At 45.2% G+C, this 71,896-nt stretch overlaps 1 protein-coding gene across 2 annotated transcripts; it reads left to right on the forward strand.

Moving 5' to 3' along the window:
* Positions 1-12,364: 12,364 nt before the first annotated feature.
* On the forward strand, positions 12,365-40,910 carry PDPN (podoplanin). 2 transcript variants are annotated; one of them, XM_011232779.3, is made up of 6 exons: positions 12,365-12,713; positions 31,609-31,712; positions 33,387-33,513; positions 37,482-37,520; positions 38,097-38,208; positions 39,191-40,910. In XM_011232779.3, exons 1-6 carry the CDS (start codon positions 12,647-12,649, stop codon positions 39,195-39,197), a joined length of 456 nt encoding a protein of 151 aa, XP_011231081.1. In that variant the 5' UTR covers positions 12,365-12,646; the 3' UTR covers positions 39,198-40,910. The 2 variants fall into 2 exon arrangements, with proteins under 2 accessions (XP_011231081.1, XP_011231082.1); XM_011232780.3 differs by having other exon boundaries at positions 38,097-38,202.
* Positions 40,911-71,896: the final 30,986 nt, after the last annotated feature.

Here is a 71,896-nt window from a genome sequence, read left to right on the forward strand (position 1 = left end):
AAAACTTGAATCAGTAAGCTACATCAACATTATTTCTTTCTGTTCACCAAAAGACATCATAAAGAAAAAGCAAGCCATGAATTGGGGGATATATTTGTACACATACAAGCACAAAGGACTAGTAACATAGATAGAATACATTTCTCTATTAAATTCCAGCAAATCAATAAGAGAAAGGTGAGCAACCTAATAATAAAATGAGCAAAAGAGGGATGCTTGGGTGACTCAGTCGTTGGGCATCTGCCTTTGGCTCAGGTCATGATCCCAAGGTCCTGGGATCAAGTCCCACATCGGGACTGCTTCCCCTTTGCTCCCCCTGCTTGTGCTCTCTCTCTCTGTCAAATAAATAAATAAAATCTTTTTAAAAATGGGCAAAAGATACAAACAGGACTTTTACAGAAGAGAAAATGTATATGGTGGATAAACATAATCAGCCTAATTAGTAATCAGATGCTAATTTGCATATAGAACCCCAGTGGACTGTGCTATTTTACGCCATCTAGATCTGCATTGTGCAGGAGTTAAAAGAGAACAGACTCTGGGGGCCCCCGGGGGGCACAGCGGTTAAGCATCTGCCTTCGGCTCAGGGCGCGATCCCAGCGTTATGGGATTGAGCCCCACATCAGGCTCCTCTGCTGTGAGCCTGCTTCTTCCTCCCCCTCCCCCTGCTTGTGTTCCCTCTCTTGCTGCCTGTCTCTGTCAAATAAATAAATAAAATCTTTGAAAAAAAAAAAAAAGAGAACAGACTCTGGGCCAGACTGGCTGGGCATCAGCCTGGCTCCTCCAAGCCTTGAGAAGGCAACACTTCTCCATGTCTCAGTTTCCTCTACTTAAAATGGAACGTTAACCCAGTAAAACGTTATTGAAAATTGGCTCCCATCATCTGCCCAGCCCTTGCTTCTATCCCACCAATCTCACAATAATGCCATCTAATATCTTAAACAATTGGGGTCTTTGGACCTCATTTATAGGATTATGGCAGGATTTACTGTTTTACCCAATTCATAAGGTTGTGAAGATTGCATGAAAGTTAGTATATGTGAAATACAGAATAGTGCCTGACATATAGCATTATATAAGAATTAGCTATAGTATTGAAACATCTGATATTAACAAGTGATGGGGGGGTTGGAAACTGGCAGGGCTGCTGGGGGTAAGGGGTCCAGGGTCAGTTAGAACATACCTTAGAAAACAGTGTAGCATTATCTTACAAAATTAATGTCTTAGTCCTTTCTGGCTGCTATAACAAAACACCACACACTACGTGGCTTATAAACAATGAAAGTTTATTCCTCACAGTTGTAGAGGCCATGAGGTCCAAGGTCAAGGCAGAGGAAGGTTTGGTGTCTGGTGAGAGCCCACATCTTTGTTCATCGATGGCTCCCTTTTCACTGTGTCCTCACAGGGCAGAAGAAGCCAAGGCAACTCTCTGGGGTCTCTTTTATAAGGATGCTAACTCTATTCATGACCTAATCACCTCCCAAAGACCCCACGACAAACACTCACATTGGGGGAATAGGTTTCAACACATGAATTTGGGGGAACACAGAAACATCAAGTCTACGGCAGTTAGACATGCATTTGTACATGCACATTCCTTATAATCAAGCAATTTCACTCTTAGATTTATGCTAGTGGTTCTCAAATTTTAGTGGGCATCAGAACTGCCTGGGGGGTGCTTATTAAAATGCAGATTGTTAGGTCCTACTCTCAGATTTCCTGATTCAATAGGTGTGGAGTGGGACCCCAAAATTTGCATTTCTAACAGGTTCCCAGGTGATGGTGATACTGGTCCAGAGCCAACGCTTGGAGGATAATTAGTTTAGAGAGATTCTCTAAAGTGGACTCCAAGAGACTTGTACAGGAACGTTCATAGTAGCTCTGTTCACGACAGCAAAAACCCCAAAACCCAACCCAAATGTCCATCAACAGGAAATGAAAAATAAACAGAGATATTGCCATTCGGTGGAATATTACTTAGCACCAAAAAACAGATGACCTGTGTCATACACAACAACAGAGATGGATATTAGCAACCTAACTTTGAATGAAAAAAGCAAGCTGCAGGAAAATACATACTTTTGGAAAACTTCTGTTTTTGGTTCAAAAACAAGCCAATTAATCAGTGATTATATATACATACATATGTGGTAAATCCATTTTAAGAAAATCAAGGGAAGGGTAAGCACCGAATTTGTGTGGTGTTAGCTCTGGAGGTTGGCAGAGAGGCTTGGGGGAAAATCCTATAGCGCTGGTGATGTTTTTGTTCTTAAGTTACGCAGTTCATTTTATTATGGTGCTTTATAATTTATGTTTATGTTATCTATTTTTTGCACATGTCAGTTATTCAATAATTTTTGTAAAGGAGGATTAAAAAGAGAATAACTTTCTCGCTGTGATTCATTATTATTTAATGGACTGGAAAACACTTTGTGTGAGAATCAAAAATTTACACACTTCTTTGCTGGGCTGTGGAGAATGAGGTATTCTTCATGTTTTTGTAGATGTCCTTGCTTCGATCCAGATATTGGGTACTAGAGAACTTAAACCTTCTCTGTATCACTCATTTGATCTCTTCTGGTTTAGAACAGTCCCCTAACATCAATTCCCAAAAAGATAAATGTTTACGGCGCCTGGGTGGCTCTGTCCATTAAGTGCCTGGCTTCTGCTTGGGTCATGGCCTTGGGGTCTTGGGATTGGCCCACGCTGGGCTCCCCACTCACGGGAGAGTCTGCTTGTCCCTCTCCCTCTACCCTTCCCCCCACTCATGTGCTCTCTCCCTCTTCCTATCTCAAATAAATCAATAAAATCTTTAAAAGAGAGAGAGAGAAATGCTTAGTTTTTCAGGACTTCTTTTCCTAAATGATATCTGGGTGCAGGGAAGATTTTCTCATGGGGGCAGTGGTGAAGGCTGTAGTTACTGAACATAGTGTAACAGCTCTGACTTTGTCCTTGGGCACCTAGCTTGCTTTTGGGTTTGACCTGTGTCATTGCTGAATTGGCTGGTGATGTCATTGGTCCCGACTGCTCTTAAGCCGTGAGTGGGCATCTGCTATCGTCGCTGATTCTCGGCTCTGCTATTTGCTCTGCTCTAAGGTCATTGCTGTCTGAGGTTTCCCTGTCAGGCTTCCATCAGGACCTCTGGTCCTCTTAGCATCTCTCTTCCCTCTGGGGAGACACAAAGGACTTCCCACCATGGGGAGTCAACTGTGCCATTTCAGGGTTACCTCTCTGGAACCTGTCTGGACACCTCCCTCCTCTATGCCTTGCTTCTTCCTTCTCACTACGTTGGATGGTTCCGGAAGCAGAACGTTGGTCCATGTGTTCTTGGGATGAACTCTCCTCTTGTCTGGGGTTTCTGTCTTCTTGCCATCACCCCCAACCTTGGGCAGAGCCCCAAGGGACCCCGGCAGCATCTTCTCTCCCTTTCTCCTCCTTCTGCATGTCTTGACTCTTCCCTCTCATGTCAGAAACATCCATTATGTCCTCCTACCCTGCAGTGTTTCTTTTTGTCCTCTCTGCCTGGGTCTCAGAGCCATGCAATTGGATCAAGAGCCAAGGTATGGAAGAGGCCAGGTCATACAATCAAATTGTCATCACTCTCAATAACTGAATTCAGAATAATCCAACCTGAGTCCGAATACCCCTATTCTAAAGCTGGAGTTCACATTTCACGGAAATATCCAAATGACAAAAATGACACAAAGCTCTCCCGTGAGTTTATGGTCCTTTGCTTAAAGGAGGCCGTGCATACACCACCGTTTCGAGTTGTCACCTCTTCGCCCTTAGAGGGGTTCTACAGCCCACACATAGTGCACCATTGTACAATTTAGGGTGACTAGGAGATTTGTCTTTCTACAGCAAAGCGGAAGAAAAACGACGAACAGCGCAGCAGAACCATGTTAGCAAAGAGAACACAAGTGAGCTGAGAATTTGAAGATTGATGTTCTTGAAGCTTTGCTGCCCATGTGTGTCACCTGAGAGTCAGCACCCCTCCAGTGGTGTGCAACCCCACTTGCAAGATTGCTCCTCTGCTCCACCGACTTACTGTTTTTTATAACCCTTCCCACCACCTCTACCTACCTTATTTACTTCTGTACCTATCGTATGTCTCCCCCACAGAATGTAGGAGGCTCAGAAATGACCACCTGGATGCCTTGGACCCTGCCATGTCCCTGGAGCCCAGGACACTGCCTGGCACACAGTGGGATGTGCCATAGGTAGCAGTTAAATGAAAGAATACATCGTCTGTATTGTAGCTGCCTGCTGTTAGTACCAGTAATGAAAAGGTAATCAGGTTCCCTAGCTCTGCTAAGGAAAACAGCTAAATCCCTCTAATAACATCTCCCAGTAACCATTTTGTGCCTCTCACCCCCCTCGGGATGCCCGTAAATATGCTGAACCAATGCAAAAGGAGAGTCCTTGCCCAGTCAGAAGGCAGTTGAGGACAGGGTGAGGGGCAGGGGCTCTGGATATTGGACTGCTAACATTAAAGCTGTTTTCTTCCAGCTTTATTAAGTTTTAAGCCTTTTCCTGTTTTCCTATCATGGCCAAACCCACCTCTTGGCAGACACTGATGTCTGAATTTTTTTGAATTAGATTCCTGGACGGTGATTAAAACCGATTTGGGACCTCAACAAAAGATCTCAAAATACCAACAAAATCCAGGCTGTTCCATAGGGATTGTACCCATTGGAAGGAGGCGTTGAGAGTGGGGGAGGCTTGTCCTCCGGGCCTCTTGGCCTCATCTTTGGGGAAGGCACTAGTGGTTCTGGGCAGGGAATTCCAGGCTGGGATGGCACAAGGTCTGTGGTTGGAGGTTTGCTGTCACTGGCCTCAGCGTGCAAGCAGGAGCTGGTGGGATGCAGGATGAGGTTGCTCAAGTCTCAGCACACAGTCATGCCTCACAGGTCAATAATCTCACTGACACACAGGGGCCTCATTGCCAACATTTCCACAAGCCCAGCTTCAGTTTCCACCCAAGGAAACTGAGGGAGAGAAAGCGGGAGATGGATGTCTTCAAGGCCACCAGCCTTCGACAGGGCAATGAGATAAACACCAGCCTCTCGGCCCTGTCCCTACTCGACTTCACAGCCTCTCACACTGAGACGCATTCATTCAGATTGTTTTCCAAGCAGTGCTGAGTCTCATAATGAAGGGCTCTCTGAACACACCCGTGAAAGGAGCTTTCTGTGTGTATCGGTCAGATTTGTGAAAAACGTCGCCCTCCCTCCTCCTCGATGGTTGTATGTCCTTTAAAAACTCAGTGTTGATTTAAAAAAAAAACCCAAATAAAACAAAACAAAACACAAAACAAACAAAAAACCATCTACGCTCCCAACCCACAAAAGTAATCTGTGACCCTCTCCTCCCAACCATTCCAAATACCGGAATTCAAATTGACTGGTGGATTCAGCTAATTTTTTCTTTGTTTGGGGTCTGCGGGGTGGGTAGCATGTAAATTAGCCTGTTGCTGTTGTAGAAAAAAAAATTACCAGTGGCCCGAGTGAGTTCTTTCTGCATTTCTTTGGTGCGGTGGGGAAGAGGCATCAGATTTACTGGACATTTCACCTCCCCGGGGAAGGGGACTTTCACACCCTTAGCCAGGGCAGAGCTCTGCGTTCTCCCAGCATCTGTGGACCTCACCCTGCACCCAGCAGAGAGGCCCAAGGCTTCCCCAGGGCGACAAAGCACACAGAAGCCTGTTGATCCACAGAGTTGAATGTTTTCCTTATTGCTTCAAGCAAACGCCTGATGCTTTTAATAACTGGTGAAAAACAGAGTAGCACACCTGGCTCCTTGTCCCCAGAAGGCACCGGGCCCTGCCTCGGCAGTGAAGAGTCAATGCTCCTGTACCAAAATGAGGGGTGAATGTGGACCTTTGGCCCCAGGGGGCTGATGGCATGTGGTGTCTGTCGGCCGGAGGACAGCCAGCTCCAGCCCAACCCAGGAGATGTCGCAGGCGTGCCGCACCATGTGTGCCATCAACAGAGTGAGTCAATGAGTTATATGAGCGACAGCATGAATCCTGAGTGCTGCTTGACCCAGTAAAATGATGAAATGGGTAAAACGTGTCTTTAGCACCCCAAGGCTTTCTCCTTCCTGGCAACGTCCAAGGAGCCAGTCCCCCGGATGCCCAATCAAGACCTGCTCTTGGTTTTGTCTTTGCACAGACTGGGGGCCTGTGGCACAATCATGTGCCATTGACTCAGTCTCTGGGCTGGGTTGGGCTGGACTGGGCCAGGGCCCAGGGTGTGTGTGTGTGTGTGTGTGTGTGTGTGTGTGTGTGTGTGTCCTGGATGGCAAGGATCTTCCAGCAGGCCAGACAAAATCTCTTTCCTTTTGCAACAATTTATGAAGCACAAACCAGAGGCGAGGGCTACAAAGATGAATGGATCAGTAAGCACCCGGCTTCAGGGAGCTCAAGACAGCATCAAAGGGAGTTGGGGGGAAACCATCGCTTAGAAGACATTGAGTTCAATCCTTTATAGCAGAATGGGGTGTGGTGGCCACAATGCTGGGAGGATGTCCAGCCAGGCAGAGGGACAGGGTAGGGTCTTCAAGCTGGGGACACACACAGATTTCCCCAGGGGCATGCCGGCAAGGGAGCGATTTCTCAAATCCTCAACATACAGAAATGTTCCTCTAAAACTGCAGGATGAATCAGCGTCTTCACAAACAACCCCTCTCCTGTTTACAAAAGAAAGGCAGCTCCTTATGCAATCCCCAGTTTTATTAGGGGGCATTTTCTGGGGTGAAAAAAATCTTCTTGAGCCCCTGGGGGGCCAGGGTATACACTGGTTTCCCTGTTTTTGCGTATGTCCTGTTAAGGGTGGAGCTTGGCCCAGGTTGGCTTGTCTGAAACTCAGGATCAGAACGCCTTATACGGGGGATCAAAGTTAACACGCGCCTGCGTTGGCAACTGCCATTCTTGGCCTCCTCCATAATGCACTGAGAAAACACAGGTCATTTCTGCCGTCCTCCATCCAAAAACGCATACCTGAATCTAATCACGAGGAAAGATCAGACAAACCCAGACGGAACTAGCCTGTCGTCTTCAGAAAGCATCAAACTCAAGAAAGACAAGGTGCACTGGGTGTTATACGCAACTAATGAAGCATCAAACTTTACATCGGAATCTGGGGATGTACTGTATGGTGATTAACATAATATAATAAAATAAAATTAAAAAAAAAAAGACAAGGAAAGGCAGACTTCCCACATCTGGGGACAGAACAGTCAAGTGCAATGCGTGGCTTTGGATTTGATTCTGGAAAAAAAAAAAAGAGTCTGTTAAGGATAAGGTTGGGACCGCTGTCAAAATTTGAATATGGGTTATGGATTAGATAGTAGTCTTGTATTCATATTAAATTTTGTGGCTTGCCTAATCCTCCCGCCTCTACAAAAGACAAGGTCTTTGTCTTCAGGGATTTCACACCCAAGTATTTAGGGCTAGAAGGCATAGTCTCCATTACCCTCAAGGGCTTCCGATCAAAGCCAATATGCACACATTTTAGATGCAGAGATAACAAGGAAGCAAAGAAGGCAAAACAGAAACGAAGTGGTGAATCTAGATAAATCCGAAATTATGTCAAAAGGAAAAGTTGCAAGCAAACACAAAAGGAAATCTGGACCTACGATTTAATTTTCTATGTTCCTGGTTTCCACATTTTCTTTAATGCATATATATTTTTATAATGAAAAATTGATAAATGCACACCATTTTTTAAAAAAGAATATCTAGGGGCGCCTGGTCGGCTCAATTGGTAGAGCATGAGACTTGATCTCGGGGTCGTAAGTTCAAGCCCCGTGTTGGGTGTAGAGTTTACATAAAAATTTTTTTAAATAAATAAAAATAATTAAAAAATAAAAATAAAGGAAGAAAAGAATATCTGTTAGTGATGCTGACTCTTTTAACTGTAATTGGAAAGTTTTACAGATTTCTATCAAAAAATGTCAAAATGTATGGATTAAAATCCATAGATGAAGTTTCCATATGATTTTTTCCTGGTCAGCACTTACTCAATGTTATTAAATCGTATCATGGAGTATTTTTTCCAATTACAGTCAGTCTTCACCTTATTTCTCTTTATGAAGTATTTAACGTGTTCTACATCCCGCTTAGCATACATTTATTTAATTCTGTGATTAAAAATGACTGGTAGCTAGTTTCTCAAAATTCTCTTTGGGGGTCTGCAAGCAAAATTGTGTGGACCCCACTGAAATAGGACATGGGTTTGATTCTGACCATTGGAAGGGGCAGTCAGCATTGGGGAGGACCTTAGGAGAGCTCTGGCAAATAGAAATCCAAGCCCGCTCCCCATCATTTTTGGAATGGCAGGGTCCAGCCTCCAGGTAGGGTCCTGGTGTTGAACACAAGTTCCCGGATAGAACTGGGAGATAATCCGGCTTCCCAGAGGGGTCCTCAGGGGACCCTGGACAGGGATCCTGGAGGGCTCTCAGGAATAAGGCCCAAGGTGAAGGCTGGACCAAACAGAGGACAAGCTGATGCCAAGTCCTCACATACTGGTCCAGCTGGGTGTCCTAAGGCAGAAAGGAACCAGTTCCACTGAGCCCGTGTCAAGAAGCTTTGAGGGGCTAGGCGAGTGTTCTGGTGGCTACAGGGGGGTACAGGGGGCCCTGGAGGATTCAAGAGGCAGAGAACCAGGCAGGACCTGGTAGAAACAACCGTCATAGCAATCACAGCAGTTACACTGCTGGTTGTACCTAGAGCCCTCCAAAGCAGGAATAGCATGCCGATTTTAAAAAAGCAGAAACTGAGACTCGTACTGCCCAAGGCCATCATGGGGCTGAATTGATGGAGCTGTTTTAGAAAACACGGAGGCTCCTTCCAGCAAACCAAGCTGCTGTAAGTTTGTGAGTTGCTGCCGTCCCACGCCACTCCTCACCTGCCTTCCCCACCCCCAGCCACATCCCATTCCAGCTAAACACATTTTGGACCCAGCTTGTACACCTAAGAGCATGATTTACTCCCAAGTCACAGAGGTGCCTTTGACATCAGATGCCAGCCGAGGTGGTATATCAGCTCTGGAGCAGTGTGTGATGAGACGCAAGAGGAGATGCGTGAGAAGCCTTCCCGGGCAGTGTGGGGAAGCTCTCAGACGTGCAGGGGCCACGGAACAGGCAGGGAGAATGAGAGATCCCGACATCCACTCTCCGGCATCCGTCAGGATGGAGGGTCTCAGGTTGGACGCTGGGACTCAGCATCTTCTCCTTCTGCAGTCTGGTCCCCCACCCTCAGGGGGCTTCCTGCTCCCGAAAAGCCACTTACAGACCTCTCCCTCTAGATCCTTAAGGAAGACACAGACTTACCAACAGGCTCAAGTTGTGCAATAGAAGGACAGTGGTCCCGCCACTTGCTTCAGATGACCCTGGACTGTTGGCGCTGTCTTTAAACAGGTGGTTCTCCAAAGGGGGCTCCGGGCAAGGGGGGCCCCGGGGCCAGCCTGTTGCCTGGGAACTTGTTAGAAATGCAAATTACCGGACCCTACTTTTGACCTACAATCAGAAACTCTAGAACGGGGCCTACATCTGTATCGTAATTTAAAAAAAAAAAATTTTTTTTAAGAGGCTCTATGCCCACTGCGGGGCTCGAACTCAGGACCCTGAGATCAAGCTCTACCACTCCACCAAATGAACCAGCCGGGAGCCCCTCGGTGTCTTAACTTTACCCAGCCCGTCCTCCACACAAATTCGATACACACTTGTTTTGAAAAGCACTTTGGGAGCCTGTTTTCTTATATACAAAATGGGTTTTATCAGTGTTCTTACCCCAAGGATTAATTTGAAGACTGAACGAGACCGTGCTAGCGTTCCCGGTGAACAGGGTAGAGGTCACTGTTACCTTACCAGCCACTGTTCTGGGGGCCCAAACTGCTTCAAAGAATGCAGGAATCTTCCGGCACGTACTTGACTTGTTTCCTTCTTCCCCTCATCTGGGCTGGCCTCAGGCTTCCAAATCCATTAGGCTTCACCCAATCGTCTTTAGCCTAACCTTGAGTCACTCAGATGCACCCCGGCTCCTGCCCCTATGCCCGAGACCAGCGTCAACTCTCTCTCCTCTGCTGTCTGCATTGCTGAGGAAGGTCCCTCCACCAGGTTCCCTCAGCCACTCTCCTGTTACTCAAACCAACAGCATCTAGACCATGTCCATAGACTCCCTTGGTCCTGCCCCCCTCCTCCTCCCCAGGATGGCCTCCAACAGGATACAACTCCCTATTGCCTCCCCCTCCTCCGTCCTCTACTAGAAGGTCAAATAACCGACCTTGTAGAATCTAGACTCATCCCTGGACAGGTGTGTGGCGGTGGGGGTGGGAAGAGGGCCATCTCCTTGAGTAATAACCTAGTCCCAAGCACCCCTCAGATTAGCTGATATTAACCCATTCTCTCCCACCCAGGCTTCATTTCATCCCTGTTTCCAAGTGAAGTTGGTCTTTTTCTATCTTTTACTCCATCTTTCTTTTTTTTTACTTTGGAGTGGATTTGCCTCTTTTCTCCATCTAACAGGATGGACAGATGATGCACGTATCATTCAGCCTGTGAACAAACATTCCTGATAACGCAGTAATGATATGCTGCTAAAAGATGGGGGAGGCAGTCTGATTATCTTCTCTGTCTTATCTTTACACTTCCAACCCCTTGACCCTTGGGTCCTTTTCCTCCCTTTAGGTCAGATATCAACTCCTATCTTGTAGCCCCAGGGTAAGACAGTGTCTAGATCTTCAGAAATGCAGACTCTTCCCACCCCAGACCCACAGAAGCCCACCTGCCTTTAACCTCACTGCAGTGTTGTTGGTTTTTTTTTTTTTTTTAAGATTTTATTTATTTATTTGACAGAGAGAGAGAGACAGCCAGCTAGAGAGGGAACACAAGCAGGAGGAGTGGGAGAGGAAGAAGCAGGCTCCCAGCGGAGAAACTTGACGTGGGGTCGATCCCATAACACCAGGATCCCGCCCTGAGCCGAAGGCAGACGCTTAAGGACTGAGCCACCCAGGCGCCCCATACACTGCAGTGTTTTACACACTGTTTGAGAAGCGAGGCTAGAAGACGTGGCTTATTAAATACCCCTGTGGACAAGTTCTCCTGGGACAGTGCCTTAACAAGTAAATTCCCAAAGGGCCTGATTTAAGGAGTTGGGGGTGGAGCCCAGGAATCTGAGCTTTTAAAGCAACCAACCCCTTGTGATTCTAATGACAAAATAAATTTGAAATCAGGGTCTGGGATGAGGATCTGAAAATAATGCCGGTCGGGAGCTTTGGGGCTTTGGGGCTTTCATCTGCAGGTTTTTTCTGTTGAATGGAATTTGTGGCATGTGGGAAGGGGCGGAGGCCACACCCCCATCTCCTCTTCTTAAAAAATTTTCTTTTTGGGGCACCTGGGTTAAATGTCTGCCTTGGGCTCAGGTTATGATCCTGGGGTCCTGGGATCAAGCCACCCCCCTCAGTCAGGCTCCCTGCTCAGCGGAGAGCCTGCTTCTCCCTCTCCCTCTGCCACTCCACCTGCTTGTGCTCTCGTTCTCTGTCAAATAAATACAATCTTTAAAGATTCTTTCTTTTTAAAATTCCAACAGTTCAGAAGGAAAATTAAAAAAACACAAGTTTGCCTGTTGCTAACATCCCGTACCTGAGATCAGGGAAGATCGCTTAAACCAGTAAAGTGGGGATTATGGGGCCACATTCCAGGATTAAAGGGGATGAGAGCCGGTGGAAGTGAACACAGATTTGGTGACCAGGAGGGTCCTTGGACGTCCCTGGGCTGCAGACCTCCCTCACCGCGTGCGGCCATCCGTCTGTTCGTCCGTCCAGCACCACGGCACTGCATCCAAAGCGAGAAGCAGATCTCAAACAGCTTTTTTAAATAAAACTGCCAGAGCCAGGGAGTCCGCCAGACTCTCTCAGGCAGTCCCCGAGAGCCCCCCTGCTCGGGTCCCCCAGACAAGGGAACAGTCCGATCCGCCCCCGGCCCACCCAGAGGAGGACGGCCACTTTTTTTTTTAAGCCATCAAATTCAATATTTACAAGAACAATCCCAGGTTCGTTCTAAAATTACTGGCCACACAGGGAAGAGTTTATTTCTCCTAACAACAACAACAACAACAACAACAACAAAAAATAGGCTTGTGACTTACTCTTTAAAAAACCCGGAATAATAAACTAAAATACTAAAAAAAAAATAAATAAATTGCTTATTGCATGCTCCCCTTTCCCCGCCTGCTGGGGCGCAGGGCTCTCTGGACATCCCCGGGGCAGCCCGGCAGCTGTGGCCCTGTAACTTTAAACCTGGCCTGAGGTCATCGTTTTAGCGCTAGCCAAACAGAGGCCGAGGGCGGTCCTAGTGAGCCCTGGACTGAGACCACCTTAGGGCCAGCAGCTCCCGCCCTCATTTGGGAGAAATAAATGCTGACTCCTTGCAAAGTTTCCAGCTGCAAAGTTTGCTCCTCAGCCGCCGCGGGAAAAGGAAGCTTGGGGATCCCTCCCCAAAGCTGGGACTTTTTTGCTCCCTGCATTCCAGCCCCTGTTCTCTGGCTCCACTGGGCGGGGGCCTCTGGCTGCAGAGCTTTCTCGTCTTGTCTTGCCCCGGCACAGAAATCAACGGCTTGGCCCCCACAGAGAACAAGTCAACCGAGATGTGGAAGGTGCCAGTTCTGCTCTTGGTTTTGGGAAGCGTGTGGCTCTGGGACCTGGCAGAAGGAGGTAAGACCCAGCAGAATGGCTCCCTGCCATCACTGCTGGTGGGGACGAGCGAGGGGAGACTTGCTGGAATGCCTGGGCCTGGTATTTGAAGTCGCCCTGGAGAGCCTAGGGGAGCTGGGAGTGTGTGCATGCCCGCGAGTCCAGAGGACCCGGAGAAGGAGAGACAGTGGCTTAGCTGGTGCCAGGTCCCAAAGCCATGGCTGAGTGGGGTGGGAGGAGGAGCCCCTGCCTCGCATCCACAGGCAGAAAGGGTGGGGAGCAGAGGGGACCTCCTCCGGGGCTGCCCACCTCCTGCAACCCCCTGCTCAGCTCATGAGGGATAGGGTAGAAAGATAGAAGCAAGAAGCCTTCCGCTGGCTAGACTGGGCTTTCCTATGGGGCTGTGTGTTGGAGGAATGCAGATGGCCTCAGAAGTTGGCCCCATGTATTGGGGAGGTGCCACATTCAGCAGTGCTGGTGTGGGGAGGACTCCCCTGTGCCGCGATGGTCTCCGCCTGGAGGCTGCCAGGTCTTACACCCTGTGCGCCAACGCGTCGGACACCCTCTGGGCCCTATCAATGGGACGGTCTGGAAGAGGCCTCCGTTATCCTCCTTGGAGAGGCCAGTAGCCTGAGACAGTGGACAGTGGTTGTGAACCTTGCGGTTTAAGTTGGTTTGGGGACATGCCTTGAACTTGGCCAACGTCAGTGACTGAATGAGTGTTGGTGTCTCCTTGGACCTTACCTGTATTAGATGTGATGGTGGGTGTTCCCCTGCCCCTTTCCCCCTCCTGACTCCTACCTCCCCTTCCCATCTGGCTTCCTTCTGCTCTCTGCTGTGCTGGTGGCATCCATGCGTGTCTGTCAACATTTGATTTTTCTTGGGCTTTTATTTTTAATCTGTTTCCGCAATAGAATATAAGCTCTCAAGAACAGAGCTCTGTCTTGGCCTTGAACCCCAGGGCCCAAACAGTATCCGGCACATAGTATTTGCTCACTAAATATGGGTCAAAGGAACTGTACGCTCCCTAGTGATCTCTGGAGTTGGAGGTTGCTGAAAGGTAAACTCCTACATTTTCCAAATTGAGGAGAGAGGTGGGTCGAGTACCAGAAAAATCCTTCCTGGAGGGAGTGATTTGCGGGAGCGGTAGACCTGATGCAGGCATCTATAATTCCTGCGCAGACAATAATACCCAGCCCTGGGGAAATTATACAGGGTGTAGGACTCTCTGCCCGGCTGTGTGCTTCGCGGACAGCCTCGAGCAACTATCTTTACAGGGCCCTGAGCTATTCGGGGCCATCCTATCTTTGGAACTTCTCTTTCACCGGAATACACACAGCTCTCCGCTTCAGTTACATTTCCCTTTTGGCGAGACGGTATGCAGATGGCAGCATTCTGTGCTCCCCAGGGCAAGGTGTGGGACACCCCCAAACTGAGCCACATCCTCATTCAGCTAAGGAAAGGCAGCAACAGCTGGGCCGCAACCTCCGTGTCCTGCTAGGAAAGGGCTGGCTGTAATTATCTTTAAGCGAGTTTTTGAAAGTCAGAGGTATCCTACACTGAGTGGCTTGCGGGAGGCGTGAAACAGACCTAAGCATCTATAAATCTGGTCTGGAAAAAAAAATCATCAGCCTCTCGTTGGTACTAGAAACTCCACTGCTAAGGAGAGAACCACCCCCTCACCCCACCACGCCTCCCCAGGCTGTCGGGCGGGGCGGGGGGGTGCTGGCTGCGTGTGGGTGCTGAGTTGCTGGGCTGCCAGCTAGCAGCTGAGGCCCAGGAGGGGTTTTGTCTGAGGATAATGACTGAAGCCCCAGGAATATGGATGAATAACTTCATTGAGCTGAGCTATTGTGGCTCCTTTGGCTGGGGGTAATTATGGTGATGAATTTGATTGTCCTGCTCACAGGCCCCTACTCCCCACTGGCTTTTCCCGAATCTAGTGTATAATCTGGTTCAGTTTTGTAATCTGGTCCCATGTGTCGTCTCTTTGGAACTGCGTGGATTCAAAGGAGCTCTGTTGTCCGCACATCTGGCGTTTTCCTCAATTGTCAGGCCCCGCCTTCGCTCTGAACTTCCATCCAAAACACGGACTTCAGGGCCTCTCCGTTACTTGGTTTATTTGGTAAAAATTCTGCGGGCTGCCTCTTGCTGCAAACCCGCATGTGATTTTCCGGGACCCATGCACCCAGGATTAATCATGCGGTGAACAAATTTCCCCGTGATTTCCCAAAAACTCTTGGCAGTCAGTTTCAGAGGCCCTGAGGTCTTCAGGAGTTGCTAAGAGTATTTGTTGCACTGAAGGCATCTACCAAGTATTTAATAAACACCAGGTCCGTTAGAGTCTTTGTGAGGGAGGTCTAGCCATTACACTGATGTATGAGGTCCCAAAAATAGCATTTAATGGAGAAAAAGCACATTTTTAAGAAGTATCCAAGCGTGAGAAGGCAAAGTCGGGACATGGATAAGGCAGAAGGCTGGCTGAGCAGAGGTATGCGGCCCCTTCTCTCTCTGGCCTCTGAAATGCGTGGTCCAGGAGTCAATCTAGACCAGAGAATTATAAAGACCCCAAACCTTGACATGATGGTGAGTGGTCTGGCCAAGTAGGGAGAAACCACCTCCCTTCCATTTCCATCCCCACCAGCTGCTAGGAATGTCACAGTTCCTTCATTTCATCATTACAGCTCCTTAAATCATACGTCATTATCTTCAGACTATGCCAGAACTGGGATTCAAAAATGGGTCTAACTCCACGCCCCAAGCTCTTGTCAGTACATTACAAAGCCACATAAAAACTAAAGGTTGCTCTTGAAGTTAAATGTTAATGTCACTTTAAGCTCCTTACACATGAAAACAAAAAAATTGGGGTGCCTGCGTGGCTCAGTTGGTTGAACGACTGTCTTCAGCTCAGGTCGAGATCCTGGGGTCCTGGGATCAAGCCCCGTATCGGGCTCCCTGCGTGGCGGGGAGCCTACTTCTCCCTCTCCTTCCCGCTGTGCTCTCTCTCCCTATCTCTGTCTCTCCCTCTCTCAAATAATGAATGAAGTCTTTAAAAAAAAAGAAAGAAAAAAAATTTAAAGGTATAAAAAGTCCTTTATGTTATATACCTGGCATAATATTCCTGTAAGAGTGAAGATGTCACAGTACATTAAAATCGGATTCATTAGTTTATGTGCTTGGTACAGAGCCAGGGGCAGGGTTTGAGCTGTGTGCACTTTGGAGAGAGGCACACCTAACTTTACAAAGCATTCCCCGAAGTCTTCGTCAGCAGAGCAATGGACCTGTGCTTTAAATTCCATTGGATCATCTGAATAGTTGCCATATTTTTGGCTCTAAGAACAGGCATGCCAGGTTACAACTTGTGGACATGGTTCAGGGCAGGATGTAGAGAGACAGAGATAAGGATACCTAGCAGTGCCCTGGTGAAACTCATTGGAGCAAACTCAGTAAGATCCTGCAAGGCACTCCAAGGGGGCCGTGCCATTCCTGCCCTCCCTGAAACCCCCTCAGGGAAATACCCAGCAGGAACAATTTGCTGGAAAAGAATCAAATGATTGGGGGGGATGGAGTGGGGAGCACGTCTGTAGCCAAGTCAACAGTCAGGGAGAGAAGTCTTAGAATTCCCATGGGGTGGGCAAGAGATAAAGCAACTCTAGGCTGAAATTTTGAATCCTTTCCCTGCTGATTTCTTCACACTTTTTGGAAAAGGAAAGAGATCGGGCATTTTCTCCGCGGGCTATGAGATGGAGCCAGGTTAGGGAACAACGGGAGTTCTGCCAGCTTCATCCAGGGAGGGAAAACAAGGTGACTGCTTCTGTCCTTGCTGCAGGCTAGAGTCCACCAACCACTGGCTCCTGGCAGGCCGGCCAGTCCAAGGCAAGCATTCCCTTGAGCTTCAAAGATAGGGGTGTCGGGTTCTCCCTTCTTTTTGTCTAGCCGGGTACCTTTGACCAGGGAACTGCTCAGAAGAGGTGGGTTTGTCCTTTGGGGAGAATCTCGTTAAGTCCAGAGGGAAACCTGCAGACCTGACCGCCTCATTCACTTAGTGGTCTGAGGAGCTCCAAACTGAAATGATTTAGGGCAATGCTCAATTTTATGCAGGGAGGGGGAAAAACAAATCAACAAACCTACCAAAAGGATAATCACGTTTCTGGGGGAAGATGATCTCTCCACCTCTATCCAGGGGGATAGAGCTACCAGTGCCCCAGACAGTGGAGAGAGTATCACTGCGCACATGGGGTCATAATTGATGTTGTCAATGTTCATAGCATGCACGGGGATGTCACTTACATAGACTAGAGATGGGAAGCAGGGAAGGGGCGCTAGAGGATAAGTAAACACATTATTGATGAGAATGCAGTGTTTCCTGCAATTCGTTATAGTGTCTCCAACCAGGAGAATAAAACACAACTGACATAAAAAGCTGTTACTTAATGAATAGTATCCTGCCTGAGGAAGAAAGGTGTCCTTTTGCCTAGAATCTAGAAAGGGAGAGAGAAGGGACGAGGATTTGATGATGGTAAACCCGCCCTGCCCAAGGAATTCATTTGTTTAGCAAGTACGTACCGAGTGACGGGTTTGTGAGTCAGGCAAGGCACATGTTATCCCAGCTTACAGCTAGTATGCAAGATGTCCTATGGGGTGGCCTTGGGTGTTCTGATCTCAGTCACAGTGACTGTTCTATGATGAATCAGACCCCTGTTCCATCACAGTCTAGAAATGTATTCCACCCAAAAGCCCTACCCTTTGCCTTTATTGTACGTACACCAGGTAGTTCACTCTGGAGAAGGACATGCCTTGCATAGCAAACGTGTACAGCATTGGAAAAACGTCTCCTGTTATAAATAAACTATTTGGTTTCCTGGCCTTTTGTAAGTTTGGCTAACGTGAAACAGTATCATCTGAGTTGGATCACCCCATAATAAGACTGAATTTCTAGATCTATAAAGCTAAGGGAACTAGATTCTGCATGGATGGTTTTCATAGTAGTAACTATGTAATAATGGCCAACATGCACTGGGTGCTTAGCACATTTCAAGCACTTTCCAAGCCCTAGTTCCTTTAGTCTGTGCAACAGGCCTACAAGGGAGGAACTATTTGTATTTCATAGACAGTGAAGGCTCAGAGAGGTTCAGTATCTTACACACAGACGCAGGTAGTAAATAGCAATGGTAAGACTCTTGAATGGAGGCAACCCAACCCCAGAGCCTACGCTCCTAACCCCTCCGCAGGAGAGCCACCTGTGCACGGGGTCGAGGCTTCCAAGGACACCGAGAAAAGTCAGCCAATTGATTTCTTCAAGTACCTCTTATAGCAGCAACACCACTTGTTTGTAGATGTGTATTTCAGATTGAAGAGTGAGGCTGGCATCGGGGTAATGAACTGAAGGACATGGTCCTGCCCCCTTAAGCATTTGCAAGGCATACATGTTATTAAGAGAGAGGCAAGACAGGTGTGTGGTGTATGTGTAAAAAGAACATACGAGACAACATAAAATGCCATGTCTTGAGAAGCAAACACCATTATCTGCTGCTCAGAGTTTGGAGATGAGATTCTTTGGCCATTGATAGCTGGAAAAAAGCTTAGGGGGGCAGATGGGGCTTGATCTTGGCTGTGAAAAATGGTAGGGTTCGTTGGACAAGGTGGAGGGAAGGGCAATCCAGGCAGGAGAGATCACTTGAGCAAATGCGTGGAAGTTAGAACAATCTGTAGTTTGTGTGGGAAGATTCATGAAGGCTCATTGATCATGGAGTGGGAGTAACTCGGGGAGAAGAATGAGTCCCTAGTAGGTGGGAGAGCTGAACTTTTTCTATAGGCAACAATAGGCAATAATAGCAAATGGAAGTAAGGTGGGCCATGAATAGCAGTTGTTAGGGGGAAAAAATGATGACGGGAACCATATGGGATTGAATCTAGTTTACGGGACCACTGGGGTGGGGGGTGGGTGTCAGGAGACTAAGTGTGGTGACCACAGAATGGGGGATGAGATCAGATTGGAGGGAATCGGAGCCCAGCATGACTTACAGCTCAGAATTTCCTGATTTCTTATTCTTCCCTCATTTCCTGAGTTCCTACTATTCACCTCTTACAACACAACATTATTAAAAATTTTTTTTCTATTGATAGATAATTCACAGATCATAAAATCAACCCTTTGAAATTGAGTAGTCAGGGGCACCTGGCTGGCTCAGTCGAAGGAACATGCGACTCTTGATCTCGGGGTCGTGAGTTTGAGCCCCACGTTGGGTGTAGAGATGACTTAAAAATAAAATCTTAAATGAAGAAATGAATTGAATAATTAAACCATTAGAAGTTGCTGCCATTTCCCCTCTCCTGGCAACCACCGATCTGCTTTTTGTCGCTGGATTTGCCTAACCTAGGTATTTCATATAAATGGAATCAGACAATATATGGCCTTCTGTGCCTGGCTTCTTTCACCCAGCATGATTTCAAGGTTCATTCCTGTTGTAGTGTATGTGTCAGAATTTTATTAAACTTGGGGCTGTATGAATAAAATGTCTATGAACATTCGTGTACAAATCTTTATGTGGGTGTATGTTTTCATTTCTCTCAGGTTTATACCTAGGAGTATAATTGCCCGGTCATATGGTGACTCTGTGATGAACTTTTTGAGGAACTGCCAAACTGTTTTCCAAAGTGACTGCATCATTTTACGTTCTGCCAGCACTGCAGAAGGTTCCCATTTCTCCACATCCTTGACAACACTTGTTATTTTCCTGTTGTTTTGCTTCATTTCATTTTTTGATGGTAGCCATCCTAATGGGTATAAAGTGGTATCTCATTGTGATTTTGATGACTATTTCCCTAAGGAATAATGACGCTCAGCATCTTGTCATGTACTTTTTGGCCATTTACATATCTTCCTTTTTTAAAATATTTTATTTTTAAGTACTCTCTACACCCAGTGTGGGGCTTGAACTCACAACCCTGAGATCAAGAGTGGTACACTCCACCAACAGAGCCAGCCAGGTGCCCCCATATCTGCTTTGGAGCAATGTCTATTCAAATCCTTTTCCCAATTTGAAATTGAGTTGTCTTTTTATTATTGAATTCTTTATATATTCTGGATACCAGACCTTTATTAGACATAGGAATTGCAAATATCCTTCCCATTTAATTTCTTGATGGTGTCCTTTGAATCACAAATTTAAAAATTTTTGACGTCTCATTTATCTGTTGTTTTCTTTTATTGCCTGTGTTGTTGGTGTCATACCTCAGAACCCATTGCCTCAGCCAAGGTCTCAAAGGCTTACTCTTATGCCAACAGTTGTGTGGTTTTAGATCTCACATTTAGGTCATTTGGAGTCACTTCTTGCATGTGACATGAAGTAGGGTACCCACTCCCTTCTTTTGCATGGGGCTGTCCGAATGTCCCAGAACCATTAGGTGAAAAGACAATTCTTTCCCATCAAGTTATCTTGGCAGCTTTGTCAAAAATCAACAACCTATAGGGCAACTGGGTGGCTCAGTCGTTAAGCGTCTGCCTTTGGGTCAGGTCAGGATCCCGGAGTCCCGGGATCGAGTCCCACGATTGAGTCCCACATCCGGCTCCCTGCTCAGAAAGGAGTCTGCTTCCTCGAGGCTCTGACTCTTACCCTACTTGTGCTTTCTCTCTCAAATAAATGAATAATATCTTTAAAAAAAACCAGCCATAAATGGATGGGCTTATTTCTGGACGCTCAATTCTATTCCATTTTTCTATACATCTATCACTATGTCAACGCCATACAGTCTTGATTACTGTAGTTTTGTAATAAGTTTCGAAGTTGGGAAGTGAGTTCTCCTACTTTGCTCTTTTCCAAGATTGCTTCCACTATCATCACTGCATTTTAGTTCTTTGTGTACATCTCTTGCCCATTAGAGAAGAGAGCGGGACCCATGTCTTACTCAGCACTTAAAAGAACACATGATTGGTACGCAGTAAACATTTGTCAGGAGGAAGAGGGAGGAAACACAGTGATCTAAGCTGGGCAGAAACGACAAAGAGGCAGGTGATAGAAATATAAAAATCAGGGGCGCCTGGGTGGCACAGCGGTTAAGCGTCTGCCTTCGGCTCAGGGCGTGATCCCAGCGTTGTGGGATCGAGCCCCACATCAGGCTCCTCCGCTATGAGCCTGCTTCTTCCTCTCCCACTCCCCCTGCTTGTGTTCCCTCTCTTGCTGGCTGTCTCTCTCTGTCAAATAAATAAAAGAAAATAAATCTTTAAAAAAAAAAGAAATATAAAAATCAGGTTGGAGGGACGATAGGTTTGGAAGCAATGTTATAAGGAGTTCAAGTTTGTGCACTGTTTTAGACACAGGGACTTTGAGGTAATCATAGGACATCCAATTGGATGTATCTGATGGGTACCTGGAAAGATAATCAAAATGACAACAGAAGTATGCCCTGGAGACACAGTTTGCTGCCTGAACTCCTCCCTATTCACCTGAACACGGGGAGGAAGATGGCAAGGAGGGTCAGAAGAGATTCCCCCTGGCTAAGAACAATTCCTTTTTAAATATCTACCGAAGCACACTTCAAACTCCCCAGCCCACTTCAAACTCCCCAGCCGGGCTCAGGATCAAAGCCAAGGGCAGCTAATGGAAACACAGCCACATTCTGCACATTCCTGTAAGGCCTCATCCTCCTCGGTGCACAACTGGGCTGTCTGTGAGCTGCATGGGTGGATGGTGAGGTCAGAGCCAAAGGGGCTTCTCTTTTCACTCTTGCAAAATCAGGGCCTGCTCAGCTGCCAGCCCTGAGTGAATCAGAACCGCAGTTTCCGAGCAGATGGCGAGTGATTTCCCGAACACTCTGCCACCCCATTGAGATGCTCAGCTCCGGGGCAGGACTTTCAAAGCAGCTTTTAGTCATTTGATTTTTCATGCACTAAACTGTCCTCTGTATGAGGTGGCCTTTCCAACAGGCCACCAGACCCAGCTAGTTCCAGAAAAGTTATTACAGAGCTGTCGATTCCAGTTCGCAAAGCTGAACTCATTTCCTCTTTTCCCGAGAACATTCTGCTCTTGGTCAACAGAGAAAACCTCTCCCCAGGTTGAGTAATCTTGATTGAGGTTGTACCCAGCAGCCTCTAGTTTTAACATGTGAGGAGTTCTGAGCCCCAAATGCGGTTGGGGGTGAGCGGGCAAGTCGATCTGTGAATGCTGAAAAGTGTGACTATTCACGTATTCATTCATTCAGCTCTCAGAGGTCATCCCGGTGGCTGAGCCATACACCTGTAGCAGAATGGGACGTTGGTCTCAGGAAGCATATAGATGCTAGTAGAGAAAAAGTAGTCAGTGTTGGTGTTATCAAGCCTCGTTCTGGTTTAGGGGAATTACTTTCTCTTGGCACCCTGGGAAACCTCGGAGGGAAGAGGCATCTCACCTGGGCCAGCTAGGCGCGTAGGTAGGGTTTAGATGGACAGTGGAGTTGGAAGGATGAAACTGCAGGTGACCTTGGCATCCAGAAGCCCACAGAGCAACTTCGGTGCCACCCCAGCCCACGCCACATGGAGGAGAGAGACTAGGAGGGGCGCTGCGGAGAAGTGACCAATACACAAGGAGCCTGTGTGACACGGAGGTTCGAGCGGGGTTTGGCGTCTGACAGATCCAGTGTCCAATCCCTGCGTCGACACTTGCTGGCTACGTGGGCCATTTACTCTCAGCCTCACCATCTTCAGCTTCAAAATAAGAATGACATTAGTTCGTAAGGCTTTTGTAAAGATCGGGAGGGAGTGCCTGGCACCATGTTTCGTACATCCTCCAACAAGTTCAAAGTAGCAGTCGCTATTACTTAGAAATACAAACTGCTGCAGCCACTGTGGAAAACAGTGTGGAGGTTCCTCAAAAAATTAAAAATAGAATGACAGGGGCACCTGGGTGGCTCAGCTGGTTAAGCGTCCGACCCTTGATTTTGGCTCAGGTCATGATCTCAGGGTCCTGAGATCAAGCCCCAAGTGGGGCTCTATGCTTGGCATGGAGCCTGCTTAAGATTCTCTCTCTCCCTCTCCCTTTGCCCCTCACCCTCCCTGCTTGCATTCTCTCTCTCTCTCAAAAAAGAAAAAAATAGAATTACCATATGATCCAGTAATTCCACTGCTAGGTGTTTATCCAAAGAAAACGAACACAGTAATTTGAAAAGATACATGCACCCCATATTTATTGCAGCATTAATTACAATAGCCAAAATATGGATGCACCCCAAGTGTCCATTCATTAGATGAATGGAGAGAGAAAGTGTGGTAGATACGCACAATGGAATATTACTCAGCCACAAAAAGAAGAAATCTTGCCATTTGCAACCACATGGAGCTAGAGAGTATAATGCTAAGTAAAATAAGTCAGAGAAAGACAAATACTCTACGATTTCACTCCTATGTGGAACTTAAGAAACAAAGAAAAAAAGAGACAAACCAAAAAACAGAATCCTAACTACAGAGAACAAACTGGTGGTTGTCAGAGGGGAGGTGGGTGTGGGGGGATGCGGGAAATAGGTGGAGGGGATTAAGGCTGCCCAGACTGTGATGAGCACTGACTAATGTGTAGAATTATGAATCACTAAGATGTTCACCTAAAGCTAATATAATATCATGTATGTTAAGTATACTGGACATAAAATAAAATAAAATAAAATAAAATAAAATAAAATAAAATAAAACCTACTTGTTAAATAGTCATGGAAAATAACTTTGAAGGGCACACAGTGGGCCACAGTTGATTCTCCGCCATCAGGGGAGAGAGGCTGCAGGCGGCTGGGAAGTCTGGTGTCATGTCTAGAGGACTGCAGGTCCTGCTCCCTCCACCTGCCAGGGACTTGCTAGGAGTCCTTGCTACGGACATGAGAGCTGAGTCCCCAGCCACAGGGGCCCCTCTCCTTTCTCCACTGCTCGTGTTCAGCTGCAGAGACCTTCAGAATACCGCCTCTTGGGGCATTGCACATAATGCCCCCTCTAGGAAGTCAGAGAACATTGCTCCAAATCTTTTTTTTTAATGTTTTTTATTTATTTTTTATTTTTTTAAAGATTTTATTTTTTCATTTTTGAGAGAGAGAGACAGAGGGAGCACAAGCAAGGGGAGAGGGAGGGGAAGAAGCAGACTCCCTGCTGAGCTGGGAGCCCAATCCCAGGACCTCGAGGTCATGACCTGAGCTGAAGGCAGATGCTTAACCCACGGAGCCACCCAGGCGCTCCCATTGCTCCAGATCTTAATGTGTAGCATTTCTTCTGATTTCTCCAGAAGAACCGCCGACACTTGTCTGATCTCAGCCTTGACACGTCTCTCTTGAATTTCACGGGAGAAGCACACGTCCCCAGTGCTGACAGGGGGTGATCCTGGCTCGGCACTGGCCTGGGCATTGCAGGGGCTGCCAGGGTGGGACGCAGCGAGTGGACAGTGTTCACTGCACATTGAACAGCAAAGCCACAGAGCTCGTGCTCAGAGGTGGGTCGTCCTGTTTGCAGCCACGTTCGGGGAAGCTATTTAACAACTCTTGACTGAAGCGCAGCGGACAGTAGCAGGAATATTGTCACATAAGGGATAATTCGAAAGCAATGTCCTACTTGGGCATCTGTGTGTTCCTTCAGTCAGTCATTCAACAAACATCCGCTGAATACTTACCATGGTGCGAAGCACTGGGACTGTGGGGCAGTGTGGGCGTTAGGGCAGCACTGTGCATCCTGGAGGAAAATCAGGGGTCCTGTGGGGGTACTGAGTGGCTGGGCTGAGCCTTCAAGGAGCCGCCTAGATTTTCCATGGCCGCAGTTTTGATCCAGGAAGCAATTTACCAGGAGCCACGGAAAGGGAGGGTACAGAGGGGAACCCACTGGCCACATCAGTGATTATCCTGACCGCAGCCCAGCATCTGCCAGGAGTTGAAGGCCGGCACACAGCTCTGGGTCAGCAAGTGGTTTTCAATATTCCAAGGCAAGACTCCTTCACAAGGTCAGAGGATGGGCCAGCCTGTATGATTCAAAAGATGTGGTAAAGAAAAGCAAAGTCCTAACACCTTGGTGGTAACTAAGGGAGCAGCATCAAACAGCTAAATCTGGGCCATTTGAAGTGAGATGAAGGACAGTCTGAAGATCTGAGCGTCGACACGGGTGGTCTGCAGGGCGCTAAGAAATGTTCCAGGTTGGCACCTTTCCACAGCTCTAGGTGTGTTTATTTTCAGGCTTCTGAGTGCGATATTGAGACATGATGGAAAGGTGATAGGCACAAGCCTGCATCTGGGCAAAAGAATAAAAGCTGGCATTTTTGCTTTTGTTTTCCAGATAGATGTTTTGACCTCTCTCCAAAAGCATTGCTTCATCCCAAATGTAATTGGGAGGCGAGAGGGGTGGAAATGCTAGGATTCATTATTTATTAATTATCTGACAGTCGCTCCTACAGGGGAAAACCAGAACTTCCTAGGATGTCATAAGAGAAAAAAAGAGCCGTCTCTTTCTCAGTGGCCACAAAAACCATTCCGCGGCCCCGTCGTCATCCATCTTCAAAGCTTAATCGTGCAGTGAGATGCTGGCACAGCTCAAGATGCTAGAAAACCGCAGGCAACATGGAAGATTGCCTCAATCTGTTGGCTGACGCTGCAGGTTTTCTTTGAAAACCCCGAGGGTAACTCAGCTTGTGACTTCTTCATTTTTAAAATCAACTTTCATAAGATGAAATCAGAGAGGGAGGCAAACCCTAAGAGACTCTTTACTCTATAGGAAACACACTGAGGGTTGCTGGAGTGGAGGGGGTGGGGGAGGGGTAACTGGGGGATGGGCGTGAAGGAGGGCACGTGATGTAACAAGCACTGGGTGTTACATGCAACTGATGAACCGCTAAACTCTACCCCTGAAACTAATAATACACTATCTGTTAATTGACTTTAAATTTAAAAAATCTTAAAGTGTAGCTAAAAAAATAAAAGTATCATTAAAACTATTATCTGAAAAATACAGTTAATTTAAAATAAATATGAAAAGGTGAAATATAAAAAAAAAAATCAACTTTCCTGTTTCAAGATGAAATGCCATGGAAGCTGCTTCTCCCGCTGTCTGATCTTGAGGTTTCGAGTCAGCAGAAAGAGGACAGCGGGGAGCATCTCCCTCACGTGGACATGGAAACAGCAGAGGCTCTTGAACTTACGGAGGGCACATTTGTGGCTCTCTTAATAAAACAAGGGGGAAGTCCAGTAAAGGGCTCAGCATCATATACTCAGTACATCCATTCATACCCGGAATGTTGTTTCTCCACAGAGCTGTAACACGTGGGAAAATGAATTCTCAGCTCCAAGATTTTGCATTTATTTCTGATTATTGGTAGGTGATGACTCTAGATACGTCCCGGCCATTACCTGTCTCCTTTTTTGCCTTGCCACTTCACTGTCCTGGTGCAAGCGTCAGCCACTCCTGCCGGGACAGCAGGATAGCCCGAGTGGTCGCCCTGCTTCCGTCTGATCCCAGCGCCATCCCTGATACACAAGCCCCATTCACACAGCACTCCAGTAGATGTCATCTACTGGCTTCCCTTTGCACACCAGTTGAAAGGAGAACCCCACCAGACTGGCCCTGCACACCTCCTCGATCTCTTTTTTTCCATCCAGCCCCACTGACCGCTCTCTGTTTCTTGAGTGTGCACTGCCCCAAGCTCATTCTGGGCTTCCAGATTAGACCATGTCTTCCCATCTGGCATCCACTTGCTCATTCAACAAATACTTACTGAGTGTCTCCTATGTGCCAGGTATTTTAGGCCAGGGGGACATTGAGGTGAAAAGCCTTTACTGAGTTTCTGTTCTAATGGGACAGCCAGGTAGTGAAGACACAGCACGATGAGCGGTTGAGTACTCTGGCATGTGCGTGAGGGTGTGTACTGATTTCAATGGGGAGTGGGGGAAGGCCTCCCCAAGAAAGCGCCCTTTAGGGCAGATCTCGGGGTGAAAGAAAGAGTGCTATCTTGAGATTTTCCTTGTTTGCTTGTTGTGAGTCCCCACCCCCACCCCCAACAGTACCCAAAACCATGAGAGACCTCACCTTGTTCACTCCTCCGTCTCTAGTGCCCAGAACGGGGCCCAGCACTTAGTAGGTGAGCAGGGAATATTTGGGGATATAGAGGTGAGCCTTGGGAAGGTTCCAGTCTTGATCACTACCGCTGCCTTAATTTGCAGAGCAAGGGAGAGCTGCTGCTGAAAGGGAAAGAGGCACACTCTAGTATGGCATGTCACACCTGCCTTCTGTAATCTACCACATCAGAAAGCTTAGTCCTAGAAGGGACTCGTTGGAGTAAACTGAGATTTTGGTTCCTAAATAATTGGACTGGAAGATTCTAATCAGATGGGATTTCATAAAAGGACATGCGATGGCAGAGGAAGCGGTTGCTTCTGACAACCAGGATTAGAATTTATGAAAGGAATTGGGGGAGACGGTGAAGGGAAGGATGTCAGAACCCAGGGAGGAGCCAGGGGGCTTTCTGGCCCACTGTGGCCACAGTAGCACAAAAATGTCTTTTGTGGTGTTGGTGAGGACACAGATGAGCTGTTAAAACATTTGGCTTTGTGTCTGCTCACTGACCAGGTGAACTAAGCAAATCATTTAATTCCCAATGTTGGACAATTATTCTGACACTTGTTTAAACGGTCAGAAGACTTTATTTAAGACTATTGCAATAGGGGAGTGAGATAGGGGTTCATTTTTAAATACCGCAAAGATAGCTGGGGATTTATAACCAAGAAGCAGAGTATGTGGGGGAGGGGGATGGAAAAATATGGAGAGAACACATCAAGGGTAGGGGGTGGTTCTTGCGAAACTGGCTCAACAGGATTCTTGCTAAAGGCAGGCCTACCACTTGGACATCAAAGGTAGGGGATGGGGAATGTGGTCAGGTGGGAGCATTCTCTCTCAACTGACTTAGCAGGGTTCTTGCTGAAGCTAGACTCTTGCCAGGATGGACAGAGAAGCCCAGCTAGAATTTGGTCAAGGAGAGATCTTTGTTGGCCTCACTTTCCTAATCTGATAAAGGGGACAACGATGCCAGTGCAACCCACCCACGGGGCCATTTTGAAATGAAGTCAGTCAAAAAGTAATACACAAATAAACCCTATGTGGTGGTGGGGGGGGCTGGGGGGTGTTGTTATAAAGCTGGGCTTCCCATGTTAAATAGAACCTACAACTTGGAAAGACCTCCATGCACTTCTGTCCAAGTAGCCCACTCTTTCTCCTCACTCTCTACACCCCTACACCCATGGTACTGAATTCACTCAGCAGCAGTTAGCAGACTTGAGGAGGAAGGGGGAGCAGATGGTGAAGGGAGCATAGATTTAGGAGTGGGTTCTGGGAGCAATCTATAGGCAGAGAGTGGTATGGAAGTGGGGGCAGGAGGCAATGTGCAAGCCATCTGAGCTGGGCCCTGTGCTGAAAGGTTGCTCCCATGACCGCGACGTGGTATTTGAAAGACGACATTTGTCTCAATCAATGAGAGCTAGTTTTGAAGCAGTTGGGGGGAAAGAGGGCTTATTGGGACCTACTGGTCAATCTTTTGGGGGGAAATCAAATAGAATCCCCATTTTACATCATACTTCAAAAGAAACAAGACAAATAGAACTATTCAGCATAAGAACAAAACCATAAGGACAATCTAGGTGAATATTCACATAAGCTTGAGGTCGGGTTTCTAAGTATGACATCAAAGGGGAAAACAAGCTTAATGCTTCATTAGGGAGACGGAGCTAGAGACTTAGAAAAGAGAGATGCAAATGCCAACTTATTTTTTTAAAAAAAAGTGTTTGCAGCAGCTCTTACAAAGAATATATTCCTAAGGTAAAAACACATACAAAACTATAAAAAGGATGAATACCATAAGAGAAAAATGGTCACAGAAGAAGAAAAAGACATTTTTAATGGCCAAAAAATAAATATTACATTAACAGTTCTAAATTCTAAAATATTTTAAAAGAAAGGGGTCCCATAAAAATACGTAAACTGGAATAATTTTTTTAGAGGGATCAGGCTTTAATGAGAACGTGAAAGTGATTCCCAATTAGTACTTTCAAACCCATAAATATCTCTTCAGTTCTTGCTTGTTCTTAAACTTGAGAACCTGAAGGTAAAATTGATTTATCACATCTTCTCATGGTTAATACAACATTTGGCCTAGCTTTTGGACGAGTAACACCTACTCACAAATTCCAAAGCAAATGGATGGGTTGCCACCGTATTTGGAAACTTCCATTGGTTCTAAACACCGCCCCCCCCAACGGCCGGCTGGGTGAGGCTGGGTGAGACAGGAAAAGGTGTTCACATGAGCATGAGGGGACCCGGGGCAGAACAGACACTGTTATTGTAGGCTCATCACTGCGCTTATGTAAACAGCTGTGTGTGTTGCCTGTGCACGCACGTGTCTTCGGAGGAACAAAGAATTGAGGAATGGAGGCATCAATACACCATTTGAATTTCACCCGTCAAGGGAAAAAGGGCGACAATGGCTGGCTGGAAACTCAGGCAGCTGGGCTGGTAGGAACTCTTCACCCAGGAAAGCCTTCAACCCAAATAATAAGGGGGACAGTTGAAGATCTCTTGTTAAAGATCAACTTTCCCATGGAGCAAAAAGAATGCCAGGGCAGTGAGACAAAAGCTACACATCTTAATCATGAGTGTCATTCATAAAACACCCTTTGTCTATTCACGGTGATTTTAGTACTTGGCTCTGTGGGCCAAGTACAAGAAGGAATTTTTACCCAGTTATGCTCTCAATGAGCTGAACTTTCTATGAAAGAATTCAAACCAACTTCATTCAGCACTTGATTTTTTCTTTTTAAAAGCAAGGGTGCTTCGTTTTGTGAAGTTGGAGGACGCCATATAACACAGGGCTTTGCTGAGCAGCCTCCAGAAAACATGGGTAAAACTGATGATTTGTTAAGTGTTCAAACCAGGAGGGGAAGAAAAGAAAATGGGATGGAGGGTGTGTGTGTGTGTGTGTGTGTGTGTGTGTGTGTGTTCAATAAGGACTACTTGCCTGGCAAAGGGATATTTCCCCCTTGGGCTCGATAAATATATTCAACATTTGCCTAACACCACAGTCATAAATCCTGATGGGAGCCCATCGCTGCCCACTCCACCCCAGGGAGCCGCCAGCAGGGGAGTAAAACTATTTGCATGCACTGAGGTATTCATTTATTGCGAACTGGTAAAAGCCATTTCCCCCCAGATGAAAAAATAAATGCATATGCTTAGGGAGCTCATCAAAAACCATTGATTGACAGCACTGTTTTAGGACTCCAGATGCAAAGAGAAGGCTCACAGAACCAGTGAATTTACTCTTGAGACTTTCTCCCTCCATGCATCAGCAAAGAAGTTATGATCCAATATTTATTTGCTGTGCCTTTGGCTGGGCTTTCTAAGCATAGGGAGAAACAAGGTATCTTAAGGCAAGGACTGGGTTGCTGACTTGAGCAGAGCCTGGATACAAACGTCTATGCTTTAATTACACAACGAAGTCTCCAAGCACCCCCTCCCTCTTGCTCCTGGGATGTGTATGCTTGCTTAGTTTGCAACTGTATTTAGCCATGGAGTTTCCAGAGCTACTCTGAGTACGGGGAGGGAGCCCGTGGCCAGTGATTCAGATTTTTAACTCCTGAAAGGGTTTTTTGATGAGCTGAGGTGATGCTCCTGCTTGGTCGTGATTCGTCTGGATCATTGCGACAGAGGTTAAAGAAAAGGCCACTGTTGCTATCTGTCCCGCTCCCCCCACTCCACCTTGGTGCGGGATTCAACCTGTTATCCCACTCCACCCATCCCCTGCTCCTCTTTCCCATTGGTACAACAGGGTCATCCACTCAGTGTTAATGCAGAAAAGCCCGGGCCAAGGGCACTGAGGTCCCTTAGTAGCACAGCTCTCTGTGCACTAAGATTTCTGTTGGGTATTTTGGCACCGTTATGTACATTATTGACTCTCCCCTGTAGACATTAGCCTCAACTATAAAATTAGAGGTTGACTTTACCTGTGAGGTCTGTGGTCAGAGCCAGTGGTTCCCATCATTCAGGGAGACTTCAGTCTCAAAATTAAGTGGAGAACAAGCTTGATTTTTAAGAGATGGGATCCGCTTTTGGACATTCTGATTTGGTATGTTTAAGAAAGAGCCTGCAAATTGGTATTTTTAGAAATCTTTCCAGGTGACTCTAGAATTTTTTTTTAAAGATTTTATTTATTTATTCGACAGAGATAGAGACAGCCAGCGAGAGAGGGAACACAAGCAGGGGGAGTGGGAGAGGAAGAAGCAGGCTCATAGCAGAGGAGCCTGATGTGGGGCTCGATCCCACAACGCCGGGATCACGCCCTGAGCCGAAGGCAGACGCTTAACCGCTGTGCCCCCCAGGCGCCCCTCTAGAATTTTTTAAAAGACTTTATTTATTTATTTTTGCCAGAGAAAGAGACAGCATGAGTTGGGGAGGTGGGGCAGAAAAGACGCAGACTCCCCACTGAGCAGGGAGCCACGTGCGGGACTCCATCCCAGGACACTGGGATCATGATCTGAGCTGAAGGCAGGTGCTTAACCAACTGAGCCACCCAGGCTCCCTTAAATGATATTCGATTAACCCGAATGCACTAATCGATTGTATGAAATGGCACCCAGAAGAATCTGGTTCTTTACTGAAAAGGTGAGGCTTCTATTCCCCTGTCACCCTGCCACAGTGGGGAGGGGCTGGTGGCTTCACCATTTTGTACTTTGATCCCCCTTTGCTTTGCTATGGAGACAACCAGACCATTGCCTATGACAGAGGTGCAGCAAGGAGAATGTGGTAAGCTTCAAAAATGACACCCCTGCCCCCAAAAGTAATCCCTAAAAGAAAAGGTAAAGAAAATAATCTGACTGTAGCTGGTCAGTTAGGTCTGCCCACACAATTTCTACCTTAAGCCCTGACCCAGTCTTTCTTTTTTAGCCAGCACAGTCCGGCCAGAAGATGACATAACACCAGGTGCAGAAGATAACATGGTGACGGCAGGCACCAGCGTAGAGCCTTATGAGTCTGGCTTAACAGCTGCGGTGAGTGTTCAAGAAGAGGGGCGCTTGCTCCATAGGCATGCAATCATAGGCAAGGATATTTTATGACCATCTTATTTCACTTAGCATAATATCCTTATGGTTTATCCATGCTGTAGCACATGTGAAAATGTCCTTCCTTTTTAAGGCTGATTTTTCCATTGTACGTCTGTACCACATTTTGTGTATCTGTTCACCGGTCATTAGGCATTTGGGTTGCTTCCAACTCTTGGCTATTGTGAATAGCAGTACTGTAGAAATGGATGTGCAAGTACCTCTTCCAGACCTTGTTTTCAATCAGGTATATACCCAGAACTGGGATTAATAGGTCATATGGTAGTTCTAGTTTTCATTATTTTGAGGAACCTCCATACTGTTTTCTGTAGTGGTTGCACCAGTTTACAATCCCACAGTGCACAATGGTTTCAGTTTCTCTACCTTCTTACCAATACATTATTTTCTGTTCTTTTGAGAGTAGTTATCTTAACAGGTATGAGGTCATAATCTCATTGCGGTTTTAATTTGTATTTCTCTAGGGATACTGAACATCTTTCATATGCTTATTTACAATTGTATATCATCTTTGGGGAAAGGTCTATGCAAGTCCCTTTGCCCATTTTTGTTTGTTTGTTTGTTTTGAGAGAGACAGTGTGGGCTTGCAAGCTGGGGGGAGGGGCAGAGAGAGAGGGAGAATCTTAAGCAGGCTCCACTCTCAGCATGGAGCACAATGCAGGACTTGATCTCATGACCTTGAGGTCATGACCTGAGCCAAAATCAAGAGTTGGACACTCAACCAACTGAGCCACCTAGGTGTCCCCTTTTAGCCCATTTTGAATCAAGCTATTGGATTTTTGTTAAGTTGTAGAAATTCTTCATACCCTTATCAGGTATATGATTGGCAAATATTAGCTCCCATTCCATAGGTTGCTTTTTTACTCTGCTGATTGTGTCCTGTGATGCATAAAGTTTTTAAGTTTAATGTGGTCCCACTCATTTAAGTTTGATTTTGTTGCCTGTGCTCACTGGCATATTTGTCGAATGCTACATCGGCATGAACTTTGGAGTCACAGAATCACTTACAAGTTTCTTGCTTGTTGGCTATGTGAGTTTGGGCATGTTGTCTAATCTCTCTGGGCCTCGTCCAGACTGTAGGACTAATAATAGGATTTACTTTGCAGGGTTGTTTATGGAGTAAGTGAGAAGGTCTTTAAAGGTCCTAGCACACAGTAAGCTCTCAATAAAGGCCAGTTATTACTCTGATTGGGGGAGGGGGGGCATTGAAAGATGATACAACATAATATGTACCAGATAAATATGGGAAAAATACCATTCAAAACAGGGAATGCCATTCAAGTTCAAGAGAGAGAAAGAATTAAAGCCTAGTGACCTGGTATTTTTTGAAGAATGAAGACCCCATGAAATCAATTTTTAAGATTAGATTAGATTAATCAATTTAGTCATGCTAAATATTTGGTAGTTCTTTCTGGAGTGCGTTTGGTTTCATTCCTGTCCCTACTCTGTCATTTCTGTTTGTTTGTTTTCTTGTTTCCACTTTATAAATTTGTGTCACATTTTATATATTTATGTCACTTTAAGTCCTTTTCTATTATAAGTTTGAGTATATATTTTAAAACATTAGATTTTATTTCTCTTTTGCCTCATTTCTTTCTCTAATAGGTGCCAATAAATAGAGAGGGTGTAACAGACCTTCGCTTAGAGGATAGGGCGACCGAAAGCACAGTCCGTGCTGAAGAAGAAACCCAGAGCACCACAACCTTGAACGTAGTGACTAGTCACCCCACAGGTAAGAAAACCAGTTGCCCCCAATAGGTGTTGATCTTCCAACAATATCCACCCACAAATCTACCAACAAGTATCCACCAACAAATCTAATGATTAGTAGGGCACGTATTGGAATGCTAAGAGTGAGTTCTAAACCAAGCCTTATGTGCTGGGTTCAGAATTCAGTTCATAGGGTTGCTAAATTGAATTTGATTTATTGGGTTGCTGAACACAGCTCTCCCCTTTGAATGACAAGTAATTGATAATGTCTCCACAAGGGCAAGTTGGCTACTTGTGTCATGTTGTTGACGGTAAGTTGATACAATGTTACGCTAAGACCTTTGTGTTGATACCCAAGAGTGGAAACCTTGACCAACCTATGTAAGTTGTAATAGACTCTATACTTATATTTACCATCTCACACTGAGTTCATGTCTGTACACATGGAAAAAGAAATTCTAAACAAGTCTTACCAGGTTTGGGGGCTGCACTTTGATTCATAGTCGGCACCTGCAGCCGTGTAAAAGGAACACTGTCTTGGGTCTTCGCCATTATTTGAGGTGTAGACCATCACTGAGAATGAGGAAAAATCATTGCCATTATAGCTTAGCAATGGAAAGAGATAGCCTCCTATTTCTAGAGCTTTCTTAAGAGAAATGCAGTTGTTTGGGATTTTTATTTTAAAATTGCCTTATTTTGTAGTATATGGGGTGGGAGAGGGGAAAAAACAAATCCTCCTATAACTGCAACGAGTGCTTGCTGATGAGCAATTTTAAAGATTTTATTTATTTATGTGAGAGAGAGAAATAGAGATAGCCAGAAAGAACATGAGTGAGGGAGGGATAGAGGGAAAGGGAGAAGCACGCATTGAGTGGGGAGCCCCACACGGGGCTCAATCCCAGGACCCCAAGACCTGAGCCAGAGGCAGACGCTCAACCAACTGAGCTACCCAGGCACCCCGCTAACAAGCATTTTTATATAAAATTATATCTTATTTTATCTAGATAGGCGTTTCCATCTTTAAATGAAAGTAAACATAAAGACCTTGCCTAAATCAATGGTTCCTCAAATCAGTTACGTATCTGAACACCTAGAATATTACTTTATTGCTCAATATACATTTCTAGACCCAATCACCACTCTGGTTTTAAAAACTCTATAGCACTGTTGAGGATTTTTTTAAAAATTGCTTTATATTTGGGACACATGGCTAGTTCAGGTTGGTGGAGCATGTGACTCTTGATCTCAGGGTCATGAGTTTGAGTCCCACATTGGGCATGGAGCCTATTTTAAAAATAATTTTTAAAAATTGCATTATATTTGTACACACAGTGTCCATAGCAGCATCATTCACAATAGCTAAAGCATGATAGCAACTCAGATGTCCATCAACAGATAAATGAATAAATAAAATGTGGTATATACACTTAATGGACTGTTATTCAGCCCTTAAAAAGAAGCACATTCTAACACCTGCTACAATATGCATGAAGCTTCAGGACATCACGCTAAGTGGAACAAACCAGTCACCCAGAGAGAACTACTGTATAATTCCACATCTATGAGTCAAATTCACAGGGACAGAAAGTAAGATGGTGGGTGCCAGGGGGTGGGGAGTTAGTGTTTAATGAGCATGGGGTGTCCGTTTTGTGACATGGGAAGAGTCCTGAAGCTGGATGGTGGTGATGGTTGCACAAGAGTGAATGTGCTTCATGCCACTGAACTATTAAAAAATGGTGAGGACAGTAAGTTTTATGTTATGTGTATTTTACCACAATGGGGGGGGGAAGCTTTACGAAGTGCTTTGAAAATAAAGCCTAAAGGTCACTCTGAAATGCTGAAGAAATGGTGAACATTTAAACACCAGATAGAGGGGCGCCTGGGTGGCTCAGTCATTAAGCGTCTGCCTTCAGCTCAGGGCGTGATCCCAGAGTCCTGGGATCAAGCCCCACGTCAGGAGCCTCTGCTGGGAGCCTGCTTCTTCCTCTCCCACTCCCCCTACCTGTGTTCCCTCTCTCGCTGGCTGTCTCTCTCTGGCAAATAAATAAATAAAATCTTAAACAACAAAAAAATAAACACCAGATAGAACCAAACAGGGCTAAGCAAAGAAAGAATCATCAATATAATTGGTCATTGGAAAACATTTCAGAATTCTGGAGAAGAATTGATCATTTGTGAAATGAGTTGACAGCTCATTAGCTGCTGAAAATGGAGTGTTCCAAGTTGAGTATTCTTCCCATCATACCAGGATACCTCTCCTATTCCTTTAAAACAAAAATCTCAATTCTCTGGAAAAACACATGATTCCTCTCCTGCCCTGTCTCCTGCCCCACCCTGTCACAAAAAGTGTGACTCAGGGCACATTTCCACATAATATGTCAGTGTCCCAAGAAATTTTCACATGTGAGTTAAAATGGAATTACAAGCACTTGGTTTTTTAAGAAGTGATTTTATTAGGGCAGCAGATGTCTTTTCCGTGAAACACCCAAGTATGATGATGTTCACGTGTATGACGCATTCTCATGACTATGGTCAGTATAATTGGGCTGGAGCTAAGGAGGATAGAACTAATAAGCTCTAATTTGGTAATGAATCTTACACATTTTTTGGTAATATGTTTTCTGACCAATGTTGTCACTGATGGTGAGAATGATGTGTTATAAGTCTGGAAATCAACAGCCGCCATGTTAGGACGTGTTTTGACCTTCTTCTACTGGTAGTTGGCAGCCAAAGGAATGACATTTCAGGAATGATTCCATGATATATTTGTTCTGGGCTGGTCTCAGACCCACCAGTCTTTGAGCCATTTTTTTTTTTTAATCATGGGATAGCACCATCAGCTTGAGCTCCATGTAAATGCTCCAGAGCCATGGCTTCAACTCATGCTGGCAGAGCTGGGTTCAGGAACCCTTATCCTAGGGCTATCTTGAAAAGGTGCCTTTTTTTTGAAGAGTCTTGGTACAAAGACTTCTTTCAAATCCATACATTTGAAAAAGTAAGCATCTTGTAGATGATGCTTTCACCTTTGATTTGAAAAGCTTTTGTTTATGTGTATTTGCAAGTCGTGAACCACAGTTCTACGGTGGGACCTGATTGACTTCTCTCTGTTGTCTCATTAAATGAAAGCCTCTTGACTTTTCTCCATCTGCAAACCAGGTAAACGACCACCAGCCAAAGGAGTTAAGGACTCGGTATGCAAAGAAGGTGATGGGAAAAACAAAACCCAACCAAAAACGTTCACTTTTAAATAGGCGTTGTGTAAAATTATCTGAAAGAAACTCACAACTTTATTGCTTACTTACTGTAAGTTGATAACTCCAACCCATGTGATAGGTAAATGAGAATATTCATATTGTAACTATTGGACTATGTTAGGCTGCAGAGAGAAATCCTAACATGACAGTGACATAAACACAAAGGGTATATTCCCTCATTAAACTTAGCTGGGCATATCACTGCCTTATAAGACATGGATTTTGCTACTAAAGAAAAAGCAGGGAACTGATATCACAAGACGAATCACAGTCTGGGACCCATCTGCCAGAATTAGAGTATATTGCTCTCAAAATAAAATCCTTCAAAATAAACGTTATCGCAGTGGATGAGTTTTCTATGGTCTTGACCTTGGACCAAGAATCAACAGCCTTGGCTTCTTTTGTCACCCAAACCTCTGAGACTTTTTGGACATTCCTATGGGTCAATTTCCCTGACTCTGCTCTCTAAAGTAGATGAGAAAAAAAGTAAGGTACACCAAAGTACTATGGACCCATAGGTGTGAAGAAATGTTCGGAAATTCAGTAATAATAGTTTTGAAGACAGGATCCTGTCAGAGCTTGCTTAAAAATCCTCTGATCCAATTTATTTAAGAAATTATATTCTTTGCTTGTGTCTTGCTACCTTCCACTTCGGGTAAATTCATCTTTTGCCAATTGTTAAATTACAGTTATTATATCCTAATAATTCTGTATCATTACATCTCTTTCTTTACAGAGAAAGTAGGTGAAGACACAGAGACAACAGTTGAGAAAGGTAGGCTAGATTTTGTTATCAAAGTATTTTTATGGGAGTTTTTTAAAAAATGTTTCTTTGAAGCTAATCTTTTAATGAATTACATTCTTTCCTGGATTGTAGTCAACAAGAGTGGTATACAGAACCCTCTGAGAACAAGTTTCAAACCTCTTCTAAGAGAGAAAAGAAAATTGCCTGTATTTGAAAATATGCAAACCACAAATGAGTCTAGTCACTTAATGACAGCCATGGAGAATGGTGTCATATCACAATTTATTGTTATGAAGAATGAAAGTAGGGACTCATTTAATCCAGCACACAAACACTACCTAATAATTAACAGTGAAGCCACCCAGGATGAATGGTATGCTTGATAGATTCTGAGACTCAGGAATTTTTCCGTTCATAAGGGGAGGGGGTGAGAGTAGCCCAAAGTTTCATCTCTTCTAAGTCAACTCCCACTGAATAAGGAGAAGCAAATTAGAACGTGATTTGCTCTCTTCAGTGGGGCAGGGCAGGGGTATTGTTTATAAATGACATTTTATCACAAGCATATCATTTATCTGGGGCTCATGCTTTTTTTCCCTCCTCGTTCAGATGGCCTGGCGACAGTGACCCTGGTTGGGATTATAGTTGGAGTCTTACTAGCCATCGGATTCATTGGTGGGATCATCATTGTGGTTGTTCGAAAAATGTCAGGAAGGTACTCGTAAGTAAATAACTTACACCCATGTGGTAGGTAAATGAGAGCAGTCATATCTAGAACTCCAACCTTTGAGCTAATAGAAACCTAAATAAGGATCATGTTCAGGAATGTCTGGGTGCCTTGGTGGGTGGAACATGCAACTCTTGATCTCGGGGTTGTGAGTTTGAGCCCCACATTGGGTTGTAGAGTTTACTTTTTAAAAAGTCATTTTTAGAAGCCCCTTAACTCTGTGAGGACTACGTCTGAAGTTTCCCCAGGAAAACAGGTATCTACTTGGTCCTTCTTAGATTCCAAGAGAAGAGAGTTAGAGCCAGAGATGGCTTTTGAGTTGACTCCTACCGAGAGCTAACCAAATTTGACCTCTTGTCCTCATTTTTCAACGAACTGAACTTGAAAGAAAACCCAAACCAAGTTTCAACTTGTTACCTAATTGCCCGGCTCCCAGTCATCAGAGGGAGGGAGCTGGCTTTCAGCAGAGCATCCATTGCAGAGCCCGGACACCATTCTGATGAGAATTCTTCTGATGGTGGGGTCCCTTCCCTCCACTCCTGCCCTGCACATACCCACACGCATGGTAGTGAACTTCTAGCAGTGATTATTGACGAAGGGAAGGAATTCTTTCTCTTTATGAAAATTCAGAAGAATCAAATTCATAACCAGAGGAACACTTTTTCTTATTTCTGTTGGGGAGATGATATATTATAGGGGGTGGGGGTGGCAGAGAGGACAAGTGCTATGTAACGGGGGGTTGAGGAACACAGCCCACAAGACAGTCGCAGATTTATGTGTTTGGAAATGCCTGGGAACCTGACCCTGGCTGTGTGAGGGCCAGGCATGCAGGAGGAGTGAGCGGGGAGAGGAGAAGAGCTCCAGGTTCCAGAATTACAAGATTTGTACAAAAGGACAATAGAACCATGACTCACAGGATTACTATTTACAGTGCCAGTAAGAGAAGTGACAGTCACCTTTTTCATTGTTTTCACAGGCCCTAAAGAGCTGAAGAATTGTGCCCTTCTACCAACACATTTAAAAGAGAGTTTCCGACTTCCCCATCCCTGAGCACATGGGAGAAGATGACCCATGGAAATCCCTTGGCGATCCCACTCCAAATCCATGGTGATCCCTCCACTCACCAAAAATAACCCAAGGAAAGACAATTCACAAGACTTGCTCCTCTAGGCATTTGTCTTTTGAAAATATTTTTAAATATAAATTTTGTAAAAGATGATTTAAAAGACAAAATGCATAGAAAATGGAGCAAAGCCATGTACACTGATTTGTAACTAAGACAATATAATTCAATCGATGTTAGAAATTATAATCCTGTCTCCGTTCTGACCATTCTCTGTTATTGTTAAAATGCAATCGTGTCTGGAAATATTTGTACCAACGGAGTCCTTGAGTTTAGTGCCATGTTCGTAAGTGGCATAAGCTTGTGCAATCTCTGCGCTGTTGAAATGTACACATTCCAATCTAGGCTGGACTGTTTTTAAAGCCCAATTTCATGTGAATAATTAAGTAGAAAATCTGAACTTGTATAATATGTAATGAACAACTGCCTTGCACTGGCCCAGATAAATCATTTCAAAGGCACCCATGTTAGATTATAAACAGGAAGTCTATAGTTTGGAGAAGGGATTTTGTTTCTCACAATCAGGTCATCGGGCAGGCTCTAGGCTGGCTTATTGCCTTCTCCAGCGATGACTTGGTGACTCAGAGATTTGCTCCTACCTGCCGCCTCCTCTTCTCTTGCCCCAGAGCTCCTGGGGCAGCCTTTCTTCTTTCCAGGACCTAAGCCCTTCAGATTGGCTGCTTTGTGGAATATGGAAGTCTTAGCCCTGGATGCCAGGGAGACTGCTGGAGGCCCAACGGCGCCCGAGGCCCAGCTGTTCCAGACACCAAGAGCCATGGTGGTCCCCAAACAGAAGGAAACCCTGTGTGTCCCTCTGGCCTGATTACTTTCTGCCTCCGAGCAAACATGTGGGACACAAAAATAATCCTGTAAGATAGAAATTTTAAGAAAGCAGGTGGATTTAAAGCCTGGGCGTAAAAATAAAAGAAATTCCCAGTCTTCGTGACACGTACCACACACTTCCGTGGTGTCGTCGTTGAAAAGATATCAAAGTAAAGGAGTCCACGCTGCCATCTGGGGTGGGCACCACCCAGCTCAGTACATTTCTTCCCATAGATTGGCGGACTTCTTTTTCCCCAAACACAAAGTTTTTATACTGAGCAGGCTCTCCATCACGATTGTGGTTGTGCAGGTCTGCCATCCTCTCAACTTGTACAAAAAAGTAAGCTATCCTTTGGAAAAGCACCGCCCATTCCTCTCTTTCTTGCAGCAACGCGGGGATGTTATGTTAAACAGACTGCCCTTCTGTTACCCAAGTCCGGCTGGTCCACCAACCCAGGGTCCATATTGGAACATCCGCTGATTGAGAGAAGGGGCTTTAGAAGGGCTTAGTGTGCTTATGTATCCTTCTGTTTCATCGCTTAGATTCCTGAACAGGAGTCAGGGACAAAGTCCGTTTTGTCTTTTGTGTCCCTTCTTTTTTTCTCTCACTGTGAACAATAACTGTCCGCCCCAAGTCATACACTGGACCCGCCACCTGCTGGGACAGGACTGTGGGTTTCTTGGTCACATCTGTGTTGGTGCTCAATGCAGTGTAGACATGTTTTAAAATAAAACAGATGATTGCGTATAACAATGAGTCAGACCTCTGATTGGAAAGATCCCATCTGGGTCACACTTTAGAACAGCTCCAGATAGGATTATCAGTTATGGAAACATCTGCCTCTTCACTTGATCGGGAAGGAACTGTAAGTGGTTACAGGAAAACCTCCACTGGAAAGAAATACAACTACGTCTTTGACGTAGGGCTCTGCCAAAGTGGAGAGGTGAAGGTCACACTGAGGAATGGGATGAGAGCTTCTTTTGCCCTCTGATCTCAGAGGGTTAACAAGGTCTTGCCTGGCTCCTGATTTCCCTGCACTGGATTGGAGCCAGGCCAGGGAGCCCTTACACCTGCTCCTGACAGTCCTGGGCAGCCTGTCCCTCCGAAATTCCTGCTCCTGGGACATCTCACTGCCCCCTGGCCCTTGGCTGCAAGTGCTCTGCCTGGTCTAACAGAAAACTAGCCATGTCCACCTAGCCCCAGAGACAGAGAAAGACAACAGGGCTCTTAGCTAGGTCAAGTGCGCAGTCACTCCCTTACCCGCTCCCCCCACAAGAGAACCGCCCCGCCCGCTCATGGAGCTGCCAGGGCTGCTGGAAGTTCAAGAGAACAACTGTGTCTGCTCTCCCATCAGAGGCGCCTGCGAGCAGGCATGCTTAACTTAACTGTGCCAGACGAAAGCCTCCTTTTACCCCCTGCCCCGCCCCCCTCTTTGTTTCAATCCGGGAGAGCCAGTTGAAAACCAGAGACTTAGTTCTGCCTCACAGGGCACTTTAATGACCCAGGAGAGAACAAACAACTGAATTCCTTGCTGCATCTATCTGCATTTTCCTTCGTATTTACTTAGTATTCAGGGCATGGGGCTGCTTGGGACAAATGCTTCCATGGGGAAAATTGTGCATTCGGACATTAAACCTTTTTTTTTTTTTTTTTTTTTTTTTACTAATTAAAAGCCCAGTTAAAGTGGGGAAAGCAGTTCCCCGAAACATGGCTGGGTTGGGCACCTACTTGGAACACACAGTTGTCCACTTGTGTGTCTGTCTGAGGACTTGCCTTTCGCAAGAGATGGCACTTCTCTGTCCTCTTCCTGAAGCTTAACATCAGGTTAGAATGGGTCATAGATCCTGGATTCTTAGAGTCAATAAATGTAAATGATGTGGCCGCCGTTAATGGGCAACAATGCAAAAAAAAATTTAAAATCTCGGAGTTGGGGGCCCCTGGATGGCGCGTCGGTTAAGCATCTGGCCCTTGGTTTTGGCTCGGGTCGTGATCGCAGGGTCCTGGTGTCGAGCCCCGTGTTGGGCTCTGCGCTCAGCACGGAGTCTGCTGAGATTCTCTCTCCCTCTACTCTGCCCCTCCCGCTCATGGTTTCTCTGTCTCTCTCTGTCTCTAAAATAAATAAATAAAACCTTTAAAAAAATAAAATAGAATAAAATAAAATCTCAGAGTCGAAGCATGAAGACTGACCCACTGCCGTGGAGAACATGAGATTTTTTTTGGCCGGTGGCCCCGCGTGCGTTCCTCATCACTTCCGCTGTCTCTGGGATCGTCTTACCAGACACTAACTCAAAACACCGTGTGTTCCGCCTTGACATCTAAGGGCTCCCGGCCATAATCAGACAACATAGAGGCAATTCCGTACGCAATCCTGAGACCTTGTTCTTCCAGCTTTTTCTTTCCTGCTCCCGTCTCTCCTACTGCCTCTACCTTCCCACTGATGCAAATCTTTCAGAAAAAAAGTCACATGCCAGCCACACGGGGTTGTTTCTGAAGTGATTGCTCCCTCCCGCTGACCGGAGGCTACTAAAGACGTCTGAAATGTGTGTTTGAACAACTAAAACCATGTGTGACTGTAAGAGGGGTAGGAATGTTCTGGCCAAAGCAACCGGTTGAACCCTCCTCTTGTTCCCCACACCCACTCTGTAGATGTGTCTGGGGCTGTGGACGGCACAGGGCCAGTTGGAAAGGGAACGTATGGTGTCAGCAAGGTCTTCCGGGCTGCTGGAGAGAAAGAGGGATTCTCTAGTTGGAGGAGAATAATCTGTTCATTCATTCATTCATTCAACAAACATTTGTTCTCAGACCCTGTTCTAGGTGCTGGGGATACACAGTAAATGAAACTGACCAAAATTCCTGCCCACGTGGAGCTTACCGTCTAGCGTGGGAGACAGACTGTACCCCAAATACGGAGGTCCTAGAGTAGGTGGAAACTTCGTGGGTGGTAGAGGCAGGGGAGAGACACAGGGGAAGGGAGAAGAAGTGGAGGAACGGAGCAAGGAACTGGGGGTGGGGAAGGCCTCGCCGAGGTTTGGGGAATGCAGGGAGGCTCAGGAGGCTGGAACAGAATGGACTTGGGGGAAAATGGAAGGTGACAAACCAGAGAGGGTGAATGTGCTTGTAAACAGGGAGGCTTTGGAAGGCTTTGAGAAGAGGTGTGTCATTTCAAATAAACATCTGACATATTAAAAAAAAAAATCACTCTTGGGGAGCCTGGATGATGCCGTTGGTTAAGCATCAGACTCTTGGTTTCGGCTCAGGTCATGCTCTCAGGGTCCTGGGATTGAGCCCTGCACAGGATCCCCACTCAGTATGGAGTCTGCTTGAGATGCTCTCTCTCCCTTTGCCCCTCCTCCCCGCTCTTGCTGTCTCTGTCTCTCTCTCTCTCTCTTTAATTAATAAATAAAATTTTTAAAAAATAGTAAGAATTAAAAAAAAATCACTCTCACTTCTGATTGGGAACTGGCCAATTAAAAAGCCAATGTGATGGGGTGTCTGGCAGGCTCAGTTGGCAGAAGGCTCAACTCTTAATCTCAGGGTTGTGGGTTTAAGCCCCAAGTCGAGTGTGGAGATGATTTTAAAAAAAAATTTTTTTAAGCCAATGTGATAATCCAAGCTCAGGATGCTGGTAGTTCAGACCAGAGGGCTATAGTGAAGCCATCATGAGATGGTCTGGCTCTGGCTGTAATCTGGATAAAGTCAAGAGAATTATCTGATGGGTTGGATATGGGATATGAAAAAAGCAGAGAAGTCCAAGTGACCCTAAGGAGGACGACTTTGCCCTGAGTAACTGGAAAGTGGAGTTGCCATCAAGTCACTGGGGAAGGCTGTGGGTATTATAGGTTTGAAAGAAAAGAACAGGACTTCTGTACTGAACATCTAGAATTTCCCTCCCGTGGTTCCTACGCATCACCGGCCAACACCGCCCTGCTTCCTGGCCTCTGCTGATAGATAATTTCCACAAACTCCCAACTTCGGTCACATAGGGGCCAGTGGTGTCCCCTAGACACCTCCACGCTGCCGAAACATCCGCTCTCATCTTGGGTTTCTGTCACCACTGGCCAATGTCTGAGGAACCCTGCTCTGCTTGGCCATGCACCATTGTCTCTGTTGGTTAGCACTTCCTGTGCCAGGTCACCTGGGTCACCCCCAACCCCACGTCATTGCCCATTCTGGACAGTTGGTTCTGGAAGGAAGAGCATGGGAAAACCGTCTGCCTCTGAGCCTACTATTTCTTTTACATGAAAAAATAAAACCCATAGAAAATAATACCTACCTCATAGAGTTGTTATCAGCCTTAAAATAATGGCTGTTTACTGCCTGTTGGAAAACACAGTAACTGCTCCGTCATTAACAGCAATTATTCCAACAACCCCTTCTTGCTCCACTTATTATAGCCTCATTTACTCTCACTACCTCCCTGTGAAGTAGGCAAGAGAGATTACCCCCATTTTACTGATGAAGACATTGAGGTTCAAACAGGTGCCTAAAATTACAGAGTCACGCTGTGCCTGAAGCGTTACCAGGGTGCAGGTATCTTGACTCGTTCTCTGGACCTCCTTGATTTGGTCCACATGTCTTTTTTCTTTTCTTTTTCTCAAGTAATCTCTCCGCCCATCTTGGGGCTCGAACTCATGACCCTGAGATCAGTCATCACTCACTCCACCAACGAGTCAGCCAGGACCGCCCCCCCCCCGTATCATCTTTCAAAATCAGTTGTTGCCCTATCAGCTCGATGGCAGTGCATTTTGAAGACACAGTTTTCTCAGCCAGTGGAAAATAGGGAACTCATGTTCTAATCATGAAATATTTTACACATACAGAAAAATACCGGGAGTAATAGCAAAGCCCCACACGGCCACCATTCCGCTCTAGCAAACCCTAACATTTTCTCATATTTTCTACATTTTTTTTTTTTGAGAAACACAACCCTGCACATATTGTCCCTTGGGTACCTTCCTGACATCAGCTCCTTCCTGCTCCCTTTCCCAGATAGACCGTTCTCCTGAATCAGGTTCATTGCATTTTGAAACAGGACTATTTTTCCTCTACTCTCCTTATCTTATATGTTGGTGTCCAGAATCAAGCTACAGCATTGTTGTGCATGTTTCCAACTTTTAACTGCATGGAATCCTTCCCTGAGACTTGCTTTCCCCTCCACGTTGTGCTAAGGATCCTCTTTGAGCGTCTGTGTAGCTGGTGTCGAGCACTGGACCAAGCCTAGATCGTCGTCACTCACTTAAGCTTTTCCTGCCGATAGATACTTAGGAGGTTTCTCAATTTTTGAATTGCAGAATTCATGCTCTGACAAATGGGGTCATACTAAAAGAATTTCCGTGTTCCTGGTGGAATCCAGGATTTTTGTCCCCTAGGAACAGGAAAAGTAAAAGTGAGTTCATGTTTGGGATACTTAATTATCCAGGTTTGACTAGGAATTGCTTAGCATCTCTCTTGATAAACGTGATGCTCAGAGGAAGAAGGTCTGAGTTAATTGGATGTAAATGGCTACTAACTTCAAAATGATCTTTTGTCCCCATCCATCTAGTCTCCTTCAGATGACCTCCTGATCTTTTTTTTTCCCTGTAGGAAAACATTTTAATAAAATACATTTACTGTTTCTTTTCGAAATGATAGAAATGTCTCAACCACCTTCCATGACAACATTTTTGGGGGCTAGGCAATTATTTCTAATAAAAATAGAACTTAGTGAATTTAAAAGTAGGCCTTTTTTTAAGTACAATGTGATATATCAGATGTTGGGACAGATTTTCTAATATACAGCAGAAAAGGAATTTAAAGATGCAAAATTGACTCCTGAGAAAAATCCTTCTGGGGATCCAGAGTCCAAAATCCTTCTGGGGAAGTTGTCAAAAATGGAAAGATTTCGTGATAGTCACCTTCTCTGAAATGAAAAAGACATTTCCAGGCACACAAAATTAAATTGCACGCTTTCCTCATTTAAACAGGAAATAAGGAGTATGCTTGGTATCGACTGGGAAATTCTCCACAATTGTTTTATCAGCATCACCTTCAGAAAGCAACTGGAGCCAACCCCATCCGGAGTGGGTTGACTTGTGGCCCCCAAGATGGAAAGTCCAAGTCCTGACCCCCAGTCCCTGTGAAGCTGACCTTATCTGGAAAAAAGATCTTTGCAGATGTAAGTAAGGATGGCAAGATGAGATCATCCTGGATTAACTGGGTGAACTCTAAATCCCATAACAAGGGTTCTTGTAAGAAGAGAAGACACGAAAGAGGAGAAACATGGGAGGAAAGGCCATGGGAAGACAGAGGCAGGTTGGAGTGATGCTGCCAATAGCCAAGGTACCCCCCAAAACCCCCAGAAGCTGGAAGAGGCTGGAAGTCTCCCCTAGAGCCTTCAGAGGGAGATGTGCCCGCCAAAGCCTTGATTTCAGATTTGTGGCCTCCAGACTGTAAGAAAATAAATTTTGGTTGTTCCAAGCCACCCAGTTCGCAGTAATTTGTTGCAGCTACACTAGGAAACTAACACACCCCCTGAGCAGCCCATCTGGGGAGGCAGCTCCCCACTGCCCATTCAGCCCATCCCAGATGGAAAGCAACACTGACCTCTTCCACTCTGACCTTGAGCCGGTCCCTCGATTCTTCCAAACAATGGGCTGGCAGCTATCATGCTTCCGGTGTGACGGACAGATGTTGCTAGACCTTCCCAAACTGTCATTCCAATTTTTCACTCATGTTGGAGGAATCCATGGTGAAAGAAATATGTGGCCTAGAACAATAGGCAAAGCCAACCCTTGCTTGATGAGCGGAATACAAAGGCAGACACAGCGGCACTGATTTCTCCACCCTTCGTGGTGACTAACCCTCCGAGGCCTCCCTCACTCAACACTCGCCCTGCGTGATCAGAAACGCTTTAATGGAAATAAAACACGCATAGCAACCGAGTGAGCAGCCAACAGATAGTCATGGCGCACTTTCTGTGAGTCGGGCACTGCCATAGATGCTAACAGCAGGAAGAATTATTCTGACAATTCATAAAGCGTGCCAATAAAAATATCTCTTTTGGTCTGTGGCTAAAGGAAACACTGTTTGTTTGGGGTCCGAGGAGCACTCTTCATTCCCAGGTCTCCAACGGGATTAACTCTCAATGGCAGGGTGTGCATGGATTGCTATCAGACAGCCAAGCCCACGGCACTGCAATTTCAAAGACGGTCGCAGCAACATCACGAATTTTGGTGTCCTCCCACCTCTTCGCTAGGCTCCTAGTCTGTGCGCCCTTGTCATGGGCCCGCCCTCGGCAGGCTGCCAATGACGGGGGCTGAAAAAAGCATGGGGTAGAAGGAGCGTGGGGTCCGAGGTTGGAATGCCTGGCTTGCAGTTCACGTACAACGCATTACCTGTCTGTTTCCTCACCCGCAGTCCACGGGCTTGTTTGCATCTGGAACACAACCCTAGTGCATGTGGAAGTGTTTCATAAATGCAAAGCAGTGGGGGGCAACTGGCTGGCTCTGTCGGTGGAGCGCACGACTCTCGATCTTGGGGTCATGCGTTCAAGCCCCACGTTGGGTGTAGAGATTACTTAAAAATAAAATCTTAAAAAAAATACAAAGCAATATTCAACTTGCTGTTTATTTGGCGACCACTGCGTCCTGGCACATGCTAGACTCTACGTGTATCGCGACAACCCGAAAATGTGGGTATTGTTATTGCTCTTTTTTAGGTGAGAAGGCCAAAAGTTGGAGTGGTCGAGTCACCCAAGGCCACCCAATAGTAGGGGAAGGAGCTGCTGTCCCAAACCCACAGCTCTTTCACAGGGCCTCTGTGCCCCAATATAAGGCACCATACCTGCAACGGGCTCACTCAGATGAACGTGTACGTCTCATCTAGAGAAACAAATTGTCTGAAAAAATCTAAGAAACAAGTTATTTAACTCCCTCTCTCTTCTGGAAAACTTTGTCTTGCACCCTAGATAGCAATTGGATTTGTTTTCCTTGTATCGTGGTCCCTCACCTTCTTGGAGGGACTAAAGGCGTTGGGAATAGAACGGGTACCCGGGTGTTGTGGGCTCAGTGGTGGGGTCCAAACAGATCAGTCCACGTCCAAGTCCCCAGAACCTGTGAGTGGGACCTAATTTGGAAAAGGGGTCTTTGCAAATGTAGTTCATTTAAGGATTTTTAGATGAGCTCATCCTGGATTACCCAGTGGGCCCTAAATCCAACGTGTCTGTGAAGACACAGAAGAGGAGAAATCACAGGAGAAGAGGAGGCCGTGTGAGCCCAGAGGCAGAGGTCGGAGTGACCTGGGCCTAAGGCAAGAAATGTCGGGCGGCCACCAGGAGTTGGTGGAGGCAAGGACAGATTCTGCCCTGGAGCCTCGAGAGGTACTGTCGTCTTGCAACACCGTGACTTGGGGCTTCTGGTCTCCAGAACCGTCAGAGGGTCAACTTCTGTCGTTTTCAGCCACCATGTCTGTGGTGCCCTTTGATGGCCGTCACAGGAAACCAACACACTCAACAAATGTCCTCCAGCCCCCTGGACTGAGCATCTCTGCCGTGACCGTAGGCACGCAAGGCCAATGGGGGAAAAGACCCATCTTCGGATGGCCCTGAAACTGTCCCCTGGGGGGCCCTCCCCATGCAATCATCAAGCCTCTGATGGAAGCCCGCTGCTTCTCTTCCCCTGGGCCCCGCCCAGACAATGCGGCTATTTATCGGGGAAAGCTTGGCTCCCCGGGATCAGGCCGTGCTCAGTGGCCAAGCCCTGAAGTCAGCTCCCCCGCTAACCCGGGGTCGTCAACCTGTGGGTTCCGCAATGCTGCCATGGGGAGCAACAAGGAGAGGAGCACGCAGCCTGGGGGGCCACTCAGAGGAGGTGCCGGCAGTGACAAGCGTCTGAGTCACAGACTTGAGCTGCCCTCCCGCTGCGGCCCGAGCCCACTCGGTAAATAAACCCCGTCGCACCAGCTATGGGTCTCTCTGTCTGCGTCTGTGGGTCTAGGCATCGGACCAAACCCACAGACCTTCTGGTAACAAACAGCTGGGTCAAAGTACAAAGATTTCCATTCAACCTCCTTGCCTGTTAATCTCTCCTTGCGGAGGAGAGCGACACTTAAAATCCTGCAAATCAAATCTGAGGGCATTTGAATAGGCCAGGCTCTTTCTATGTCATACTGTTTCGGTGTAAGTATTCATCATCAGAGGGTGGGCTCACTTATTTTTATCAAAAGCACGTCTTCGGGGCGCCTAGTGGGCTCCATGAGTGAAGCTTGCGACTCTTAATCTTGGGGTTGTAAGTTCGAGTCCCGGGTGTAGAGGCTACTCAAAAAAATAAAATCTAAAAAGAAAAAAAGCCATCTGCCGGGGGGGAAGTTCAACTGTGTGACAAGCTTCCTGAAGTTTTTAGTAGGCCACGGGAGATTAAATGTGTCATCCACAAGCCCACGCTCACGCCTATCATACTCCCAGGCCCTGGGCAAGCACAGGTAGCCACAGGAGTGTGACAAAGCCCCGGGCCCCAGCATCTTTCCCCAGCCTGTCTCCAAGTCCCACCCCGCACCTCGTCCCCCTGCCAGCTCTCTCTAGCCAGCTGTGCCAGTTTACCTGCGGGCCTCAAGCCAAATGCGGTAATAATAGCAAACGCGCGCAGCCCTTGTCCCCGGCCGGATATCGTTCTATGTGCTTTACATGTCCTGTTTCACAGCAGGGAAACTAAGGCATGGAGAAGTCAAATGGCCTACAGGCACTCAGGGCTATGTGGCAAAGCTGAGATCTGAGGTTTGAGCCAGTAGCTTTACTGCCTCTCGGTGTCCCCACCCCCCACCCCCAGACTAGGCCAGGCCCCCCTTTCGTAGGTTGGTGTGCACAATAATGATCTCCGTGATTGGTCTTTAATGTCTGTCTCCTCGGCTGGGCTGGAAACTCCCATGGAGTTTCCTTGGGCTCATGGGACAGATCACCTGGAACTGGAGGCTAGAAGTCCAAGATCGAGTTTCGGTGGGGCCCCCACCCCTTCCCCTTCCCACCCAGAAGCTTCAGGGGAGAGTCCGTTTCTTGCCTCTTGCAGCTTCTGGTGGCTGTCGGCATTCCTTGGCTTGTGGCTGCCTCCCTCCTACCTCTGCCTCCATGTTCACTGGCCTCTCCTCCGTGTGGGTCTCTCCTCCGTGTGTCTGTCCCCAAGCTCCCTCTGTCTCTTTCTTATTCGGATACATGTGATTGCACTCAGGGCCCACCTGGCCAATCGAGGATAAACCCCTCCTCTCGAGATCCTTTACTTAATCACATCCGTGGCCAGATCAGCTTTCCGGGGATTAGGACGTGGACCCATATATTGGCGGTGGGGAGGTGCTACCCTTCGAGCACCCACTATGATTATTGGAGAGCAGGAAGTGCGTGCCTCATTCCCAGCTGTACCCCAGTGAGGACAGGACTCCGCTAGGGTTCTGAGTCCTCCAGCACATTTCTATAAGCCGGGCAGAAGCCCCAGCTCTCTGTGTAAGGGAAAGCTAGGGCTGCAGTGCGTACAAGTTCTTTTTTCTGTCTCTTTGGCGGCATTATCATCGCCCCCTGGGCCGCATCTGCAGTAGCTCTTCGTACAGGAAAGGAAAGTAGACCCTCTCTCCTCCCCAGGACTCACTTCTTGCTGAACCCCATCAGTCCGTGTGTATCTGTGAAGGTCACCCAGGTCCCCAGGAGGGGTGTCCGGAGAGTGAACTGGCTCAGAACTGCGTGTTTCCCAGACTCCTTGGCCAACACCACAGGGAGGGAGTGAAGTTGGTGTGTTTCTGGACCACAAGCTTTTCAGGGGCAGCAGGGTAGGTAGGCACTGGTGTGGCTGAGGTACTGGCTCCAAGACTTGATGAGCGGTGGGGACGATTGAGATCCCTGTGTCTGATGGGTACAGAATCCTTCGGAGATTGGGTTTGCCCCTCTCCCATCACTCCTCCTTTCCAAGAGCACGCAGACCCCTTCAGCTCAACCCCAACTCCTTTCCACAGAACCTTCCAGGCCGATTGACTCCCTTCTTTAAAGCTTGAATGAGTCTTGTTTGCTGAGGAATTCACTGTGAAGACTTGTCATGGAAACTCAAGATCCCAGACTGCCACCCAAGGGGAGACAGTACTTGGGTTTCTGAAGGCGCTGAGCACTCCAGAATAGAGAAGCAAGAAGCAGAACATTGAACATCCCCAAGGGAAGGTTGCAGCCACAAGAATGAATAAACCATCTGTTCCCTGCTTTGTGGACTTCAGGTAGGGGCCCCCCGCACAAAGAGCTCCTTTCCTCCCTTCACATGAGCAGTGAGCTCCGCAAGGATGAATGCCGTCCAGTTCTAACGCGTGGAAGGCAGAAAGTCAATAAAAGCCAATGATTACAAGATAGAGAGTGGACACTTTGATGGCTTCAAAGAGACTGAAAATTATGTTTAAAACATTATACATGTGGTGCAATCACATTTTAAATAGTAGCTGAAGAAAATACAACTTTGCATCCAAATACAGTAGTCCAAGGAGGTGTCTCAAAGTTTCTCTCTCTCCTTTTTTTTTTTTTTAGAGAGCGGCTGTAGGGACAGAGGGAGCAGCTGTAGGGACAGAGGGAGAGAGAGAGAGAGAGAATCTCAAGCAGACTCCATGCCCAGCACAGAGCCCAACACAGGGCTCGATCCCATAACCCTGAGATCACGGCCAGAGACAAAATCTAAAGTTGGACGCTCGACCGACTGAGCCACCCAGGCACCCCTCAAAGACTCTTTTGATGGCACATAATATATCCCAGCACATCACTGAAACCTGAACTTTGTTTTCTGGAATCTCCAGCTATAATGCTTTCACATGAGGGTTATACCACCTTATTATTTGAGAAGAAAAATAAAGTCTTGACCTGAACCTTGAAAGCCAGCATCTTGCATTGAAGAGTCCTGCAGAGCCCACACTTTTATGTGAAGATGAAAGCTTGGGGCACTCATTTTATTTAAAATGAAGCAAGTGATACTGTGTTTTCAGAATTTGTCAGTCACCGTTTATCCTGAAAAGCTGGAATTGTGCTTAAATAATTTTCCAATGAAGAAATGCAATCTGGATTTTGAATGCATTAGGGTCTTGGCTGACAGGCTAACTTTAAAATGCCCAGTGCATTTCTGGGGCGCCTGGGTGGCTCGGTCGTTAAGCGTCTGCCTTCGGCTCAGGGTGTGATCCCGGCGTTCTGGGATCGAGCCCCACGTCAGGCTCCTCCGCTGTGAGCCTGCTTCTTCCTCTCCCACTCCCCCTGCTTGTGTTCCCTCTCTCGCTGGCTGTCTCCCTCTCTCTGTTGAATAAATAAAATCTTTAAAAAATAATAAAATAAAATAATATGCCCAGTGCATTTCGGCATGATCTCACTGTCGATGACTAGCTGGCAGCACGTGCCCCACCAGGTAAGTTCAACCCCGCCAGCATGGTCTACAGTAGTGACTTTCTACTCACTTCAACAGGATTGGCCCCTGATGGGGAGCTTGGCTATCACAGCAAGGTCAAATTGCCATAAAATGTTCTTGGTGTTTGCTCTCAATTTCTGAACTTTCTGGCCATGAACCAGTAACAGCTTCAGACCAGCACCAATCTGCTCACCAATCTAGTCCAATCCCCTCTTGGTACAGATTTATTCATTTGCTCATTCATTAGTTCAGCAGATAGCAGTTGAGCATCAACCATGTACCAGGCACTGGAGCCAAAATAGGAAATACGTCAGAGATAGTCCCACTCTCACAGCATTTATACCGTTGTGGGGGGAGACTAATTACAAACACAAATATGCGATATGATTTGAGGTTGTGACAATTGCTATTCAGTAACACAAAGTGAAGGAAAGGGGGAAAGAGCAAAGGGGTGGAGAGGATCATCGAAGGCCTCTCGGAGCCGAGAAATGAGATGAAGCATGGAGGGAGCCATATGACCTTCTGGGAAAGAATGTTTCCAGATAAAACAGCAGAGGCAAAGGCCCAGGGAGGGGAGGAGCTTGGTGTTTTTTGGAAAGGGAAGAAGGCCAGTTGGCTGGGAAGGAGTGAGAGCAAGAGAGAGGGGTTAGGAGGTAAGGGTGGCGAGGTGGCTAGGACCTAGATCACGCAGGGCTGTGGGGTTGGAAGTTGGTAAGGACTATACATTTCATATTGTGGGAGACAGATGGTGCATTTTGAGCAGAATGAGTTTGATGTGCAAAAACGGGGGTGGGAAGAGTCCAGTTAAAGTTGAGTAAGACTACAGCAATGGCTCCCAATGACCCTCACCTTGTGGTATTCACACCCTTATGCAGACCCTTCAACGTTAACTAGATCTGACCCGTGTAACCAATAGAATATTGCAGCAATGAAAGAGGTCAGCTCACGAAGGGCAGTGTGGCTTTCTCCTTGCTTTCACTCTCAGATCACTTGCCTGGTGGAAGTCGGCAGCCATGTTGTTTGGTGCCCACACTTCTCCCTGTGGAGAAGTCCATGGGATGAAGAACTGAGTCCTCCTAACAACAACCCCCTAACTAGTCAGTCATGCAAGCAAGCTGTCTTAGAAGTGGATGGTCCAGCTCCAGTCAATGCTTCAGCTGACCACAGTCCTGCCTGCCATCTTGACTGTAACCTCGCAAGAGACCCTGAACCAGAACCTTCCAGCTGAGCAGCTCCCAAATTCCCCATCCACAGAAACTGTGATTTAGTAAGTGTTGATGGTTCTTCAAAGATGCTAACCTTTGGAGTAATGCATTATGCAGCAATAGCTAGCTAATATGGGGAACATTTTTGGAATCCTGGAGACCAGTTTATCAGTGCAGCTTGCAGGAGAATGAGGGGAATCCTACAAGAGAAGTTTTCTGGTACATGAAAGTGAAGAGTGTTCTGAAATGAGTGTTAACCCCATCCCGTGTCAGCGAGAATTCCAGAAAGCAGGACGAAAGGTGCATCAGGGGAGGTAGAGAAGAATATACACTCAGGCTGCCATATGAAATACTTGGCACAGCTCAGTGTGGATTCATTTCCACTGATTCATTTTTGTGTCTTCTTCCCAACAGGGTAACACATCCATGTGGGACATCCGCCATGTCCTAAAATGAGAAGATTGTTGGTTGATGATGGTAGAAGCTAGCGCCCGGAGGACACTCATTTGCCTCTGCTTGCAGATCAGCGTGTGCTCTGAATCACCAATGCACAGCTCCACCAGAAATAACACGGTGAGAAGTCTGGGAGAAGCAATTTGTGGCGGGGGCAGCATTGTGCTGGCTTTGAGATTTGGATGAGAGTCAGTACATCAATCATTATTCCAAAGAGACTCCTTTATTTTTTTTTTAACGGTTCAAAATAAATCTTTACTAGGGATGTTATGTTTTGCAAATATATCCAACCTTATTATTTACCTTTTAATTAATTTGATATAAAAAATTTGCATGTACATTGTAAATATATCAATTTTTCCCCTTTGGAGTTTTCCCTCTGTTTTTTTTTTTAATTTTATTTTATTATATTGTGTTAATCACCATACAGTACAAAGAGACTCCTTTAGAGTAAGTGTCTCCAGCCTTGTATTGAGCGCTGAGAACCCAAACAAATATTTGCATGTATTAACTTTCCTAAATTAGTCAGATGACTTTTAGTACAACCCATGATTGATGCTAATTTTTCTACAAAGCAAACACAGTTTTTTGGGGGGTTTTTTTGTTGGTTTTTTTTTTTCCTCTGAATGTGCATTCAGGAAATGGAAACCTGATTATTCCTTCAACCGAACTGGGGCTCTGGAAAATTACAACCTCTCGTGCCGTTGTGGAGATAGTCAACCGCTATAGATTTGTATGCCGAAGCAATGACATTAAGGAATCAATTAGAGTTATATTAAAAGGACTTTGCTATCGCCAGCAATTGTCAAAGCGCCATGCCCAGCTGTCCAAGAAGGCAGAGGGAAACAGAGGTTACACTACAGTGCCCTGGGGACTGTTGCACCTGGCTCCCAGCGGCTCGGTGATCCAGACCCCAAGTGTTAATACTGTGGGCTGAGCACAGCTGTAACCACTGGGAATGGTCTGATCCATAATGAGATATTGCACTTTTCTCTGGCCATTTCACTGTACGGACATGTCATTTATAAAGAGAATGGACAATCTGTGGTTGACACCCCAACATCCATTATCCCTAAGCAAGCCGTCTAAATCAATCATAGATCTCATTCTCTTTTCCAGTGATTGATTTAGAACTGGCGAGGGAATTACTTCTGACTTCTAAGCAGACCCCAGAAGTCCGCTGGGGCTGACAGCCTCTGGACAAGGACTTTACCCTTGAGACTCCGTTTTTCATGTGTGTCTTCCTTCAAGAGTTGTTGCAAAGGTTAAGTTTCATCCTTATTAAGAAGAGTCTAGAAGTAAAATGAGGTCAAATTTTTCTAGAACAGCAGTTCTGAAACTTTTTGATCTTGGGATTTCTTTACACTCATATATGATGTAGGACCACAAACAAAAGAGCTTTTGTTTATGTATTTACCACATTAGAAATGAAAACTGGGAAAATTTAAGAATATATATTTATCTATTTATTTAAAATACAATCATAAGACTATGTCTACGTTACCCTAAATAGCACATTTTTAGTGAAAAATAACTACATATTCCAAAACAAAACCAGTTTCCTGAGAAGAGTGGCATTGTTTTACAGTTTTGCAAAACTCCTTCATTTCTGGCGTAACAGAGGACAGCTGGATTCCCGTACCTGCTTCTGCGAACGTCAGTCGGGTTTTGGTTAAAGTATATGAAGAAAATCCTGCCTCACGCAGACAGGGTGACAGAGGGATACCCTCCAGAAAGGACTACCAGGATACCTCAGGAATTCTTGCACCACACTCTCTAGGGCATAACAGAATCACCGTCTAGAAAACCAAATATGGAGCAGTGTATCCAGAAACAAGCTACTGTGTTCTTAGAAGACAGGCATTCCAGGCAGAGGAAAGGTGGCTGATCCACTCCCAGAACAGGAGTCTGAAGCTTCTTTTATTATCCTGTGAACACACTTCCATGAGAGCCTTTGGCTTAAAACTTACATTTGACATTCTGATGGGTAATGCGTGTGCTAAACCGGCAAAGGGTCCAAGCATCCCAGGATCTCCGAGTCAGAAGGGAGCTTAGAATCATCTTCTGGATCCCTATTCTGTCTCCTGGCTCCTGTTCTGTTCCCGCTGCACCTGCGAGCAGACACTCACGACCTCAGGAGACCCAGTGTGTGCAGAAGCAGGGAATTCGGGATCTCCTGGACACTATCTTCCACACCGTTAAGCCACTTGCTAATGATCTTACGGTTCATTACCGGCAGAACCGGGCTCTTATTCCCGATCCAGCATGTTTCTTTACTTACGTTAACTTTTCTTGAGCTCGGGTCATAAAAACATTTGTCCTTCACGTGTCTCTACTGAAGAAGTACTGCTATCTGGGAATGAATAAACCACATCATTTGGTTTTACACAGCGTATGTTTCGGACCTGTGGGACACTTTTTGCTAAATGAACCATTTGAATTAGCCTGATCGGTTAAAGGAAAGGAAGGTTTCAAAGTAAAATGTTTCTTTAGGGTACAGTGAAGACACAGCTGCTCCCGTGGCCTCTTGGAACACCTCTCATTCCCATCTTTGCACCGATTTCTTCTTTGGGCTACCTGGGGAGGTCACTGTCAGCACCTGTGTGCAGGAAACTTACTGACCAGAAGGTCTATCCTAGGTGATACACGGATCATCTGAAATCTTTTTGGCAAAGTGCGCCAGGATTGTTGTTTTGTCTTTTACATTTTATTGTGAACATTTTTTATGGCTGAAGTGCTGCAAATAGGATGATTAACCCATTTTTTGAATTACCAATTTCAACATTTTTGTTTTGTCACATTGGGTTTAAGTAACCAATCTTTACCCCCTCCCTCCCTTCCTTCCCTCCTGTCTTTTTTTTTTTTCCCATCAATAACTTAAAGCCTATCCTTAATACCTTGTTGTTTCACCTTGAAATGCTTCTGTAGCTATTTCTAAAATATAAGACCATTAACCAAGGGGCGCCTGGGTGGCAGAGCGGTTAAGCATCTGCCTTCGGCTCAGGGCGTTATCCCGGCGTTATGGGATCGAGCCCCACATCAGGCTCCTCCGCTATGAGCCTGCTTCTTTCCTCTCCCACTCCCCCTGCTTGTGTTCCCTCTCTCGCTGGCTGTCTCTCTCTCTGTGTCAAATAAATAAATAAAACCTTTAAAAAAAAATAAGACCATTACCCAAAACAGCATCATCTCATTTAACTTAAATTAAAAATTCCTGGGGCGCCTGGGTGTCTCAGTCGGTTAAGCGTCTGACTCTTGATTTCGGCTCAGGTCATGATCTCATGGTTGTGAGATCGAGCCCTACATCAGGCTCCGTGCTGGGCATGGAGTCTGCTTGAAAGTCTCTCTCTCTCCTTCTCCCTCTGCCCCACCCCCTCATGCTCTCTCTCTTTCAAATAAATACATAAATAAAATCTTTTTAAAATAAAATAAAATAAAAAATTCCTTAGTGAGAATGATTAGTCAGTTTATATTCTAATTTTACACTCATTAGATTTGATGATTATTATGGCCTGTAAGTCTTTTTTATAATCTGGGACATCCTCTTGCCCCTTCCACCCTATTTTCCTTATGCCCTTGACTTGTTTTAGAAACTGGCTATGTTTTCTACGGGATGTCCCACATTCTGCTTGTGTTTGGTGACTTTCTTCTGGAATCATTTAACTTGCTGATTTGTCCCTTGTTTGCTCCGTAAACTAAAAGTGAAGTTTATTTGTTTTTTATTTAAATTCAACTAGCCAATATATAGTACATCATTAGTTTCAGATGTAGAGGTCATGAATTCATCAGGTGCATATAACACCCAGGGCTCATCACATGAAAAGTGAGGTTTAAGGGCTTGAATTGATTCTTTGGCAAGAATACATCATGTTGGTAGTTTCTGTTGGACTTTATTTACAGGTGTACTTTCTAGGCATCCCATCAACATGCACATAGCCTGGTTGTTCTACCTGTAGTGATGCTGAGACGGGCCAGTGGGTTCAGGTGGTGACAGTCTGACCCCTCATTGTGAACATCCCTGCCAACCAACATCCCTTAGGTCCCTTGGACCAATGATTTAATTGGGAGTTGAAAATGGTGAATGGTTGGGGCGCCTGGGTGGCACAGCGGTTAAGCGTCTGCCTTCGGTTCAGGGCGTGATCCCGGCGTTATGGGATCGAGCCCCACATCAGGCTCCTCTGCTGTGAGCCTGCTTCTTCCTCTCCCACTCCCCCTGCTTGTGTTCCCTCTCTCGCTGGCTGTCTCTATCTCTGTCAAATGAATAAATAAAATCTTTTAAAAAAATGGTGAATGGTGATTTTTCTACTGTTTTTATTCTATTTATTAGCTGGAATCTCTAAATTTATTAGCTGGAATTTCTAAATTTATTCGTTGGAATTTTCTTGACCAAAGAAGGTTTGTTCTTCAACTAGAACCATTTAGTCACCTAGAAATACAGTTTACATGGAATAAGAAGGATAAATGCTTAATTCTTTCCCTTCGATCACCAATTCTCAGAATAAAAAGTCAGTCTTAGCTGAGGCTGCTAGAGCAGGATACTACACACCGGGGACCTTCAACAATTCTTTTGGCTGGGGAGTCCAAGGTCACAGGGCAGGCAGATGCAGTGTCTGGTGAGAGCTCTCGTCCTGGCTTGGAGACCGCCACCATCCTACTGGGTCCCCCTGGAGTGGGGAGACAGAGAGACAGCTCCAAAGGCGCCCCCTCTGACTACCTTCACTGCAGAGCTAGGGTTTCAGTGTTTGAATTTGGACGGGGTACAGACATTCCGTCCATAGCAGAGTTGGCGCTCTAGCTTTGATAGTGCCCAGTGGATTTTTGAGCTGGTGCTGCCGTTCCTCTCTCTTCTTCCTGTTCTCACTCTGATTATCACTGTGAACTCATGATCTTCTGTACTTGTTACGTGTTCATCAGTAACAGTCATTACTCTTTTTGATGCTCAAATTGTCCCATTTGGGGCCATGGTGGTCCCGCGCGTTGGCTTTTTGACATGACCCCATTAATCTTTGCTTCCTTGCTTTCTGGCACAACAGGAGCCCCCCTGGATCAACTCATACATTTCCTGCCTCCAATTTAGACTTCGCTATTTCTCTAAAAAGCCTTGTTTATTTTAGTGGGGGAATGGTGTATTCATCGCTATTGAATTGTTACTGCTTCTGTTAACTGATTAAGAAAATACATATTTTTTCAAAAGCAGTAACCTGAAGTATTCATAGTGATATTTCCACTTCAAATTTAACATCATTGGGCTTAAATTCTTTAATTTTATGCTTGTGTGTCTTTTCTGTTATACTAAAAATCTTGATTCCTAATAATAATTGTATTGCTGTAATGACTTATTTTTTTTTAAAGATTTTATTTACTTATTTGACAGAGATAGAGACAGCCAGCGAGAGAGGGAACACAAGCAAGGGGAGTGGGAGAGGAAGAAGCAGGCTCCCAGCAGAGGAGCCTGATGTGGGGCTCAATCCCACAATGCCGGGATCACACCCTGAGCCGAAGGCAGACGCTTAACCGCTGTGCCACCCGGGCGCCCCTGAAATAGCTTTTTTTTGTCCTTGTGGTATGACATCGGTTTAATATATAATTTAGTACTTGTTTGGGGTTTTTTTTCAAATTTTAAGGAATGCTTTTTCCCTCCCAGCCTTTTGATTTAATTTTCTTTTTGGAATATGTAAAATATTTCCTGATTCCAAAGTCAAAGCTTTACAGTAAGACTTATTCTGAGAAGTCTCTTTTCTATTTCTGCTTTGCCTCCTAATCTCTCCCTCTTCTTCCCAATATTTCCCCCACTGGTTTATCCTTCTCGTATTTCCTTTTGGAAATGTGAGAAAGTGCGTGTGTGTATGTGTGTGTTAGAATTCCCTCTCCTCCTTGACTCAAAGGCTGGTGCGCTGTATGCAGTGTTCTGTGAGTGGTCTTTTCTTTGACCAATATATCCTGCGTATCACCCCATTTAAGAATATGGAGATATTCCACATTCCTTTTTATGACACACTGTGCTCAGTTGTGTGGATTTTTCATACTTTATTCAACCATTTCCCTACTGATGGCTATTTGGTCTGTTTCCAGTGTTTTACCATTGCAAGTAACGTTGCCATGAGTAACTGAATATGTATGAGTAAATGAATACGTCCTTCTGTGTTTTGCTTGTTTGTTTGCAGATGTATCACTGGGATAGTTTCCTAGAAATGGGATTGCTGCATCAAAGGATAAATGCATATGGGATTTTGCTAGACATTGCCAAACTCTCCTTATGTTATTTCGTATTCCTACTAATAATGGATGAGATTTCCGATTTCCTCCCCACCCTCACCTATGGCGTTTGGTGTCAAAGTTTTGAATGTACTCTGATAGGTGAGAAATAGTATTTGAGTGCAGTTTGCCCATTTCCCCTATTATGAGTGAAGATGAGCATCTTTTCTTATCTTTAAAAACCATTTGCTTCTCATTTTCTAGGAACTGTTTGTAACTGTCATCCATAAAAAAAAAAACAACACTCTTTCTTCTTGACTTTTAGAGGTGTTATCTGTAAATTCCTTCTCTATGATGTAAGTTGCAAATACTTTTCCCTCTTCACTATTTGTCCTTTGTCTTTGAGTGTAGTAGTTTCACCATTTAAAACGCCTTTGATGTGTTTTGCTCTATTATTTATTTATTTGTTTATTTTTCAGATTTTATTTTTAAGTCATCTCTACACCCACCGTGGGGTTCAAACCCACAATCCCGAGACCAAGAGTCACACACTCCACCAACTGAACCAGCCAGGAGCCCCTGTTATGTTTTATTTTGGGGAGCTGAATTTACAATCTTTTCTCCTATTGCTTCTGGATTTCAAGTCAGAATCACTAAGGTTTTTCTCCACTCCTACATTACAAAGAAATTTACCCAGTTTTTTTCTGGTACTTATGTAATATCATTATAACATTTAGATCTTTGGTCCATTTGGAAATCATCTTTTTTTCTTCTTTTTCTTTTAAGTAATCTCTACACCCAAGGTGGGGCTCAAACTCACGACCCTGAGATCAAGAGTCACATGTTCTACCGCCTGAGCCAGCCAGGAGCCCCTGGAAATCACCTTGACATACTGTGTGAGGGACAGATTTTTTTCCAAATGGAATTGTGATTGATTGTGGTTTTGACACAATTAGTTGAAATGACTGCTGTTCTGGTTCATTGGCTAGCCTTAGTTAAAGTAACATCATATCTATCTCCCATTTTCAGCACCTTGTCACTGAAAGGCTAAACTTCAAGACTAAAAGTTACAAGTCGATATTATAATAATAGCTGTTACCTTCGTTCCGCCTGTTGTTTCAGGTTTTCTAAGGACACTACTCACATTCCTGTCTCAACAACAGTGCAATTCATGATGTTACACAGGAAGCCAGGAAGAGTAAACTCTTCTTGCTGGCCGAGCTGTCCACTTCCTCTCAATTTCCGATGGGATATTGTATATCAGCTATAACTGGGGAGAGGAGACTTTCACATTTGCTGTTGACAAACACATGCTGTTGGCTCACGGGTGTCACAAAACATTGCCCACGAGAACACTCTCTGTCCTTGATCCCCATTAGGGGGGAACCACTCTAAGTGACCTTTGGAAATGCCAAAGCTGACGCTTTAGCTGTATTAATTCAGAGAATTGCAAGTAATGATATTTCTGACTTATTTCAATGACTTGTAGAGGTTTTTTTTTTTTTTTAAAGTAATCTCTACACCCAACATGGGGCTCGAACTCACAACCCCGAGATCAAGGGTCACATGCGCTTCTGACTGAGCCAGCCAGACGCCCCTATTTCAAAGACTTTTAAAAGCAGAATTTATAATGATGATAGTATAATAAAATGAAACTCAATTTGTGAAAATCTCTTGAATATTTTGAAAGGTGATATACACATCCAACTGAACCAGAAATTAAAAAATAATAATAATAAAATAAAAATAAATAAGTAAAATCTTAACTAGAAATAGAATTGTCGGCACATTTTTTATCAACGGATGAATCTCTTCTTCTGTGCTTTTTCTTTCTTTATTTTGTCATAAAATCTGCTGTTCTTCACTTGTTGATGATAACAGAAGTAACTAGCAGATAGCAGGATGTGAACTTTGTACTGTTTTTCCAGTAATGTGAAAGACCCCACATCTGCAGAGAGGCTTTCAGACCTCTGGAAAGCAGAGTTTTTCTCCATACATATAAATGATCCAGTGTAAAATTGTAAAATAAAAAGAGAGTTCTGGATACCTGTCTAGCTCTGTTCCTTCCTTGGAGGAGGACTTTAACAACACAATTTTGGGGATTCGTATTTTTATTAGGATGCCTCTGTCTTTAAAATCTCTGGCCTCCCAGATGCACCATGTATATGATAAGATTCAGGAATAATCCAAATAACTTTACATGTTGGAAATGATAATAAAACCAGAAAATCCTGGTGTTGGAAGAGACTTTATTTTTATTTATTTATTTATTTATTTATTTACTTACTTACTTATTTATTTTTGAGAAAGGGAGAGTGAGTGCAAGTGGGGGGAAGGGCAGAGGGAGAAGCAGACTCCCCACTGAGCAGGGAGTCTGATGCGGGACTGGATCCCAGGACACTGGGATCAAGACCTGAGCCGAAGGCAGATGCTTAACCGACTGAGCCACCCAGTGCCCAAAAGAGACTTTAAAGCTCACCTCATTCAGAAGGAAGTCTCTTCGGTATTTGTAAGTGCGGCTGTGGGGTGGCAAGATTGGGGAGCTGCTTTCCTCCATGCTGATAAACCAGATAGCGGAAATGACATAAAGGCATGCCAACCAACAAAGAGGAATGACCCACTTAAGGTGACTAATCGTGGCGGAGTCAATGTAATTGCATGCTTACTAGTGGTATCCTAGCACCAGCTAGTGGCAAGAATTAATGAAGACATTATATGCCCGGAAAAATAGAACATTTGCATTAAGGACATCTTACATCTCAATTTCTCAACCACTTTTTACAGTACATAATTTTTTTCCTCTTGACTAAACAATACAGACATCTTTATTTAAAAGGCCAAAGGGTGCTGTTGGGCTGGAAAAACTGATGAGCAGCTTGCCTGATACGGTTGTCTGAATCCTGGGAGGTGAGTTCAGGATGGGATTAGGAAAGAAGGGAATAGAAAATCTTTGTGCTTGGAAAAAAACACTCTTGAATACGTACAGCCTTCCCAGAGCTTGTGTGTAGCAATGTCTTGTTGTTCACCGTAATTCAGCCTGAAGGATACTCTAGCTGTCCTTGAGAGCGGTTATTAACCATCAGAACCCAGCCCATTCATCACATGCAACCTTGTGTGATGGAAACTGGAATTTCAAGCAGACTCACCAATCACATTCTGAGCCAGCTCTGACAGTGTCTTGCTGGGTCTGTATAGACAAATAGAGAATTAAGGACTTCTATGGCAAATGTGACATTGGTAGTTACCTTGCTTTGCCACTGTTAGAAAAGCCCACTTTTGTTACTGTTTACACATCCAAGAAATCTAGGCAGTCCACACAAGTACATGTAGCATTAACTCGTGATCATCACGAGGTGATTAAATTGGATGCAATAGCTATCTTCTGTGGCTATAGAGGAAAGAACTGGAAAACGCACCCTTGTTATGCAAGGAAAGTTCCTTTAGGACTAAAATCACAGGAATAAGTATTATCTTGTTGAAGTTAAAACACATTTGAAAAGATCATAATCAAAGATTAAAACTTCACTGGTAGAGCGTATAACAGTCCTAGGATCTCACATATATTTCAAAAACAGACATATAAACCTATTGTGAAATTCGCGTAATTAAGAAATTATGTGTTTATATATGGATATATTTATAACATCCAAACACAACAGAGTTCTTACTGGTGTGCTTTTAGCTGCTGCAATGTAATTGGCTCATGTATATTGCATTACCTCCCAAACAATGTCCTTTTTTTTTTAAAGTGAACTCTATCCAAAACTTGGGGTTCTAAGTCACAACCCCAAGATCAAGAGTTGGCTCTACCAACCAAACCAGAGGGGCACCCCATAGAATAATGTCTTTTAATGACTGTGGCTTCTATATCCCACAAATGTAAGTACTCCTTCTTGCCGGGTTCCTTTGTGACAGTAACCTCTTCCCAGCTCACCTGCTACTCACAGGCAGAAAGAAGAAGCTCACAAACTCGGCATCTCCAAAAGTCAGATTGGTGGGACCTCGGTAACCTGCATGCCTCCCTCCAAGACAGAAATAGTCAAGAGAATTACCAAACACAGTCAGACCCAAAGTCTGAGGGTCTTACACCAGTTGCTGTCTTCCCACCAGCCCCGTTCCCACTGCTCCAAACCAGAACTCCCAGTCCAGAGACACCAGGGTCTGCAGCCTGAGCAGCCACGGTTCTGATCACGTCCACACATCCCTTCATTCACTGGTTCACGCATTTTGTTCAACGCAGGCTTATTCGAAACCACCATGTGACAGATGTCAATGATTCATTGAGGAAGGACCCAGTCACTGCCCTTACGGACCTCACAGTTCATTGGAAAGAAGGAGGTGCCAACTGATAAATAATACAGAGGAGGAGATAAAAGTTCTTAAATTCCTAAATTGTGCTAGCCCCATGCTAAGAGACTAACAGGAATTATCTCATGTAATCCTCACACAACAGTGACGAGGATACCCTTACTATCTTCGTTTTACTTATTAAAAAAAAAAAAAAAGGCTTTAGAGAGACAAGCAGTTTGTCCAAGATGATTGCACTGGTAGTGGCAGAGGTAAGAGGAAGTCACTTTGCCTCCGGAGTCTAGAAGCTGGCACGTCTCTAAAAGGCGTCTTCAAAAAATAAAGCAAAAAAGCTTTCTTATCCTCCAACCCAGAATAGATTTATTTATTCTTCCCCATTTATTGATATTATTATGGACTCAGGGATGGTGGTCTTATACTTGGGTTTACAATCCAGTACTATCTTGTTTTCTTGTTTAGACTGTTCCAGCGATGGGAGGAGCTCTTACAGCTGACTCATGTGTCCCCTTGACTCCTCTCCATCGTTGTATTTTTTGTCTATTTAAGCCCTTTTTTATTTTCTGGAGCTACAAGATGCTTCGGACTTGTAAATTTCCCTGTTGGCTATGCAGAAAAACAAAATCAATGCTCTCCGTTTGACCAAGCAAACTATCAGCCACTATGGGTACCTACCTGAGCACAGATCTGTGGTGATAAATTGAGTTTCCACAATCCTTTAGTTTCAGATTTTTACCTTTCTTTCAGATGGCATTGGCAGTCCTCTGGATTTGACCGCAAATCCATGATCCTGGCTTTGAACCCTTGACCCATACTCCCTCAGCTGTACTGATTTACAAAAATGGAGTTAGCTCCGTTCTTTCCCTCGTGCCCAGTAAATTGATGAAATTACCAGCCTCTTCACATCACACTGTATTCTCTATTCTGCTTTTGTGGAACGTTGCTGGGAAAATGTGGAGGCCATTCCATGGCAGCAACAAGAACATAAAAATCAGTTGTTTCTCCTCCTCTGGTTGGAGAAAAAGGAAAGCAGGGGAGACTTGTCCACCTTGGTGTTATTGATATCTGGGGCTGGATTCTTCCTCGTCCTGGGGGGCTTCCTGTCCTTGCTGGCTGCTTAGCAGTATCCCTGTCCCCCACACCCCAATCTGGATGCCAGTAGTACTCACCAAGTTGTGACAACCACACTGTCTCCAGACATTGTCAAATGCCTCCCCTGGCGGAGAAGGGAGAAGGGAAGTGCGATGAAAATCACCATTGTGTGATAACAAACTGAGAGGGTTCTCTTAGCATTACAACAGAAAGGGGACTGGGACATCTTGGAGCAAACAGCCTGGCCCTTTTCCCCTGCCGTCTGATCAGCTTTGATTTACTGGGCAGGACTGACCTGGGCAAGTCTTTGCAAAGGCAACCTCCAAGGACCAACAAGGGTGGAATTTGGGTAATTTGATAAGTGACTTGAAAGTTCAGAAGGTCACTCTGGTTCATTCANTCTGGTCTGGAACACCTGCCCCTAACGGATGAGTTAACTGTGTGGTCCTGGCACATTTCCAGTCCAGGTGATTGCAGGTTACATTCCCTAGTGTTCCTTCCCGTTTCCGGGGCGCATGGTGCCTTTCTTTGCTTCTGTGCAGCCCGGCATGACTAAACCATAATTATTCTCTTAGCTTCCAGCGATTAGTTAGGGGATATTAATTTGTGATTTGTTTGTAATGTTTAAATTGGCAAAGCACTGGCGGATGAAAAGGACAATTTGAAGTTTCTCGTTTTGGCTCTGTGGGATGTAATAATGGAGAGAGAAACCTCCCTTAAGCTATCTTGCCAAAAGAAAAAAGATTACCCAATAGTTCATAGATCTGCAAAAGGCTTTCTTTGATGAAGCCAAGTCCTAGAGAAACTAGAGACAAAGCCCCATCACAGCGTCCTGCCATTTGCTGTGTAGACAGTGGAAGGACCTCCTGTCTTTGTGTGTAACTTCCCCCAATCTGCCCCTCCCCCACCCTAAGAGATGTCCTACTCACACCTGACCTTTAGGGAAATTGTGCCATCCTCCAGACTTTTCTCAATCCTTGTTCGCGTTTAAACCACCAGCCCTGGGCACCTGGGTGACTCAGTCGGTTAAGTGTCTGCCTTCAGCTCAGGTCATGATCCCAGGGTCCTGGAATCGAGCCCCACATCTGGCTCCTTGCTCAGCGGGGAACCTGTTTCTGCCTCTCCCTCTGTCTGCCGCTCACCTGCTTGTGCGGGCGCTGTCTCTCTTTCTGTTAAATAAATAATAAGAAATCTTTAAAATTAAATTAAATTAAATTAAATTTTAAAAAAAGCATAAACCACCAGCTCTGTAAATTAACCCCAGTAGAGGCCTGGTCTCAGCTCAGCAATAGAGCGATGGAGATAAACCTGGGGGTGGGGTGGGGGGCCAACCTGTCCCAGTTTGCCCAGGCGTTGCTAAAATAGTGGAAGTCCACGTCCCAGGCTGCCCTTCAGTCCCAGACAACCCGACAGTCGGTTACCCTAACTCCTTGACGGCAACCTCCAGAGTTCATCTCCTGTAACCTCACCCCTGTCCTAACACAACTCCCAGCGCCTGGGTCAGGAGGTGACTTTGCATCTTTAAAAAAAGGGCTGGAGTGAGAGACACGGAAATTAACCGTAACTCTCTGATCGGCCACGAGGGGGCGCGTTCTCCCACATATTGTGCAGTCCAGCCTGGCAAGGGGAGAAGGAACCATCCTGGTTAGGAGGGACCAAGTTAAGCTGTCATGACAGTCAGTGACTGTCCGAGGGATAGAAATAAAAACGGACAGTCCAGTCAGTGCATTTATTCCCCTAACACATGCACACACGCGCGCACACACACACACACACACATTCATGAACCCTCTGATTCAAGTACCACCAGGTTCCAGGAGCCTTATACCCCTTATTTTCAATGTTCACAATGACCTTGCAAAGTGGGAACTGCAGTTCACTAGCCTAAAGTCACAATATTGGGTGAAACTTCAAAGACCATCATCTTTTCACTACACCACATCACCATTTAAGAACCATGAAATGGTAGAGTTACAAACTGTTTCCTTGGCTTAGGGTGGAGGGCGGGGCTGGGGGGGGAAGGCCCTGTGGATGATGCCTAATGAAGACCTTGATCCATGTTCGTCATGGGGAACAAGGGTGGGGTAGTGTCACCACCGCTTCAGGGTACGGGCACCAGTAGGAGTCTGGGTGGGAAATGGGAACACACCAGCCCCAGAGTGATGGGGAGGTAGGGACTCCCAGTCTTAGTTCCTTTTCATTTCTAAGGCAACTGAAAGCAGGGGCTATCACTGCTGCACCACAGTAAGGGGCTCAGAGAGCCAAGCAAATGTTTAGGCACAGCGTAGTGGTCAGTGGGCATGAATACCATCCAGCAAGCCCTTCATAGAAAACTGGGCTGGGCTGGACTGAACGTGCCCCAGGCACCAAGCCACCTGTGAAAACCGCCTTCCAAAAGGAGCTGGTGAAGCCAACCCAAACTAAATTCAGAACTGAAATTCCGAGAATACCCATAGAAGAAAAGCATCTGGCGTTCATCGTGAAAGCAAAGGAAAAGGAAGAGCTTGGCAATTCTATTAAGGAGTTGTCAGATGTCCTAACCCTGGGGTTGGTGCAAAAGACATGCAACATTCTAGGAAAGGGTTAAGGTGGTAGGGAGGGGGGGATCTTTTAGAAGCGAAATCTTTAAATTCTGTTTGATTTAGATTCCTCTGCTGCTCTTCACAATTTACAGATATGCTCAGGAGTCCTGGGGTTCACTTGTACTTTTCTCTTTCTTTTTTAATGGAAAACCCTAGCAATAGGTTTCATAGAATTGATTTTTGTTTTTTTTGTCAGTGTCTATCATGTTGACAATCATAGCTCGGGAGACCTGCTGAGCTGTCATAAAAAGGACTCATCTTCACATTACTTTGACCAAAACAGTTACGGTTTTTACAACTATAAATTAGATTACTATATCTGTCCCAACTTACTTGGCTGCCACCAAATGAACTAGGCTAACATCCCTGAATTGCAAATAATCCTTTCCCCATGGATATATTTTTATCCAGGGCAATATTCCTCTAATTCAAGGCTTGAAAAATGAAGCCCACGTGATTTCAAGATGAACACTTTTAAGTTGTGAAGCATGCTGTGGCTTAAAAAAGAAAAAAAAAAAAACATAGCCTTCCAAGAAAATCATCTCTCTAGTAACCAAAAACAACAAAACAAAACAAAAACAAAAAACAAACCCAAAACAACAACAAAAAACAACCCTGATGGGCAGTTCTTTTCAAGGGCAGATGAGAGAATGACAGCAGGAAGAGGTTTGAAATCCTCATTCAGATGGATGGTAAATTTGCTCTTTTAATGTAAATATTGATATGTAATCCGGCTTTCCCTGTTGAAAATCACTCATGCATACAAATATGTTCAGAATTTAATACACACGTTCTCTGTTCCTTTCCTAAATCTTGTGTTCTTTTCTTTATAATGCCCTTCCCAGAGGAGCAGAGAGTGTGTGATTTACAGGCAATTTGTAAGATAGCAGCTCTGAAAAGCACCCAAAAAATCTGCCCATAAACCAGCGAAGGAACCAATATGTTTACATAAGCAAAGGTCTCATTTCCCTGTCCAGTTAAAAATGTTTCAACAGGCTTCTTAAAAAAAGAGTCTCAGGCACTTGGGTGGCTCAATTGGTTGAGCATGACTCTTGATTTCGGCTCAGATCATAATCTCAGGGTCATGAGATTGAGCCCTAAATGGGGGCTCAGTGAGGAGTCTGCTTGAGATTCTCTCTCTCCATCTCCCTCTTCTCCCCACCCCATCCCCGCTCTCTCTCTCTCTCAATTAATAAATAAAGAAATCTTTTAAAAAAAAAAAAAGAGAGAGAGTCCTAAGACATACTTCGTACAGAACTGGACTATTGTAAATACACTGTGGAAAGAAGGATGGGAAGGAGGGATAACCCTCAGTCAGGGTATCTCAAACTAACGAAATTAGTAGAGTAAATAATGGGGTTTTGGTATACAGGCAGCTCTCTGACTGTATTTTAAAATTCAACATATTTGGGGGGTCTGACCGGCTCAATCGGGGGCAGAGATTATTTAATAAATAAATAAACAAATTTAAAAATAAAATTCAATGTATTTTACAATTCATTACAATTCTTTACTATAGAAACAAAATAAAACGTATTTTTTAATACAGAATAATAGTTGTTTATATTAGTTTATATTATTATTTATTCCTTCTCTTTTAAGAAGGAATCCATAGTTTGTTGATGACGGATCAGTTGAGCCTGAAGTACGGCCCCAAATCCAATTGTTTTGTTTTTTATTTATTACTTGCTATATTGGCCAGTGCTCTTTCTCTTGAAGTGACAAATATCAAATTAACTTAATTTTTTAAAGGAACTTACTGGCTGAGGTAATCAGAAAATTCAGGGATACTGCTAACTTTAGGCATCGCTGGATCTAGGTGCCCAAATGATGCCATCAAGAACACGTCCTTTTTCATCTCTTGGATCCCTTTAATCTTTTCTCTTTTATTTTTCCTCTCTCTCTCTCTCTCTCTCTCTCTCTTTCTTCCATCCTAGGCCTTCTGTCCATTGGCAGCAAAGAGCACTGCAAGCTGCTCCAGATTACATACCTTATTGCCTATGCTCTCAAAAGAGCTGAGAGGGTCTCTTTCAACAAAAACCCCATGAAAATCTCCCAAAAGGCAGATTGATTACAAATCCATCTTCCCAGATAGAAACCAATCACTGTGCCCAGGAAATGCGGCAATCACTGGACAGGCCTGGACTTGTTCCCGTCCTTCAAACTTAGGATGACATCCACACGGACCACACAGCCTGAGTGCAGGAAGGGGGTTGTTTCCCAAAGAACATTTAGAATGCTGTTATCAAAGAAGTGGGACATATGTCTGCTGGGGAAACACATCATTTGTCCACTTCATATACTAAATTCCTCGTTGAGAATGGCAGTGAACATTTGGCGGCTCAGATAGTTATGAATATGCAGCTAGAAGAAAGGCCAGAAATTATGGGCAAGTCTCCCAGGGAAGCCTCTTTCCAGTGCTCCATCCTCAGCTCACCCAACCAGCCTGTCATACGTGTTCTGGAAGTATCCATTTCAATTTGGGTAGGAACCGAGTGCAAATTCCTGTCTCCTGTTTACTTGTCGTTGGCATAGTCAGTATTCATGTTGTGTTATGCATTTGGATGTGGTGTTAAGATTATTCCCAACCACCTATCATTGAGTTATGTCTTCGTTGATGATAAAAAAGTATTGATTCTCAGGGGGGAAAAAAACCAAACTCTTAATGATTGGATCCTGTGCACCAGAATTTGGTCTCCTTAAAAATCCAAATCCTTTGTGGACTGTGAGAACCCATGCAACCCCTTATTTAAGTGAGAGATTCCAGCTTGTGGCCTCTGCCACTTAAGCCCAGCACCAGTCATGGCAGAAGGGTCTTTGTTGGATCATTCAACGTTATGGACAAACATGTTCACTCATTCAGCTCTAAGAATTTCTTAATTTCCCTTTTTTATTTCCTTTGCAACTATAGGTTGTGCCTTAATATTTCGTGTTCCAGACATATGGCATTTTTGTGGTCATCCTTTAGTATTAAATTCTAATGTTATTGTTCGATAGCTGAAGAACATGGTCAATATGGCGTATGTGGTCCTGTTCCTTCGGAATTTATGAAGGTCTCTTTTATGACCTAATTTATGGTCTACATTTCTGATATTTTTTCCATATGTACCCAAAAGTGTGCAGAAAAAAGATGGTGTGTTCTGCTGTTTGATACATAGAGTTTTTCGTCTCTCTCACTACACATATACATAGCAAAAAACTGAAAAATACAATTAATACATTCAAGCTATATAAAAACACGTGTATATATGTGCATATAACATACACATATGTATACATTATATATGCATGTAGGCACCCACATACACTAATATGTATCAACTCCTAAGCCCAGCAGGGACTTGTGGTGCCTTCAGACGCCAGTGACCTGGGATTTCTGTGGTGAAGGGGGAGAGGCAGTTTCGGGAAGAAACAAGAGAACTTAAGTTATTTTGGAGTGTACTTACTGCTCATTTCCTTTTAAATTATGTTCAAAGTATGTAATTCAGAATAGAGATTTGATTGTCTTTGCCATTCAAAAAATGAAA

Source organism: Ailuropoda melanoleuca, chromosome 11 (genome assembly GCF_002007445.2).
Source record: "Ailuropoda melanoleuca isolate Jingjing chromosome 11, ASM200744v2, whole genome shotgun sequence".
Classification (NCBI taxonomy): Eukaryota; Metazoa; Chordata; class Mammalia; order Carnivora; family Ursidae; genus Ailuropoda; species Ailuropoda melanoleuca.

Excerpts from the sequence above, each read along its gene's own strand:
- PDPN (XM_011232779.3), top strand. The coding sequence starts at position 12,647 with ATGTGGAAGGTGCCAGTTCTGCTCTTGGTTTTGGGAAGCGTGTGGCTC. Across the intron at positions 33,514-37,481 it reads AGTGACTAGTCACCCCACAG|AGAAAGTAGGTGAAGACACA; the intron begins GTAAGAAAACCA and ends CTTTCTTTACAG. Across the intron at positions 37,521-38,096 it reads AGAGACAACAGTTGAGAAAG|ATGGCCTGGCGACAGTGACC; the intron begins GTAGGCTAGATT and ends CTCCTCGTTCAG.